The following is a 69,814-nucleotide window of genomic DNA, read 5'->3' on the forward strand; positions in this document are numbered from 1 at the left end:
AAACACAATTTGCTCAGTCCTTGTGTTATTAACAAATCCGAAGGTTACCGGCATGGTAATCTTCCCGAGTGCCACAATCTGCCGCCCTCCGAAGCCACAAAGAGGGTGCGTAGCATCATGAATCTTGTCTTCAGGCTCTTGCATCTGTCTGAAGGCTTTGGCAAATATAATGTCAGCTGCACTGCCTGTGTCAACTAGGACATTGTGAACCAGAAACCCTTTGATCACACAAGAAATGACCATAGCATCATTGTGAGGATAGTCCTTGAGCTGAAGATCTTCCTGAGAGAAAGTAATTGGAATGTGAGACCATTTTGACTTAATGAAGGGTCCCTGCACTCCAACATGCTGCACCCTTCTCTGAGCCTCCTTCTTCTGCTTTTTGTTAGCTGGCTCTGAGCAAGAACCGCCTGTTATCGGGAGCACCAGCTTCGAAGCCGAAGCAGCTCCAGCTTGAGTGTTGAACGAAGCCATCAGCTCAGAAAGGTGGAAGTGAGTTGACCGGAGGTGGGCGCCAATGTTGGGGACTTGTTCTCAAATGCTAAGAATTAAGAACAAGGCAACACAAAAAATGTTAAGTGTTAAGATCCTTCGTCCTCCATAACGATATATCCCTTCGGGATATAAAGCATCTCGGACGAAGGTTACGAAGGACATACCTTCGTAAGCATGACAACGAAGAATGATGCATTCACATAAATTATAGAATATGAAATAAACATTTAAATATTGTCATAGAATTATCTCTACTTGTATTAATGAATATAAATGACTTTGAATTACAAATGTACCTTCGGTCTTGCGGAAGGCAAAAGTACAAGCGTGATGCGAAAGCAAATGACAGATTCACGTGAATAGTACAGAGGTACTGTTCATCTATTTATAGGCACAGGTCGCAGCCTGTGACAAATTACAATTATGCCCCTTGCGAAAGTTTATAGCATTGACTCAGACCTATATGTATAAAAAGGTCATTCTATCTCTATGTCGGTTTAAAACGCCGAAGCTCCATGAAAAGGGACCTTCGGCCATCTCTTGGAGACGACTTCAGCCGAAGCTGCTTCTTCGTGTGAGACCTTCGGCGCACCGAAGCACGACCCCAACAAGATGCAATTACTAACAATGTGCAGTCCAGTTCGAAAGAAACAGGGGCAATTTTCAAGTATACAATACATTGGATAGTTTTCAAGTATACAATACATTTAGCCACTCGCTTGCCTGCACTTCAGAATTACAGTGTGTATTGTTCAGGATAAATTTCGATGCACAACAGAAATTCAAGATCAGGATTCTGAATCGAGACTTAACCTCTGTCCTTAACTTGCAATATGAATAAAAGTCACTAATTGTGCGATTTTTTCCACTGAACTACTCACCAGGTCCGGGCAAACAAAGCGAAAGGTACCTCAACAACGCCGAACGAATTCGGCAACGAGGGCGAGCTCCTTCACGGCTTTTTCGCTGTCGTGTTTAGGCAAGAAGAAGACGTGTGCCTCACCCTTGGTCTAGTAGAACTCGAGCTCCCCCTCCCAGTCGCACTTCTTGATTCCCTCTATGTACGCCCTTGCCCTCTCCACGAACCAACACTGGTCCGTCGTGGTCACCAGCACGCGGCGGGAACCGAGCTGCCTCAACTCCTCCGAGGATGCCATTGGGTTGACGTAGGGGTGGTCAAGGCCGAACTTTCCGCCGCAGATGAATTCCCAAGTGGGATCGAACATTGTGCGGTAGCCGAGATCCGTGGGCTCCACGCCCAGCGGCTCCTTCCCCCAGAAATAAGGGTACAAGAGGATGACGTCGCTGACCATGTCGTCGTAACCCTCGATGCTGCCTTCCTTGCGCGGCCTTATCGCCACGTTGTGTGCCATGTTACCGTCGGCGCTGTCCCCCACAAGGACGATGCGGAAGGCGTCGCCGTGAGCGGCGAGCCAGGGCTCAGCCTCCGCCTCGGCGCCATCCGCGCGGCACGCGACGATGACCGCCTTCAGGGCTGCGAATGCATCGTCGTAGGCGGCGGGGATGTGGTGCTCGGGCGCTAGGCAGTAGTCAACAGAGACGACGGCGGCGGGCACCGTGGCAGCGAGGGAGGCGACGTAGATGTGGTACAGCGAGGAGGCGGTGGGGTTGCGGACACGGACGGGTCGCAGAGGAGTCGCGGACGGAGGCGGAGCCGTGGTGGACGCCCTCGTTGCGTCCTTATAGAGTAGTAGTAGATGGGTAGATTTTAACGCTTGTATGTGTATTCGGTGGTCAACAATTATAAATAATTACAAAAGCACCACACATTGCATGAAAACACATATAATTGTTTAGAAGCACAACATATATAATTATTTAGAAGCACGACATATATTATTATTTAGAAGCACGTAGTATGTTTACACTATCAATTCACAATTTAAAGAAATGAAGATAATTAGATAACCTAAGGTTTTCATTGGCCTGTACCAAAATCGTGTAAACAATTACCCAAAATCATGTGTAAATAATCCACCGGTAAAAAGTCACACCCGGACCCAACCTATCATATTTTACTGGTCGGATGTAAACCCATAGATGAAATTTGACATCTAGATTCGCATCCAATGAGTGTAAAACCCATGGGTTAACTGGTGTTGTAAGAACTAGTTTGCAAGCTCGAAGGGATTTCTATTTTTTAAGGGAAAATGAACTAATTTTTCTTGTAAAAATAAAAATCCATTGAAAAAATAGGGTTCTCAAACTAGAACCTAAATGAAGACAATTGGACCAAGACGCACTATGCAGCAAAACGATGAATGAGAAGATCAGCTTGAATGACATGGAATTCTGACTCTAGAATGGTTGGGGAAGCGAGAACAGGACGAAGCTTTCAAGCACATCCAACAAACTCTTATCTTCTCCTGTTACATACTACTAGGGACCAAATCGACTAGAGCAGACCCAGATTCAATCAGACACCAGCGAACTACGTGTCCTTGTCAATGACACACCACAGAATGATGCATCATCTCAACCAACCAACCAACTATTGAAGTGAAGTGAAGACAGCAGCATCTTGCGTATCTAGGTGGGCTGCTGCGAGGCACGAGCCCGTGCCGCCGCTCTCTCCAAGGCCTTGAGCCTGTTGGCCTCCATGCGTGCCTTCTGCGCCTCAGTGAGCTCAACCTTCGCCGGCTTGGGGACGTCGCCGTCCTGGGGTTCCTGCGCCAGCGAGTTGGCTTCTTTTGGAGCCGACTGCTCCGGAGACTCCTTGCTGGCTCCCTCACCAGCCGGGATCTACACCACCAGCAGCAGCAGTTCACGAAGAGCTAGCTTACGGCTTGTCATGGATGAGATAGTATAGAGTAGAGATCACACACTTACATCAGCTGTGTTTTCGTAGATTTCGTTAAGCAGATCCTCTTCCATGGGATCCACCACGTCGTTGCTCTCCATCGGTGGATCTGCGTCTTCCTGCACCACGGGGCCAGTGCCATGGTTGTCCGACAGCGGAGCATCGGTGCCGAGAACTGGGTCTTCAGTACCATGTTCACCTCCGCCTGGCAATGGCATGTCTTCGTGGACTGGCGGTTCGTGCAGAAGCGTAGGATCACCGCCTCTGGCGACCCTATCCCTGAGTTCGGAAACACATCTCTAACGAACAAGAACGCACACATGTCACGGCAATGTCCGTCCAACTGACGAGAAAGAAAAAACTTGAGTTCCTGGTAAAGGCAGCTTACCCTGACGCGGTTGCCGGCACCCAATTTCTCGAGTTTGCGCACGAACTGTTCGAAGGAGTAGTAGGGGATCAGGCGGGAGTGCCAGTCCGCGTAGAGCTTGATGAGGTTAGCGAGGTCGTCCACCTCGTGGCCTGGGCGGGCGCGGGGCTTGAACGCCTTGGGGAAGTAGCGGAGCACGAAGCCGATGCCGCCGTCGGAGAGGAGCAGGTCCGGCGTGAGCTTGGGGCGCGTGGCCCTCTCCTTCTTCTTCTTCCCCTTGCCGTCCTCGCCATCCACCGCCGCCGCGGGGGGCCTGGGCTTGGCGTTGAAGCGGGAGGCGGCGCCGGAGAGGTGGCTAGGGTTGGTGGGCGCGTCGGCGGCGGCAGGAGGGTTGGTGGAGGCGGAGGAGGGGCAGTCGCGGGACCAGTGGCCGGGGCGGCCACACTTGAAGCAGCCCGTGGGCGGCGGCGCGGCCATGGCTGCTTAGGGTTGGGGAATCGGGGATGGATGGATGGATCTTGCTCCTGGTCCTGGGCAAGGGGAAAAAAAGGGAAATGGAGGGTTTTTGGCGGGAGTTGGGAGGCGAGATAGCGCCAAATACAGATCGAAAGGACAAAAAGGAGAAAAAAAAAAGAACGAAAAGGGGGCATTCCGAGAATTGAACTCGGGACCTCTCGCACCCTAAGCGAGAATCATACCACTAGACCAAATGCCCTTTGGTGAACGTGGTCTTTGGTCTATTGTAATTGAATGTTCATGTACCAAAACAGACTGCATGATGAGACGACATCATCCCAAGTCCATGTGACTTGTGAGATGGATGGATGGATCTTCTGGAGCGCACGTGAATGTGCTACGGCAGCGTGCATCGTGCGCTATGCACGTGATGCCTCGTGCGGCCAGCGCTAGCTTATTAATGAATTTGGTTAGCTGAAAGAATCGTTCAAAGCAACCTAGCTAGGTAGCTTGCTTTGTCGTGTCGTCTGATGATGGATTTTAGCAGCAGTTTGTTGTCATAAGATGAATGAGATTCAGATCGGATCAGAATCGCTGGGTCAGCTAAGCATCGCATTATTATTCATGCATACAGATACAGTATTGCTGCACTGCACTGCAATCATCGTCGTCGTCATTCAGATCGGATCTCGTCCGCTCCCCTGAAACGCCAGATCAGATCAGATCAGACCAGACCAGACTAGACCAGCAGCAAAAAGTTTACTCCTCGACTAGAGATGGCAATGGGTACCCGCTACCCGAAACCCGGCGGGTTTTTGCTCTATTAGGGTATGGGTTTGGGTCAATTTCTCTACCCATGGGTTTGTTAATGGGTTCAAATGGAAACCCAACGGGTACGTGGACATGGGTTTGTTCTTCCACTACCCATACCCGCAAACCCATGGGTTTTTAAAACCCGCCTTAAAATCAACATTACTTATAAATATGTCTCATAATATTATTAATTGAATATGTTCTAATTGAAATAAACTTCATGTAATAATTTTTAGGCTAAAATTAGTTATCACTTGTTCCTTTTATGCTAGCTTATTAATGTATTGATTGTCATTTACATGATGAATTATTTTTTATGTTGATGTTAGTGGGTATGGGAAACCCGTTGGGTACCCGAAACCCGCATGGGTATGGGTTTGGGCAAAATTTTATACCCGTCACGGATATGGGTTTTTTAGCGGGCATGTTTTTTCTTCGCGGGTACGGGTTTGGGCAAGTAATACCCAGCGGATTTTTACCCATTGCCATCTCTATCCTCGACGTGCAATTGCACTGGGTATGCAGCAGAGTAATAATATAAACAAAAAAAAAGGAAGTAGACGGACGCGCGGTACTAGACAAAACAAATAAAAATGTTGCCAATGAAATGCACGAGGTTGCCTCAGGCCCTCATCTATGTCCATGTCTTGCTTCACAGGTGGAATTCTCTATTTGTTTTCAACACAAGACATATACTCATCTACTTTAAATATACAGAAGATTTTCTCTTCTATAACTTCGATGGTGTACCTCCAAGGATTACCTTTTCGTTTTTTGCTGTAACGAAATTGTGTTTTGATTTTTTTTAAATGACTTTCACAAAAAAAAATAGCAACCGGATATACCAAAAACTGGAGCGAGAACTGCTGGTTGTACGTGAGCGGTAACGGTAAATTTACCCACAAACTGTATTTCTCGTTCGGTAAATAAATCCATGTGTGACTCCTATAAATATAATGATTTTTTTCATCATATTATATATAGAGAAACTCTATCTCTATCTATCTTTACGCTTTACACGACTGAGACCAAGAAAAGCCAATACCTTCAGCTCTTGCCATCAGGACTATTATAGGCTAACTCTATGGTGCATCCTACCAACATGGGACCAAGCGCTGACCTCTCAACATATCGAAACCTCAAAAACGCTCTTATCGGATATCGTAATTAGGGGTAACTGGATCACACACCTAGAAACGCTTAACCCCTAGAGTATTGTCATACATATTCACTGAGGTCAAGAAAGTATGAGCCATGATTCGTTCGAGCCCTAACTCGGGGGGTCACTCAAAACTCCGCCTCGCTCGAGCTCGCCCTCGGGCAAGGGCAGCGCTCGAGGAAATCCTCGTCCCGCCCAAGGTCCCCTCTCCACAGAAACGTCGTTTTCGCCTCGCCCAAGCCCGTCTCGGGTAGGAAGACAGCTCCGAGCCCGCCCTCAGTCAAAGGCACAAGAACCGCGGGGACTTGAGCATTCAATGTGTATACCTACCCCACGTGAAATCACAGTCAAACAGGGTGATAGGACCGCGGTCCCGTCCACTTACACCAACTACGATGACGCATGCCCGGAATAACGTCTATTGCTCCCCCACGTCCTTTGCCAACTCTGGATGGGACGCGTGTACGGTAAAGCTTGGCCTGGCCCTCGGGAGAAAATTACGCCTCGCCCGAAGCCGCCCTCAGCCTCGAAGCAAACTCTTCCTCGCTCGAGCTCTGCCTCAGCCACCTACCCCCCGCGAATACCGCAGAAGGCCGCTCCTTCAACTGTTCCCTGCACGACTGCAATCCCCAGGGGTAAGCTCGGCCATGGCCTTGGGAAGACTTCTGCCTCGCCCAAGCGTGGCTTCGACCTTGATAGTATAGACAAAAAGACACCCAACGTCACAAAAACCGTAGAGCTGACGCCAGATACCCTATGTATTGCCAAGAGCTTTTTGCCGTACTTATCAATGCTCCAGCCACTACGACTCGGACAGCTCCTCCTCGGACAGGTTTGGGTACGCGTCCGAGCCCCGGACCTTGGCCTCGGCTCTCTGCTCGGTGAAAGATGTAAATACACGAACCAGACATCTCCTTCCGAGCTTAAGTCAACAGTAGGTACGTGGACCATTGAGAGCACCTAGAGGGGGTGAATAGGTGATCCTGTAAAACTTAAAACTTAACACCACAAACTTGATTAAGGGTTAGATCGATGAAATCAAGTGAGTAGAGATGAGAGCTCTTGTGATGCACAATAGACAAAATAAGAACAAGCACAAGATACACGAGGATTTATCCCGTGGTTCGGCCAAGTACAAAACTTGCCTACTCCACGTTGTGGCGTCCCAACGGACGAGAGTTGCACTCAACTCCTCTCAAGTGATCCAATGATCAACTTGAATACCACGGTGTTCTTCTTTACTTTACTCTTTCCCGTTTGCGAGGAATCTCCACAACTTGGAGTCTCTCGTCCTTACAATAAGAATCACAATGAAGCACTAGAGTAAGGGAGGGAAGCAACACACTCAAAACCATAGCAAATACGCACACACAAGATCAAGACTTGAGCTCAAGACAATATCTCGAGGTTCTCACTAGAACGGAGCTCAAATCACTAAGAATGTCGAACAAGTGCGCAAGCATGAAGTGTGGGTGATCAACAATGCTAAAGGAATGCTTGGTGTCCTCCTCCATGCGCCTAGGGGTCCCTTTTATAGCCCCAAGGCAGCTAAGAGCCGTTGAGAGCATTCCAGGAAGGCAATTCTTGCCTTCTGTCGCCTGGCGCACCGGACAGTCTGGTGCACCACCGGACACTGTCCGGTGCGGATCTCTTTCCTTATTTGGCGAAGCCGACCGTTGCAGGTTCCTAGCCGTTGGCGCACCGGACACTGTCTGGTGCCCCCTTCTGACCGTTGGCTCTGCCACGCATCGCGCGCGGATTCCGCGGCCGACCGTTGGCCCGGCTGACTGTTGGCTCACCGGACAGTCCGGTGCACCACTGGATAGTCCGGTGATTTATAGTCGTACGCTGTTAATTACTTCCCGAGAGCAGCCAGTTGACAGCCGCCGGCCTGGCGCACCGGACACTGTCCGGTGCACCCAGACCGAGCTGTCTTTGGCTGAACAACGCCATCTTTATTCCAACTTGATTTCTCCTGTTTCCATCACCTAGACACAATACATTAGTCTCTAAAACAATGTACTAAGTCTTAGAAACATACCTTTTTACTTGATTTGCACTTTGTCCATAGATTAACATGAGTCCACTTGTGTTGGCACTCAATCACCAAAATACTTAGAAATGGCCCAAGGGCACATTTCCCTTTCAATCTCCCCCTTTTTGGTGATTTATGCCAACACAATAAAAAGCAACTAAAGGAAGTGCAACATCAATACAAATGAGAACTCAAAATTGTTTTGATTCAAATTTGGCATATATGGATCATTCTTTGCCACCACTTGGTTTGTTTTTGCAAATCAAACTCAATTTCCTATCTTTAAGTCAAACACACTTGTTGAAACATAAAGAGAGATATTTCACAAGAAATTGATCAAGAATTCAAAAACTCCCCCTTTTTCCCATAATCAAGCCTTCTCCCAATCTCCCCACAAGATACCAACTTTTGACAATAAGAGACAACAAGGAGACAATTAAAATCTTTGACAAACAAAAACTCTAACTCTACTTTTTCAAAATCCTCAAGTGATAGCTGATCCATTTCTTGCTTTTGCCTTATTTTCTCCCCCTTTGGCATCAAGCACCAAAACAGGATCAATTTTGGCCCTTTAACCCCATTGCCTCACCAAAATCTTCAACTAAGAGTAAAAAGGCAATAAGAGTACATAAATGGACTTGGAATTAGTTACTCTTTCATCGGAGTGCAGTGGAAGTCTTGCATTGTCCAAGTCCACCTTTTCCCTTTCAAACCTCCTTTGAGACTAAGTTAAGCAAACTCAAGCACACAGTTAGCCTCAAAGGGTCAAGTTGTAGCACATCTCCCCCTAAATATGTGCATCACTTGCAAATGGACTTGTGAGGTCTGGGGAGTGCTTGTACAACTTGAGCACCATAAATAAACAACAAAATGCATTAAGGAACGTGATCAAGGCATAAAACACATGTATGCTATAAATCAATCCAAGTTCTGTGAATCTAGGACATTTAGCTCACTACGCAGCTTGCAAAAGGTCGACTCATCTAGAGGCTTGGTCAAGGTATCGGCTAGCTGGTTCTCGGTGCTAACGTGAAACACTCTGATATCTCCCTTTTGCTGGTGGTCTCTCAAAAAGTGATGCCGGATGTCAATGTGCTTTGTGCGGCTGTGTTCAACAGGATTCTCCGCCATGCGGATAGCACTCTCATTATCACATAGGAGTGGGACTTTGCTCAGATTGTAGCCAAAGTCCCTGAGGGTTTGCCTCATCCAAAGTAGTTGCGCGCAACACTGTCCTGCGGCAACATACTCGGCCTCAGCGGTGGATAGGGCAAAGGAGGTTTGTTTCTTAGAGCTCCACGACACCAAGGACCTTCCTAAGAATTGGCACGTCGCTGATGTACTCTTCCTATCGACCTTACATCCAGCATAGTCGGAGTCTGAATATCCAATTAAGTCAAAGGTAGACCCCTTTGGATACCAGATCCCGAAGCAAGGCGTAGCGACTAAATATCTAAGAATTCGCTTTACCGCCACTAAGTGACATTCCCTTGGATCGGATTGAAATCTAGCACACATGCATACGCTAAGCATAATATCCGGTCTACTAGCACATAAATAAAGTAAAGACCCTATCATAGACCGGTATGCCTTTTGATCAATGGACTTACCTCCTATGTTGAGGTCGGTGTGTATGTCGGTTCCCATTGGAGTCTTTGCGGGCTTGGCGTCCTTCATCCCAAACCGCTTGATCAAGTCTTGCGTGTATTATGTTTGGGAGATGAAGGTCCCATCCTTGAGTTGCTTCACTTGGAACCCAAGGAAATAGCTTAATTCGCCCATCATCGACATCTCAAACTTTTGAGTCATCACCCTGCTAAACTCTTCACAAGACTTTTGGTTAGTAGAACCAAATATTATGTCATCGACATAAATTTGGCACACAAAAAGATCACCATCACAAGTCTTAGTAAAAAGAGTTGGATCGGCTTTCCCAGCCTTGAAAGCATTAGCAATTAAAAAGTCTCTAAGGCATTCATACCATGCTCTTGGGGCTTGCTTAAGTCCATAGAGCGCCTTAGAGAGCTTACACACAAGGTCGGGGTACCGTTCATCCTTGAAGCCATGGGGTTGCTCCACGTACACCTCCTCCTTGATTGGCCCGTTGAGGAAAGCACTCTTCACATCCATTTGGAACAACCTGAAAGAATGGTGAGTAGCATAAGCTAACAATATGCGAATTGACTCTAGCCTAGCCACAGGAGCAAAAGTCTCATCAAAGTCCAAACCTGCGACTTGGGCATAACCTTTTGCCACAAGTCGTGCCTTGTTCCTTGTCACCACCCTGTGCTCGTCTTGTTTGTTGCGGAACACCCACTTAGTTCCCACAACATTTTGCTTGGGACGAGGCACCAGTGTCCAAACTTCATTTCTTTGAAGTTGTTGAGCTCCTCTTGCATGGCCAACACCCAGTCCGGATCTAGCAAGGCCTCTTCTACCCTGAAAGGCTCAATAGAAGAGACAAAAGAGTAATGCTCACAAAATTTAACTAATCTAGAATGAGTAGTTACTGTAACACCCCTGGTGTTACTATAACTAAAACTTGAGCATGGCATCATGAGCATTGGCATTGCATATGTTTGACACACCTAGAGTGCATTCACTAGGCAAAAATTTCAAACAAGTTGTATTGTTTTAAATGTTTTTGCAAATGAAACCCTGGTTAAAGAACTTAACCCTAAATAGTGGAAAAAGGAGTAAAAGGGGTAAAACTTAAACCAAGTTGAGAAACCCTAAAAGCTTTAGGGTAAAAGTCATAAAATGACCCTAAGAATAAACTTGAATCACATTTATACCCCTAAGGTACCAAAAACCCTAATTGGAACCCTGGAAAACCCTAAAACCAAACCCTAGGGACTTATATGCAAAATTAGTCCACTTTTGGACTAAAGTGCAAAAACCAAGCCAAATAAGTATCTTAAGTCCTTTGGTTCACAAATATGTGGACTTGAAAGCAAAACCCTAAGTTTTGGGTTTATTTGCAAAAAGTACCACTTGACCTCTATATGGCCTAAGTCTGAAATCAGTGTTGTGAGCACAACTTTAAGCCCTTGTAACTTTCAAAGCATAGGGTTTTTGCCCTAGGTCACCACATCAAAGTTGAAGACCAAACATAGGAGAACAACTTTGCTTAAAGGTGTGGGCATTGTTGTTAAGGAAAAACTGAAGAAAATCTCAACCTAAGTTGGACTGTCAGGCTGATTCAATCTGAGATTCAGATATTCAGTGTAGCAGAGTCCACTTTGAGTATGAATTCCACCTTGATTTAGTGCTCAAATGTGTTCAAGTCCTATAGTCGAGTTGTAGCTGGTATGTAGCACTACAACTTTCATGCAGAGCCTTGGATGTGTTGCTAAGGAAAATTTAGAGAAATTGTGGCTTGAACTTGCTCTGTCAGTCGTTCTGAATAGGGGCTCGCCATGGTACAGTAGCTGAACAGATATGGTTGCCAACGCGGCTTGCTCACCGCCGGTGACCTCTTTGCGCCAAAATTCACGCTGCCGCCGTCCGGGTTTGTGCGCAGTAGGGAAACGGATAACGTCGGGGAGGGACAACCATACGTGGCGCCACCGCCCGAGCCCTGCCGGAGTTACTCACCGACGGCCGCCGTGACTCAGTGAAATTCCGCCGCGGTGGCGCGCATGCCGTAGTTCTCCCTCACTGTACCTTTTACCGACGTGGTCGACATGCCTTAGTGATGCTCTTCTCGGCCGCGAGGTGACCACTGGGCCAGCGCAGCTATAAATAGCCATGCTCCGCGGCGAGGTATGAGCATCGCGCACACCGTAGGTTGAACCGAAGCAGAAATTCGTGCTGCCTCTGCCCCCTCCTCCCAAATTGGTTGTGCGCAGCAAAACTAGAACCCCTTATAGCCGTATAGCCCAAAGCTCTGCCCTCAATTCCACTCGTGAACGCCGCAGCGCCATTTTCCCCTAAATCGGTCCGCCGCCCCGTGAAGAACAGTCCGTCCGTGGCCGAACCGCTCTGGTAAGACTCTGCCTAAATTAAGTGTTGTTTCTGCAACTCCATAAGCTTGTGATGCTCACCGTGACGCCCGACTACTCAATCCGGCCCCGGATGAGCAGGAACGTTTGCCCATGATCACAGTTTCCGCCGTGCACATGGACAAGCCGTTCTCTGGGTGTTCGTGCCAAATTGTTAGGTGTTCCGAGGTCCCTGGTAGTCGCTAATGCCTCCCCGGTAGTTAGCCGTAACAGTTGTCGCCGGCCATGGCCGGTACGGACCACGTCAGGGACGAACGACGTGTGCGCCATGGCCAGGGGTGTTTTTGGTGAAGAAATAGAAATCGAGGGGCTTATCTGCAAGTTGTCAGCGACCCGGTGGAACAGTAACCGAACCCAACTTCCATTAACCAAAACCACGAGGACCTCTGCGCAAAGTCTCCCTCGCGGGCGCGGGCGCGCGCACGTTTCCCTCTAGTATTGGGCTGGCTGGGCTGAAACTGGCCCAGTACTATTGGATCCTTTTCTTTTTCTTTTTTTCAATGGAACTTTAGAAATTTATAGAGAATTGTAGAAAAATCCTAAAATTGTGAAACCAATTTTCCTAGGCTTCTTATTTTCTCTAGAATTTAATAAAAATAGTTTTATGATTTTTAGAGGAAATAAGGAATTTTAAGGCATTTTAAGTAGTTTAAAGTAGTAGTTCTGGATTTTTATAAAATAGATAATAATCCCAAAATTGCCCAAACTTTTTACATGAGCTCTATACATTATTTAGAAGCCTTGGGTAGAGTTTGATATGAATTGGACCTTGTTTGATCACCAAACCCAAAACCACCCCCTGCCCTATGAACTCCTTTACCGACTCCGGAAACCCTAAGTTCCCGGAACTCCGTGAAGGAAAGTTGTATTCAAGACATAAATAATAAGTTTATACTATATTTGCATCCTCATGAGCATCCCATGGCATCCATTCTTATACTTATGTATGGTTATGATTAGAACGTGAAGAAGAGATAGAAGTCACCGAAGACAGGACACCACCACCTTCGGAATCCCAGGCTGGGAATAGTTTCTACTTCGATATCTGTGGATCCAAACCCGAATCACCTGTAAACGAAGGCAAGCCCCGGTGCATTTGCCACCTTCCTTGCTATTTTAAAATCTTTCTCACTTGATTGCTGCATTAGGTGATAGGAGTTGCTTGATAAAACCATTCCTGCATTACCTTCCTTGAATTTGATTACCTTCCTTAATCACCTGTTTTATAAAAGCTTTTTGATGCTTAGCTTGGCTTTAGAAAAACAAAAGGTTTTGTTTTTACAAAATATGATGTGGCAAAAGTGGGTGGGGTGTTTTTCGAAAATAAAACTTGATGATGGATCTATCAAAGGCCTTGATGGGTTCAACATCGGAAAAGATGTACCTCTGTCAGGTACCAAGCTTTGGGTTTGAAATGATTAAGCTGAGACCGGGCGGGTGACTTGCACGAGAAGAGAGTCTCGGTGTAGTGTCTCCATCTGAGTCGATTAAGGACCTTGTCGATGTAGGCTTGATGATCGAGGACCCTTTAACTGGTCACATGCCTCGTCATGGGTAAGCCTTGCCTCGGGCAGACTAAGGCCGAAATAAGATAACACGAAATGGGCGTGGAGCGGTGGCGAGAGTAGCGTGTACCCTCCGTGGCAAGAGGCTGGACGATGGTGTAGTTGTGCTCTCGGTTTGCGTGAACCTGATCCGGTCTTAAGAACCCCGGTGGCGGGTTGACATATGCAAGGGTTAAGTGCTACATATGTCGTGTGATTGGAGATCCTCAGCTGAGTATAATCGATTCGGATCGCCGTACCTTCGCGGTTATGAAGACTTGGTCACTGCCCTACACGTAGCATTCCACTAAAGACGATGAGTTTTTGTTAAGAAATTGGCTAGTATAGGACTAGTGATTGAACTAGGGTAGAAAGAACTCTAGTGCAGGTAATTTTACTTAACTTGACAAATTAAAACTGGATTTTAAGGATCCACTTTAGTAAGCATTTCTGCAAAACAGAGTCTTTGAATATTGAAAAGCCTTACCTTGACTCCCATATAACCCTTGAGAGTCTTTTCTTTAGTCGGGTAAGACTTGCTGAGTATTCCATACTCAGGGTTTATCCCTTCGTTGTTTTTAGGTGAGGAAGTAGCAGACTTTTGCTGCTTCTGTGCCAAGGTGGTTCCAAAAGAAGAAAATCAAGACTGAAGTGCGGGAGGACTCGGTCCTCCACTTAGGATCTCTTGCTTAAGAACTTATCGGGAGGAGTTTGTGCCTCCCCTGGTTTGTATAATATTACTACTCTGCACTCACTTATAGTCTGGTCTGTAATAACTTAACTCAAGCTTACTTTTGAAATAAATGTAAGATTATGTAATTCGCTTCCGCGTTTCTTTATCTCCGATGTTCTGTAATGTCTGCAAGACGGGTGAGACGTTCCTGGTAAGGTAAGGAATGATACCGAACTTGTCAAGTAGTCAGGGGCACCTACAGGGTTGTCTAAAGTCCGTTGGACAATGACAACTGTAGGTGGGCCTAATTACTTGGGAGGTTCCGTCACAGTTACTCCCTTGCTTATGTCACCCAATATTTGGTCGACGAGATGATTCCTTTGAATCGTCGCTCGAACTTGGGTTGGAGGTGCCGGTTGTGCTTCTTCCTCTATCACATGAACATCTTGTGCTCCCCCTTGATCACACGCCTCTTCTTGATGAACCTGTTCATCGTCTTGAGTTGGGGGATGCACCATTGTTGAGGAAGAAGGTTGATCTCGCTCCTTTTGTTCCAGTGGCCTTACATCTCCAATCGCCATGGTGGGCATTGCGGCCGTTGGAATGTCTTCTTCATCTACATCATCAAGATCAACAACTTGCTCTCTTGGAGAGCCATTAGTCTCGTCAAATACAACGTCGCTAGAGACTTCAACCAAACCCGATGATTTGTTGAAGACCCTATACGCCTTTGTATTTGAGTCATAACCTAACAAAAACCATTCTACAGCTTTGGGAGCAAACTTAGAATTTCTACCTTTCTTCACTAGAATGTAACATTTGCTCCCAAATACACGAAAGTAAGACACATTGGGTTTGTTACCGGTTAGTAGCTCATATGAAGTCTTCTTGAGGAGGCGATGAAGATAGACCCGGTTTATGGCGTGGCAAGCCGTGCTCACGGCTTCTGTCCAAAATCGTTCGGGCGTCTTGAATTCACCAAGCATCGTCCTCGCCATGTCTAGTAGCGTCCTGTTCTTCCTCTCTACCACGCCATTTTGCTGTGGTGTGTAGGGAGCGGAGAACTCGTGCTTGATTCCTTCCTCCTCAAGATACTCCTCCACTTGAAGGTTCTTGAACTCAGACCCATTGTCGCTCCTTATCTTCTTTACCTTGAGCTCAAACTCATTTTGAGCTCTCCTTAGGAAGCACTTGAGGGTCCCTTGGGTTTCAGATTTATCCTGCAAAAAGAATACCCAAGTGAAGCGGGAAAAATCATCAACTATAACAAGACCATACTTACTTCCTCCTATACTTAGATAGGCGACGGGTCCAAAGAGGTCCATATGAAGTAACTCCAGGGGTCTTGATGTTGTCATCACATTTTTGGCATGATGAGAGCTTCCCACCTGTTTACCTGCTTGACAAGCTGCACAAGGTCTATCTTTTTTGAAAGTTACATTAGTTAGACCTATCACGTGTTCTCCCTTTAGAAGCTTGTGAAGGTTCTTCATCCCCACATGTGCTAAACGGCGATGCCACAGCCAGCCCATGCTAGTCTTAGCAATTAAGCATGCATCTAGACCGGCCTCCTCTTTTGCAAAATCAACTAAATAAAGTTTGCCGTCTAGTACACCCTTAAAAGCTAATGAACCATCACTTCTTCTAAAGACAGACACATCTACATTTGTAAATAAACAGTTATATCCCATATTACACAGTTGACTCACAGACAACAAGTTATAACCAGGCGACTCAATTAAGAACACATTAGAAATAGAGTGCTCGGATGAAATAGCAATTTTTCCTAACCCTTTCACCTTGCCATGGTTCCCATCATCGAATATGATTGAATCTTGGGGATCCTTGTTCTTGACGTAGGAAGAGAACATCCTCTTTTCCCCTGTCATGTGGTTTGTGCATCCGCTGTCGATAATCCAGCTTGAGCCCCCGGATGCATAAACCTGCAAAGCAATTTAGGCTTGGGTCTTAGGTACCCAACTCTTGTTGGGTCCTACAAGGTTAGTACAAATAGCCTTAGGGACCCAAATGCAAGTTTTATCTCCCTTGCATTTTGCCCCTAACTTTTTAGCAACCACCTTCTTATTCTTTCTACAAATAGCAAAGGAGGCATTTAAAGCATGATAAATTTTAGAAGGTTCATTCATTACTTTCCTAGGAACATGAACAATATTTCTTTTAGCCACATTTCTATTATGCATAATAGAAGAACTAGAAGCAATCATGGCATGAGAATCAAAAGCATCATAACTTCTATCAACATTCCTAGAATGTCTCCTATCATGATACATGAAAGCATGGTTCCTTTGAACACTACTAGCCATAGGGGCCTTCCCTTTCTACTTGGCGGAGATGGAAGCCTTATGACTTGTCAAGTTCTTGGCTTCCCTCTTGAAGCCAAGCCCATCCTTAATTGAGGGGTGTATACCAACCGTGTAGGCATCCCTTGCAAATTTAGTTTATCAAAATCATTTTTGCTAGTCTTAAGTTGAGCATTAAGACTAGCTACTTCATCATTTAGTTTAGAAATGCAAACTAGGTGTTCACTACAAGCATCAACATTAAAATCTTTACACCTAGTGCAAATTACAACATGTTCTACACAAGATTTATTAGCTATTTCTAACTTAGCACTCAAATCATCATTTATACTCTTTAAGCTAGAAATAGAGTCATGACATATAGATAATTCACAAGAAAGCATTTCATTCCTTTTAATTTCTAAAGTAAGGGATTTTTGTGACTCTACAAACTTATCATGTTCTTCGTACAAAAGATCCTCTTGCTTTTCTAATAACCTATTTTTATCATTCAAGGCATCAATTAATTCATTTATTTTATCAATCTTAGTTCTATCTAGGCCCTTGAATAAACTAGCATAGTCTATTTCATCATCATCACTAGACTCATCCTCACTAGAAGAAGCATAAGTGGATTTTCGAGAGTTTACCTTCTTCTCTTTTGCCATGAGGCAGGTGTGATGCTCGTCTGGGAAGAGGGCCGACTTATTGAAGGCGGTGGCGGCGAGTCCCTCATTGTCGGAGTCGGACGACGAACAATCCGAGTCCCACTCCTTTCCAAGATGTGCCTCGCCCTTAGCCTTCTTGTAAGCTTTTTTCTTTTCCCTCTTGTTCCCTTGTTCCTGGTCACTATCATTATCGGGACATTTAGCGATAAAATGACCAATCTTACCACATTTGAAGCATGAACGCTTCCCCTTCGTCTTGGTCTTGTTTGGATGCTCCTTGCGACCCCTTAGCGCCGTCTTGAAACGCTTAATGATGAGTGCCATCTCTTCATCATTAAGCCCGGCCGCCTCAACTTGTGCCACCTTGCTAGGTAGCACCTCCTTGCTCCTCGTTGCTTTAAGAGCAACGGTTTGAGGCTCGTGGATTGGACCATTCAAAGCATCATCAATATATCTAGCCTCCTTGATCATCATCCGCCCGCTCACGAACTTTCCAAGTATCTCCTCGGGCGTCATCTTGGTGTACCTAGAATTTTCACGAATATTGTTCACAAGATGCGGATCAAGGACAGTAAAAGACCTTAGCATTAGGCGGACGATGTCGTGGTCCGTCCATCACGTGCTTCCATAGCTTCTTATTTTGTTGACAAGGGTCTTGAGCCGGTTGTACGTTTGGGTTGGCTCCTCGCCCCTAATCATTGTGAATCTCCCAAGTTCACCCTCCACCAACGCCATCTTGGTGAGCATGGTGACGTCATTCCCCTCATGTGAGATCTTGAGGGTGTCCCAAATCTTCTTGGCATTATCCAGGCCGCTCACCTTATGGTATTCATCCCTGCACAAAGATGCTAGAAGAACAGTAGTAGCTTGTGCATTTTTGTGAATTTGCTCATTGATAAACATGGGACTATCACTACTATCAAATTGCATTCCACTCTCTACTATCTCCCATATGCTTGGATGGAGAGAGAACAAGTGACTACGCATTTTGTGACTCCAAAATCCGTAGTCCTCTCCATCAAAGTGAGGAGGTTTACCAAGTGGAATGGAGAGTAAATGAGCATTTGTATTTTGTGGAATACGAGAATAATCAAAAGAAAAGTTTGAATTGACCGTTTTCTTTTTTCTCGTAGTTGTCGTCGTCCTTTTGGGAAGAAAAAGACTCGTCGCTGTCGTCGTAGTAGACGATCTCCTTGATGTGCCTTGTTTTCTTCTTCTTCCCGTCTTTTCTCTTGTGGCTTGAGCCCGAGTCAGTAGGCTTGTCATCTTTTGGATCATTGATGAAGGACTCCTTCTCCTTATCATTGACCACCATCCCCTTGCCCCTAGGATCCATCTCTTCGGGCGATTAGTCCCTTTCTTGAAGAGAACGGCTTTGATACCAATTGTGAGCACCTAGAGGGGGGGTGAATAGGTGATCCTGTAAAACTTAAAACTTAACATCACAAACTTGATTAAGGGTTAGATCGATGAAATCAAGTGAGTAGAGAAGAGAGCTCTTGTGATGCACAATAGACAAAATAAGAACAAGCACAAGAGACACGAGGATTTATCCCGTGGTTCGGCCAAGTACACAACTTGCCTACTCCACGTTGTGGCGTCCCAACGGACGAGAGTTGCACTCAACTCCTCTCAAGTGATCCAATGATCAACTTGAATACCACGGTGTTCTTCTTTACTTTACTCTTTCCCGTTTGCGAGGAATCTCCACAACTTGGAGTCTCTCGCCCTTACAATAAGAATCACAATGAAGCACTAGAGTAAGGGAGGGAAGCAACACACTCAAAACCACAGCAAATACGCACACACAAGATCAAGACTTGAGCTCAAGACAATATCTCGAGGTTCTCACTAGAACGGAGCTCAAATCACTAAGAATGTCGAACAAGTGCGCAAGAATGAAGTGTGAGTGATCAACAATGCTAAAGGAATGCTTGGTGTCCTCCTCCATGCGCATAGGGGTCCCTTTTATAGCCCTAAGGCAGCTAGGAGCCATTGAGAGCATTCCAGGAAGGCAATTCTTGCCTTCTGTCGCCTGGCGCACCGGACAGTCCGGTGCACCACCGGACACTGTCCGGTGCGGATCTCTTTCCTTATTTGGCGAAGCCGACCGTTGCAGGTTCCTAGCCGTTGGCGCACCGGACACTGTCCGGTGCCCCCTTCTGACCGTTGGCTCTGCCACGCATCGCGCGCGGATTCCGCGGCCGGCCGTTGGCCCGGCCGACTGTTGGCTCACCGAACAGTCCGGTGCACCACTGGATAGTCTGGTGATTTATAGCCGTACGCCGTTAATTACTTCCCGAGAGCAGCCAGTTGACAGCCGCCGGCCTGGCGCACCGGACACTGTCCGGTGCACCACCGGACAGTCCAGTGCACCCAGACCGAGCTGTCTTTGGCTGAACAACGCCATCTTTATTCCAACTTGATTTCTCCTGTTTCCATCACCTAGACACAATACATTAGTCTCCAAAACAATGTACTAAGTCTTAGAAACATACCTTTTTACTTGATTTGCACTTTTTTCATAGATTAACATGAGTCCACTTGTGTTGGCACTCAATCACCAAAATACTTAGAAATGGCCCAAGAGCACATTTCCCTTTCAACCATACAGATGGCCATGCTGGCTACAGGGGCTTGGACACACCTCCACTCTCGTATGTGACAAGCCCGAGCGCTCATGGTAACCCTCCTTGAGGTTATAAATAGAGGAGCCTAGGGCCTCAAGCGAAAGGGCAGGCACTGCACAGTTTTCACCTCCATGCAGAAATTGACACTTGCCTCAATCAACCTCGGGGACTTGGGATCTTCTCCCTCTCCCGACCAGCTTGTATTCCCTACTACAAGCACTTAGGTGCAGGTAATATAAGTCTCATCCCCCTCTGCTCGAAGTAGGGCCTTCTTTTGCTCGAACCAGGATAGAGACTTGTGTCTCCTTGCATCACCCATCCGGGCTAGGACACGCAACACTAATTCACTTATCGATAGGATCCTCGGGTCAAAACACCGACATTTGGCGCGCCAGGTATGGGCGAGCTGCGTGCAGACACCACATTCCCATCAAGGCTCCAGATGGCCAACCCCAGCACCCTTTGCGACTCAGCGGCTCAGCCGGAGATCTGGTTCAGGAGTCTTAAGTTCATGTCACTTGGCATCGACTACGACATGGTGCTCCTCCCACCTAGACACCCCCGCTGATGTTGACTATCGCTTCTCCTAGCCAGGGGGCGCAAGGCCACTCCTGCTCCCCTGGTCCGTGGAGGAACGACCAGACTTCCGCCCCCGTCCTTCTCGCTGCATGAGATGGAGACAGAACAACTGCAACCGCGCCACGGACAGCACTCCACGACCAGTCGACGTTCCCGGGCCAGCCAACGACGCAGACTCCCTTGCGAGGGACCTGACAAGCGTTAGCCTCACACCCAAAGCATCGACGTCAACGCGCGCTGCCCCAGCACCAACTCTACTAGTTCCTCCCCTGTAGCATGGGGGGCGTCGGCTCCACATGCTCCCCCTCCCATGCCTGCTTCGCCGGCACCCCCACCTGTGGGTCGGGAGGCGCTAGCTTCGCCAGCTCCCCCTCCGCCAGACTAGGAGGTGCCGACTCCACCATTTTTAAGGGGATAACCATCGGTGCCCAACCCTATCCCCTTTCAAACACGTTTCGACACAAGAACCTTCACCAACATGTATGTATAGAACCATCAGTGCCCTTGCTCCTCCTCCTAAACCCTTGTCCTTTCCCAAATACTTGTTGGTCCTCTCCAAGGTTCCTAATCATCAAAACATCCATGGCCCAAAGCGAAAGCTCTGAAATACAATTGACTAGAGTAGAACGTGCCTGGATATTTAGATGTCATGTCCGCGATCGTGTTATCGGTCCATACATTGTATGTATAGAAGTGATGTCCTCATCAATGAGTCATCGGAGGGTGAGTGTCTTAGACCATTCTTGCAGACTGCTTCTCCTAGGTGCGAGAGTGTCCTTGTGATGCTTGGTCGTTTTTAACAGGTCATGGTGGCATAGTTGTAATTTCCTAATAGTACCTCATGATCAATTGTCCTAGAGTTAGTTCAGTCATTCAGGCTGGTGCTAACGAATGCTACAGTAGAGGCGACAGGGAGCTGCTCTCGCCTGTTCGTGGGCGAGAGGCGACCGAGAGAGCCTCCTCGGACGACGGTGCTTGCGCCTAGCGAGAGCGGGCTGTATCGCCTCGCTACCGCGCGAGCTGGAGCATGTCCGGGCGAGAGGTGGGTGAGGCGCTAGCATGGATGTGTCGCGGGCGAGAGAGAGGTGTCACGATCTGATTGGATCACGTGGCACTAGCCGTTTTTAGTCATTTGGGGTTCAAAAATTCTCAAAAAATACAAAAAACCCATAAATTTTGTCCCCAGTACATCTATAATTTTTATCTCTAATACATATATAAATATTATTTTTGTGTGATTTATGATCGTTGAAATAAATCTGTGTAAATTAATTAATTCTAAAATAGAAAAGTTGATGTGGTTATAGGCTGAGGCTGTAGCGTGATGCAGTCTGTGGACTGGAGCAGTAGAGGTATGAGTGATAATAGATTTTAAATTTTACACTATAAAATTTAAGAACCAAATTAAATTAAAATTGGTCATATTGATTTTTGAATTAAAAATAATTTAGAGTTCTAAAAATTAGGAAGAAACATTTGAATCGATCCATTACCACGTCCACGTAGAGGCGCGAGCGATGTGTATTGGAACCAGCCTTCCCCAAAATCAGGATAGGCACGGTGCCTCGGAAGTGGTAGTCCTGGTCGCTAGGTCCCATGGGCCATGGTAATTTTTTATACTAAAACCTTTGAACACATCTTGTCAACATCGAGGAATATGTCATTATTCGTGCACCGATAATAGCTAAATGGGTCGCTCCGCCAAGCATGTCACATGTACGTGGATTCAAACTTATTTTTTAAAATAAGTTGTTGTTGAGCACTAAAATGAGCGGTTGAATGGTCCACACCAGTGGTCCAAATGATCCGCACGCGCAAAGCCAATTATGGTTACGAGTTTTTTTTTCTATAGTTGTTGACTTAGATTTACGGAATTAGCTCAGGGAATTTGTTTGTAACGGGTCCAACCTCACTCCTCTATAAATACAGAGAAATATGACCGATTAATCATCAACAATCGAACCTTCAATCATTTTATCTCGCATTTATTTGTTATACATTTAGGAGTAGTTCTAGTCTAGTTTTAATTTAGTCTTCCAATCCTCAATGTTCCGCTTCTCCTCGACTCTACGTCGATCAGAGGAGTCCAGGTCGGCCTGCCGAGCCTAGACAATATCTAGGATCTCTCCTCTCGATGGGGTCTCTCCCGAGAGCAAGATCCAGGCGCCGCCGGTGACCTTCGTCGCCCCTGCGCACGCGCGGATCATTCGTCCCAGGACGTGGACAGTCTGACACGTTAGATAGAGAACCCTAGCCATGCGCCAGGTCGTGGACCGTCCCCGTCTGCACAGAGAACACTGCCGTCGGTTTTTATTATAGTGATTGACGTTCGAAAAGATGTCAACAGCTGTGACACAATATAGAGTTTTTTTATACAACTGAGAGAGAGAGTGTGCGAGTGAGTTAAATGGCAACAAACAAAAACGAAAGCAAATTAAAAAAAAGGAAAAAAACTATGAGATGTCATCACCGGTCACGAGAAATATGACGGTAAATAAATATGGATGGTAGCAAGGACTAAAACGAAAAGTGGCAAAACCTTTGCTTCCGGACGGGTGTCGCCGAGTGCAGCCGCTTTTTAAAACCCCCACCGATGTCCTGAGATTGGAAAGAGGGAAGCCGCAGGCAGCATCTGCATCTCTCGCCCACCTCCGCTCCGCCTACTGCTGCTGGTGGTAGGGAGGCGGAGAAGGAGGCCCTTGCGCCCGCCCGCCGGCCGGATCAGAGCCGGTAAGACCACCTCCTGCACGCTCCTCCTCGCTGGTTGCTTTCCCAATCCACCGCCGGTATTCCCAGTCCGTGTGCTTCAGGACTGTCTGCTCCCGTCGCTGCCTAGATCTGCTGCTAGGATCTTTCGTGCATGGCGGCAGAACCCCCCCCCCCCCCCCCCCCCCCCCCCCCCCCCCCCCGTGTATACGAGTTTTCTCTAGGCTGGGAATAGCATGTTGGATTGGATTGCGCTAGTCCCAGCCTAGAGGTGCCGGCCGTACCCATCCTCTCCTTTGTCAGAAAAAAGGCCCAGTCATTTTTGGAATCACATTCTTTATATATATTTATTATTTATTTTTACAGCTGCCACATGGCTGTACTGTTTTTGTTGGGGTTTTACTACTACCTACCAGTGACTGCCAGCCTTTCAACTTCTTCTTGGGTTTGGGTGGGGGTTGCACAAAGAAACGCGAAAGGAGGAGCCATTTGCCGCTAAAAAAGTATCAGAAAGGGGTACTGCTTGTACCCCATCATCAGATTCTGTGCAAAAGGCCCAAGCTTTACTTTCCCTTTGTGCAGCTGTAGTAATCCTTGCACCCCACAAACTAAACATAAAAGTAGATCTGTTTAATGTCCATATATGTGTAAGCATAATGCATGATCACCACCGTTTGGGACCTAATACATGAATGCCACTGTTTCTCGTTGCCTGCGTAGCGATCCCTATCCAATCAAAGTGTCAACTGGTAGGATAATAGCCCAGTTTCATTTGGATTTTGAATTTACTTGCGGGCCATCATCGATTGGTTGCTGGATCTAATTGGCACGCACGTCACCCCCACCGGATGCATGCCACAGATCTGTGCATGTGCTCACCATGCTGAGGGAGGTCAGGATTGGTGCCTGCACGCATGGGGTTCCTACGCCCAGACCAAAAGGATCTGGTTGCTATCTTTCGCCCATACACGGATGCTCTTCTTCAGATCTGGTTAAGCGGGCAATGATTGCATTGCGGGGGCACCAGCACCAGAAACAAACTGTAGGAGGTTGCTGCGGTGGTCCCTGTGGGGTTCTACTGCTTTAGGATTATTTTCTGGGATCTGTTTTTTTTCCAGCCCGAGTATGCATGCCGTCGAGGTTCAGGTTCCTCCTCTCTTAGCAAAGTTTTATGAAGCTTCTTTTTGGCTTCTGGTTGCTGCCTGCACAACTTTATCAAGCTACCAAACGTACTAGTTGTACTGCTTCCTTTGGATTATAGAGGAGTTACTAAATAAACTGTGTTGGGTGTGCATATTCTCAAGGCTGTGGTCTTAGGAATTGCTTTCAGTTATGCAAGAGATACTTACTTGGCATACAACTACTGGCGCTCCGAATGCCCTGCCACCCCCCTGGCCTGATAGATTCTTTGATCTGGACCTTATATGGTTAGTTTATTCAGTGTTGCTGCACTGTCTCTCTACATGTTTCCTGAAACATCAGTAGATTGTGGAATAGCAGTGTGATGGTGTAGCTTTATGGTTACAGCTAACTCAGCTGTTGGTGAGATAGCTCCTTGCAGTTGCAGATAACAATGTGCTTCCTTCAGCTGTTTCTTCCATCTAGTGTACTTGTACAAGTTCTTCCATGATATGATAAATGTGTATTTTTTTGTTAACTTCACTGTTTATCTAACTCTGCTGTGTCATGCTTTTTCAATTGTGTTTTTTCAGTAGCAACCACCACCCATGGCGGACGTGCACGAACCTTTGGTGCGCCGTAAGAGGAAGAAGGTTTTGGTGGACTACTTGGTGAAGTTCCGATGGATCCTCGTGATCTTCGTGGTCCTTCCTATTTCAACTCTGATCTACTTCAACATCTTCCTGGGCGACATGTGGTCCGCCATGAAGTCGGAGAAGAAGCGCCAGAAGCAGCACGACGAGAACGTGCAGAAGGTCGTGAAGCGGCTCAAGCAGAGGAACCCGAAGAAGGACGGTCTTGTTTGCACGGCCAGGAAGCCCTGGATCGCTGTTGGCATGCGCAACGTGGACTACAAGCGTGCGAGGCATTTCGAGGTCGACCTTTCTTCCTTCAGGAACATCCTTGAGATCGACAAAGAGAGGATGGTTGCCAAGGTCGAGCCCCTTGTCAACATGGGTCAGATAACCAGAGCTACCTGCCCAATGAACCTTGCCCTTGCGGTCGTCGCCGAGCTCGACGACCTCACTGTTGGTGGGCTGATCAACGGTTACGGCATCGAGGGGAGCTCTCACCTCTATGGCCTTTTCTCCGACACGGTTGTCGCGATGGAGGTTGTTCTCGCAGATGGCCGGGTCGTCAGAGCCACCAAGGACAACGAGTACTCTGACCTTTTCTATGGCATTCCCTGGTCCCAGGGAACACTGGGGTTCCTTGTCTCTGCGGAGATCAAGCTGATCCCCATCAAGGAGTACATGAAGCTCACCTACACTCCAGTCAAGGGGGGTCTAAAGGAGATCGCGCAGGCCTACGCGGATTCTTTCGCGCCGAGGGACGGTGACCCGGCAAAGGTCCCTGACTTTGTTGAAGGGATGGTGTACACAGAGAGCGAGGGTGTCATGATGACGGGCGTGTACGCTTCCAAAGAAGAGGCGAAGAAGAAGGGCAACAAGATCAACTGCGTGGGGTGGTGGTTTAAGCCCTGGTTCTACCAGCACGCTCAGACGGCGCTGAAGAGGGGCGAGTTTGTGGAGTACATCCCGACGAGGGAGTACTACCACCGGCACACCCGGTGCCTGTACTGGGAGGGGAAGCTGATCCTGCCCTTCGGCGACCAGTTCTGGTTCAGGTTCCTGCTGGGCTGGCTGATGCCACCGAAGGTGTCCCTGCTGAAGGCGACCCAGGGCGAGGCTATCAGGAACTACTACCACGACAACCATGTGATCCAGGACATGCTGGTGCCGCTGTACAAGGTTGGGGATGCGCTGGAGTTCGTGCACCGCGAGATGGAGGTACAATGGCTGGCTGGTGCTGGTGCTGGTGCTGCTTGCTTTATGAGTAGTTGACTGGATATACTAATAATAATTGAAATTCTTTTGGTAGGTGTATCCTCTGTGGCTGTGCCCTCACCGGCTGTACAAGCTGCCGGTGAAGACGATGGTGTACCCGGAGCCTGGGTTCGAGCACCAGCACAGGCAGGGCGACACGAGCTACGCACAGATGTTCACGGACGTGGGCGTGTACTACGCCCCCGGGGCGGTGCTGAGGGGGGAGGAGTTCAACGGCGCGGAGGCTGTGCACAGGCTGGAGCAGTGGCTGATCGAGAACCACAGCTACCAGCCGCAGTACGCGGTGTCGGAGCTGAACGAGAAGGACTTCTGGCGCATGTTCGACGCGTCGCACTACGAGCACTGCCGCCAAAAGTACGGGGCGGTGGGCACGTTCATGAGCGTGTACTACAAGTCCAAGAAGGGGCGCAAGACGGAGAAGGAGGTGCAGGAGGCGGAGGCGGCCATACTGGAGCCGGCCTACGCGGACGAGGAGGCCTAAAAGCTCGTGGTCGTTTTGCTTAGCCCATTTTAATTAGAACTTGATGGATGTAGTGTGTGTCTGTCTCAAGTCATTTTAATTAGAACTCTTAAAGCTCGTGGTCGGTCGGTCAGTCAGTCAGTCATTGTCGTTGATGTCCAGCGTTGTGTTTTTTTTATATTCTCTAATGGAATCTCTCAGATTGATTCGGGACTTGCTATGGCTCTGCTCTTTGTTATGTTTTTTTTTTAAAGTTCTCCAGGCGCTGCTGCTGCGTCTTGCAAGGAGCCCGGAGCTGATGACTAGCAGCAGCAGCAGCTTGGAACGGTGGGAGGCAGCACCACCATGGCACCATGTGGCTGAGCTGGGCTGGCAGGCACAGTGAGAAAAAGAAAGACACCAGCCATCTACTCCCCAGTCCCCCCACAAGAGCAAAAGCAAAGAAAGATGCATGTGCATGTGCAGTGCAGCAACTCTGCCATGCTGTCATGTGGGACGGCACGGGCACCAGCTGCACTGCACTGCACCGCCCCACAGTTATATTGTTTACTGCTGCTGTGCCCACTCCTTGTATATTTGCATCACTGCCTGCTTCTGGAATCAGGAAAGGAGATCACCACTTCACTCAAGAAGGCACCCTCCCTTGCCACTCCTTTTCCTTGAGATGACGATGACGACGATGAAGAAGCAGCAGCAGCTCCTCCTCCTCCTTTCTCTCATGTTTCTCGTTGCTGTGACAGCAGCCGCTGTTGCTGCCGATCCACATCCACAGCAGGTGGTACTACGCCTACTCTCCTCTTCTCCTCGGCATCATCCAAACTGAATCAGATTGAAGAATCATCAGGTCATTAACATGTTCAGTGTGTGTCCAGCAGGTGCAGGTGCAGCAGCAGCAGCAAGCACAGATGAGGATTAACAGGGCCACCAGATCCCTTCTTCCTCAGCCGCCGCCGAAACTAGGTACTACTGAAAACTGTAGACAACAAGATACAAGATCTCATTTCATTGACGCCTGTTTCTCACGCAATACAGACTGCCCGTCCACCTGCTCCGTGCGCTGCGGCAACAACTGGAAGAACCAGATGTGCAACAAGATGTGCAACGTCTGCTGCAACAAGTGCAGCTGCGTGCCGCCGGGGACCGGCCAGGACACCCGCCACCTCTGCCCCTGCTACGACACCATGCTCAATCCACACACCGGCAAGCTTAAGTGCCCCTAGGCCTTCGCCACTCATGTTATGTACAATGTACTATCATCACTTCAATAAATAAATAAAAAAACTTCTGGTTCTGGATGCCTGTTTCTACTCATTCTGCCCATTCTCCTTCAGAACGTGAGATGCTACACTGCACTGCGGCTCTCCTGAACTCAGAATCGGATTTGCACATCTCAAACCACCACTCTGCCTGCATTACGAGAGGAGAGTTAAGGTACAAGAGTTTCCAGAACGCGTTGCATTGATTGATCTAGAGAACCAACTACTACGTGTTTAACAATGAACAATAAAACATTGAGCAGCCTACTGCCACTTAAAAACCACACTCACCGCAGCATTGACCCAGCAATCCACACATGCCCGCCCAGGACACAGAACAACAGTCCAAAACTTTCACCTGGTGCCAAAAAACACCTGCACCATCCACTAACCCCAGACACCTTTTGATTTTCTTCGACACTAATTGAGCTGGCATCTATGATCTATGTATCATGTGGTATGTCAGGTACTTTACCTTGGCATTGTAAGATTGCAGGCCTATGACTGGCAAAACAGCAGCTCCGTGTGCTGAGCTGCTCTCATGAATCCAGTGCCCAAGGGAAATGACATGACATGTCAAGAATGCGGCCTGAAATTTTCCATGCAACACAATACCTGAAATACGAGAGAGAGAGAGAGAGAGAGAGAGAGAGAGAGATCCGTTTTCAACACAAGTCACCCCACAAGGTCTTGCAGATTCAGATACAGGTACATGTTAAATGATAATATCACCCCCAAAAAAGGAGCACCAAGAGGCTGGATGGAGATCATGCAGGCTGGCCTCCAGATTCTTTGAGAACCTTGTTTCGAAGAAGAGCTTCTTTGCTGGCGTAGAAAAGGTGCTTGTGCCTCTTGTAGACAGGTACAGAAAATGTATGCCATGAATTCAACGCATCTTCTTCTTTGGTAGGTTCCAGTTCAACTGCCCCATTTGAGGACTCCTGTTTGCACACTTTATGTTTTGCCCGAATTCTTGTTAGATCTTCCTGTACACCATTCTCATGATTGGGTGAATTGCTCGAATGTCCTGCTTTAGATATCATCTTGTCATTTCTTTCTACTTTCTGTCACACTGCTGAACTATCTTTTTCCATTGTTCTTGTGCCTATTAGAACCCACTGTGAAAGTCCCTGGTTTTGAATGGTCATGTCTATTTTTTTGTCTTTGATGGTTAACCCAGCTTCAACATCGACGCTATAGTTCCCACTGTTGTCGTTGATCCTCATAGTAAAGACAAGATCTGTGGTTGCATAACTGGAGTTATAAACACAGTCACATGTTAACTTCTGGTAGCTATTGCTTTCTTCTCCCAAGCCATGCTCAGTGAAAGTGGATCCATCAAATTCCGAAGAATCAGGCGTATTTGATTCATCATTCAAATAAGGAGCACAACTGGAGCTTAATCTCCCTCCTGCGTCATTATAAGAACCAGCACATCCAGAACTATCCATCTCACCGGTCCCCAATGTAGCTAAATTCAATATAATACCACATTCCACATAGTCCTTGTTGTACTGATTATCATTTTAACCAACAAGCTAGCAGAGGATGTTGTCTCTGGCAACTTAGGGCCTGTTTGAAATCACCCATTTTTTTAAGAAACTGGTTTATAGAAACTGAGGTGGTTCTAAACATTATGCCTCAATTTATAGAAATTAGATTCACAGTTTATTAAAAACTAAGAAGCTAGCCTCTCCTAGCTAAAAAAAATAAAAACTAGTTTATTAAAAACTGAGTTGCTCTGACATTCAATATTTAAATAGGGCCCTACGTGTTAGATGGATTTGGCTCCAAAAAACTGATTCTTCTAAACCTTGGACTGATTTGCCTTTCCAATCAAACCGGTTCTTGGATAGCTTGTGCTCTTTGGCAATGGCCTCCATAGTGGGTGATAGACCGTCCACTCTTTTTTGGCATGACAGATGGCTCTTGGATTAGAGGATTGTAGACTTGGCCCCTCATGTTTTTAGTTTGGTTCCTAAAAGGCTGGTGAAGAGAAGGACAGTGGCTGATGCTCTACGTAGCTCTTCATGGATTGGGGATTTGAGGGGAGTGGTAACGTGGGAGGTCATTGCTGACTTCATTAATCCGACAGATGTTGTGGCTGATGTTGATCTTCAACCGGGAGTTCCAGATAAGCATTATTGGAGGTTCTATTCCAATGGTATCTATTCGGCCATATCTGCTTATGAGATAATGTTCTGCGGCTCTACCTCCCTGCCGGGCTTTGAAAGAGTGTGGAGCACCTGGGCGCCGCCTAAGTGTCAGTTTTTCCTCTGGTTGGTCTTACATAATAAATGTTGGACGACTGATCGGCTCGCTAAGAAGGGTCTTCCCCATCCTAGTACTTGCCCCCTATGTGACCAGGAAGGGGAGTCTATTCATCACTTGCTTGTTTCCTGTGTCCTCGCGAGGCAATTTTGGTTTCTTCTTCTCCAACGTGTCGGCCTGGCCGCCCTTTCCCCAGGGATGGAAGATATCAGTTTTGAAGCTTGGTGGAGTAGATCAGCTGAGGTTGTGCCTAAGGACCTCAGAGATGGCTTTAACTCCTTAGTGGTCCTCGGGGTTTGGAGTATCTGGAGACACCGCAATGATTGTGTTTTCAATGATGCTCAACCTTCTATAGCTAGATTGCTTACCTCAGTCGGTGATGAGTTCAATATGTGGTGTTTTGCGGGAGCCAAAGGCTTGACTCGTCTTTCAGATCTAGCTTTTGTGTTCAACCTGGCTAGAAGGCAGTTTTTACCTCTTGTTGTTGTGTGTGCGTGTGTGGGTGGTGTGTTAGGTCTTTGTATATATTGTTTTCTTCTTTTCTTCTTCTAATTAAATGATATGTAGCTCTCATGCGTGTTCGAGAAAAAAAAAGTGAGTTGCTTCCAAACACGACCTTACCAACCAGTAAGGTCTTGTTCGATTATTTCTGATCCATGTGGATTGGAGTGTATTGGGCGCGGTGTCGAGCCAAATTTTGACTTGCTATGGATTTAAATTGACTCAATTCCACTCAATCCACATAGATTGGTCGGCCTCCACAGGAAAAGCACCATAAGTACTCTCTTCAAAAGTGGTTTCTGATACCAAATTCAGCATCGTTCACTTGCACTGTTTTCTTCTCTTTCTATAACTCTTTTCTGTCATCATTGTGCAAAATACCAGAATCAGATCTCATATTCAGAGCAGTAGCAACAGGCCCAGAGGACTTCTTTGCAACTACATGGCAGGGAGGAATCACTGTGATGGGTTACAAACGTTTTCCCTTTGCTGATAGTGTCTCAAGTTGCTTCCTCCGTGTGTGTTTCCATTGGAAACTGACTTACAGGAATCAACCTAATCATGCATGTTCCTTTCATTAGGCTGGCCTAAGCAACATGGTATTCTTGGCTCTCTTCTGCAGATAATAACTCAACACACTTTGTAATACTGTTGACCAGGTGTCGCTTCCACACAAAAGCACATTAAACAGAGTTTTTTGCTATTATAGTATTTGTTTTAACAGGCTTCTCTATTATGGTATTCTTAACTCCATCTTCTCCCTAATAGTATTTAGAATTGATCCCATACGTCTAAATAGTATTCTGGCCTTTTTCTTATTTATTTTAATTGTACTTCTTATTCTCTCTCCTCAACTGACCATATTACCCCTGTCTAATCTCCATACGTGTACAGGGAATTCCCTAAACCGAACCATGAGTCACACGGACAATAGACATTATCAGGTTCATTGGAACACTACTGAGTATAGCGAAAAGGCAAACTTATAACAGCAGTGAGGAGAAAGGTGAAGACTGCGATGGAATTCCTTGCACATGTATAGAATTAGACAGGGTAATTTGGTCAGCTTAGGAGAGAAAGAATAAGAAATACAATTAAAAAAATTAAGAAACCGTCATAATACTATTTAGACGGATGGAATCCGTTCTAAATACTATTACGGGACGTTTGGATCCCTTCATTTTAGAGGAATTGGAATTCACTCAATAAAATAACTTATTTAGTTTGGAATTTGACATTCCACCACTTTCCAAAGTTCAGATATAAAGCTACCTCAAATTCATGGGATGGAGGATGGGAAATGATTTTATGCATTAGTAGAATTTGTTTCTACTCTGTAACTTACATGACACTCTTGGTCTCACTCCTCTATAGTAAAAATGTAGCACATAAATATCTCCAACATCTGCTAATAATAGTATACACATATATTTTGCATAAAATCGAATTAGTTTAATTGATATATGCCTATTACAATTATTAGAATGAAATTCAATTCCAACGATTCAAACAAGGCGTTAGAGAGAAGATAGAGTTGAGAATATCATAATAGAGAAGCTTGTTAAAACAAATACTATAATAGCAAAAATCTCCATTAAACAGATGAAATTCAAGATGTTTGGGTACGCTGGGTGGTGACATTGTACAGTGAAAATGCTTCATAATGAAAAATGATGGTAGACTAATTGACAAGTATAATAAGGCAACAAACAAGAGATCCGGAAAGGATTTTGTGACACTAGATCGATTGGACCTTTATTATAAAAAAAACAGTACAACTGCAACCAAGTGCAAGAAACTTTTTAATGAATCAAGATTTAATCTCCAAAATTGTCAAACAAGGGCAGCAAGCTTTGAGGCAGGTTTGATTGTGTGGATGAGTGTACTATATAGAATAACAAGTTTTATAATTGAGGTATATATAGTTAGATATTCTAGTTGCTTGAGGATCATTCGAACATTATTAGATATTCAATAACAAGTTTTATAATTGAGGTATATATAATTATTCCTTAATATTTCATTGATTACGAACACTTTAAAATATACCATGTCAGCTAAACTACTAGAATCAACCTAGGAGGCTATCAAGGTGTTTTCAATAGTTTAAGGAAAAGAATAATTTGTTTTATATGTAATAGTAACTCTAATAGTCATGTAAATTTTAGCTCTGTAGATTACAGATTTACAGAGTTGCTAAATAACTTTGGAGTAAAAATTATAAGTTCTCCAAATAACTTTCTAAATATAGGTTGTAGTTTTGTTTTAAATCTATCCACGTTAAAAATAATTCACAAATGTTAACCATCATCTTCGTTAACCACAAATGCAACCATTTTTTCGTTTAAGGAGTTGGTAAATGATTGTCAAGTGCAGAGAGAAAATAACGTTAAAGTAGAAGTAGCTAAATTTAAAAAGTTTATTTAGAGTGTTGTTGGAGAAATTATTAATTTGGGAAATCTTTAAGAAAAGCTGTGTAGTGAGTCAATTAGGGGAGTTAAATCGACTTTTTCCTAAACCCGCCCGGTGTTTTGTAGGGCGGGCCCCAGCCGCCTCCCCTCTCGTTTTCTCTGACCCTTTCCTTCCCTTCCCTTGTTTTGATGGCGCCACCGCGAGCCGCCGCCGGCGTGTCAATTCCTGCTGATCCTGCCGCCGACAGTCCAGAGGCAGAGTCGGAGAGCAAGCTGCGGCAAGGTGCAGCAGACGCGCGGTGGCTCGAAACCCTCTCCGAGCCGGAGCTCGTAAGGAAACCCCACGCGCCATCGCTCTTCTGAATCTCTGATGGCAGCAGCTCCGGTCCCGATCAACCTGCTACAGTAGATCGCGAGTAACCAGATGGTTATACTTGTTTGTTCAGGATGTGCTGGTGAGCCTGAGGGAAGTGGCCGTCACGCGGGCTTCCGATGCCGGCCATCCTGGCCTCGCCGACACCGTCTTCCATCTCCGCGCGCTGCGGGCTCTCGGTAGATCTTACTGTGTTTATTGTTGTATAGATGTTCCCTTATAAATTCATTTGCCGTTCTCTCCTGCTATTGCAGCAAGGCGCCAAGAGAGATTGAGATTGTTTTGCGATGCTGCAAATGCAAGAGAGAGCCTTTTAAAAACATACAGCTGTGAATTTTGCGTTGCTGACCAAATACTTATGCATGCTGTGCAGGGGTTGTGTTGCTGGAAGAGTTGAAAGAGCGGCTCAGGCAAAGCTCAGCTGATGCAAACGTGTTGGACAGGAGTGCGTTGCTAGATGATCCTGAGGCCAGCCAAGATCATCAGATGCCAGCGCCGAATGGTATCCACAAGAAAAGGAAGAATCAGACGCAGGATGGGTAAGCATGCATAATGCTGCTGCTTGTATTCTGTGTTGTTCAATTTCGGCAGCTTTTTGTTCAATTTCTAGTGGAGTAAAAAACTTCTCATCAGTACGAGTCAAAGAATCAGATGACCAAATGCTGCTGCTTGTATTCACAAGATCACCAGTACATGCATAATGCTCGTATTCTTTGATTAGATAATAAACTAAACTAAACCGTCGCCTGAACAGTTGAGTTCAGCTGGTGTTGAGATCCAAAGTCTGGCATTCAAATGCAGGTGGGATGGAGACGGTGCCCAAAGTCCAAAGAGACGAAAAACGACCTGAAAACTCTGAGGACGACTTTACGAGGCCGGTGGTTGATATTGCAGCTGATCCATCACTGGAGAAGCCAGCCTCCTCTTCTTTGCCATCCAGTCGTCTCATCATGTACTGTAGCGTCAGCCCGCCGTAGCATGACACCGGTTTGATGAATAGGTTTAGCTTCATCGATTGATGATACGGCATGCCAACCTTGATCCTGTTCTGATGTGCAGTTGGTTCAAATTGGAATTTTTACACTTTACGATACTACGCCTCACTAAAACATGCGTACGGAGGAGTATATATGGTTCACTCTTTTTTTTACACATGTTGCCAATCACAGCCACACACTTTCTTCTTTTTTTATAGTTAATTTCAGACAGGTACAGTTTGTATCCAAATAAAGCATCTGGTTCCGACATGCTAACAGTCGACTCTCTAAACCTGCAATCTGCATGCAACATGATTCGCTAGTTAAACTAAACCACGACAAATAAAAAAGAACAAAGTACAAAACCTGGATGCGCAGCTTCAAACAATGACATATATACAATATAGTTGATCACAGTACAACTTGCACCAACACTGGAAAAATAAAGATAGATAAAAAGGGATGCATTTCATCTATGAGTTATACGATGATGATTTACATAATTTAGCTCCCTAGAGAGCAATTTGGCTATATTATGTCAACTAAAACAAAGCTAATACATTCACAAAGAACCAGATCTACACGAGGTGGTTTCCAGCAGCTAACAATGTCCTTGCCATGTCAACATCTGTCAAATCTACCTGTAGCTGATCTCTTATTCAGTTCTCCGTGTATGTCTTCAGACCTAGTAGAACTGGGCCCGTGCCAAAGAAATACCCTAAAATACAATGTCCAAGGTGCCGCCATAAACGGAGCATTGAACATATCCTTTTTAAGAGAGTGGGACAAAATCGATTGCGACTGCAACAAACCTTCAGGCTCACGCTCAACGACGTGGGTACAAATCCCAACCTGACTCTGGCTCTTTTCGCTTCAGCACCAACCCAGAAGTACCATCCTGTGATACATTCCTCATGCGTTCATCCACAAACATTGTCTGACCCTGGTAGGACATGGGCCAGTAGCTCCCTGCTTCCCTACGTGCGCCTTCAGATGACACTCCATAACTGAAATCCACGCTAGGATGGAAGTAACTCAGTTCATTAGATGAGGGCTGTGTTGCTCTGGTGTTGAAAGATGGATGAGAAATGCCGAGGCTTAGACCTGACAGCGGTGGTATGACTGGTGCACCTTTTGCATCCACCAAGTATGGACTGCCCCCTGGGGCAAAGAACGCTGGGGTAAAAGGCATGGCAGGTTGAGATGGATAACTGAGAACACTATAATCAGGAGTATGTGCAAAAGATTGAGTGGGTCTTGCAAAAACTCTTGATTCAGCACTTGGTCCCAGAAAGTTATGCTGGTATTGCTGTCCATCATCTCTCTGTCCTACAACTATCCTCTTACCCATAATTGTGACGGCAGAATGGTCCGACATATCCCTTGGCCTTGAAGGAGTCTTGACAGAAGACCCGTCCATTCCTCGCACAGAAACATCAGCGATCGACATGTTGTCATTCAAGTCAAAGTTTCTGGCTGCAGGTTGCTTTGAAGATGAGAAAGAAGGCTGACTCCAGTTGCCATTAAATTGTTGGTGATTCCACAATGACGGCACATTGCTTGCAGTGATAGCATCTTCCTCATCACCACATGAGAAATTAAGGTCAAGTTTCAGTCCTCCGCTCACATCAACTGCTTTGGAAGCAACCTCGGAAGGTAGTTCAGAAGAAGCTGGCAGGATTGCTGTCGAAAGTGGTTCACCAGAAGTAGCACTGCCGTTGTCAGCTACATTTAAATCAAATAATATGTTGCTTGTTTTATGTGAAGAAGCTGAAAGTGACTTCTCTGCATCAGGAGTCCTCCGAGGTGGAGCTGGTCGAAAGGCGCTGGTTGCAGCAGAGCCTTTCCACCCAAGTCCACCTTCAAAGTGGAGCCGAGCTGGAAACACAGATGAGCCTCTTGATGCAGCCACAGCTATAGGCATTGACAAATTGACAGAATTACTAAGGATCGACTTCGGATTAAAGTCAGTTTCCTCGGCACACTGATTTTCATTAAGGTCTAAGTTCCCCAGATCGACACTGTGTGTATGTTTTCTACTCAACGGACCGCTGCCATCTGTGATGCCTGATCCATCCTCCTTATGAGATGAGGAGCTTCCTGACTTAGCCTCTGTACTGGAAGATTTATTATCATTCAGTTCACTGGCAATGGCTACAGGCTGCCGTGGTCCTTCCAGGTCAGGACTGTCAGCATTCCTGGAATTAGTATCAGGAGAACTACAAAAGGGTTCTCTGTAGTCAATGACTTCCCGCTCCACCTCAATAGCTACCAGACGTGCAACTTCTAGTGCATCTGTATCATCAAAGTCTGCCATTCGTGTTGATTTCTCCCCTTCCAATGCAGTGGATTTTGTGTCTGCTGCCTTGGAGGAGCCCCCAAAGCTCGACATGCATCTTTGCAATATATAATCACCGCTCATGTCCATATCATCTGTACTAGATGATGATGTAGGTTCATCTTCTTTGCTTGTACTTTCCTCGGACAAATCTTGCAAATCACGGGTTACAACTGCAAGATGGTTCAAAGTTTCAGTTGTATCCTTCTCCAAATGTGATCTACCAGCTGCAAATGGCTGAGACTCCTTGATACTTGAGCTAACTGAAATAATACTATCCTCCAGACCCATTTTACTACCAGGAAACAACTTTCCAGGTTTATTATGGTCTACAGACATGGCCACTGGAGTTGATTCCACTGGAGCATCTTGTCCAGTACCACTTTTTGCATTAGTAGAGTTTGACCGGAGTATGCCATTAATGGGCAGTTCAGCATCATTGGAAGAAATTTCATTGGGGGTGGACTGCCCATCTTCTAAACCCACATGACCTGCAGATGTAGGAGACCTGACCAAGTTGTTCACATCCCCTAATGTTGCATTTCCGTTTGATGGATTTGGTGAAGTTAGCCCTGCTGGTTGCTCTGTTGCATCTGCATTATCATTAGTCAGAGAAGGGTCGGACAAAGGTGCATCTGAGTGAGTTGTCACCTCAGGTTTTGATTCTTCATCAGGCTCTCCTTCGTCCACTACACACTTTCTCTTAGTTTCTGTCTTGTGGCCGGCATCTGGAGACTTAAGCTGGTCAGTGTGGCTTGACTCCTCTGTATGAAAATGCTCTCCATTTGTACCATGTTTTGGTACACCGCCCCACTTGTGACAGAGTGCTCTTGCCTTTTGGTTGATCACGGCAATTCTGTGAGCCAGCAGGTGACCAACAGTAGGCATAACCCCACAGGAGACTGATTGCTCATTGCTGATCGGAAGACAGTCCAATGCAGTCAATATCGCAACTATGAGATCCTCAGCAGCTGGATTGCTGACGTCCCCACCACAATTTTGAGCATCCTGAAGCCAATGGTTGAGAATGGAAACACCATTTAGCTGAACAAAATGCTGAAGACACTCTTCGTTTTTGGTGGATGCTAGTGTGTTGGCAGCCGTGGAGCACTGCCTTATCACGTCAAATGTGTTGATGTCCACGGAGTTTTCCAGCTTGCGCATCTCAGATATGAGCTCTGTGATCCTTGCAACCGTTGATATCCCTTCCTTCATCTCAGTAAGAGTGAAGAAATCCTCAAGCATGGTGTGTTGGGCAAAAATTTTTTTGGCACCACTCTGCTACTTCACTCTCGGACCAAACCTTATTGTCCTTCCTTGGGTCCCAAGCTGACCAAAACTCATGGATTCAGTTTGCCAAAACTTCCTGGAAGGAGCAAAGAAACTGAGTGAGTAGTAGGTAATAGTAGCAGCAGAGCGAGCTGTGAGAGAAGAATAATATGTCTGTAATGACATGGATATTGGATAGCAATGGTGGGCAAATACTTAAGCGTATTCTACAGAGCAGGTAACAACAAAAAAAAACTGGAGCAGGACAGGATGGTAAGAGGTTCTAATACCTGTGGTGCCCTGGCAGAGTGATATCATGGCCTTCAACAGTGATGACCGACTCCCCAGCGTTGAGATTTCCCTGCGCAACAGAAAGTAGCAGCACACACTGAGCAATGTCGTGCAGTGTTTTTTAGGGCAAATAAGACTCAGGCTTTGGTCGCTTGCTAATTTTGGGAGCAAATACATACAGTATTGCATCTGTGACCGGTGACCCTATATAAGTTTTGCGTATAAATGAAATGAGATTGAGACGGCGAAATGGAATTGAACGAAATGCACGGAGGGAAGAAAGAAGGGTAGATGCAAACATGTGATTTGTGCGGCACCGAAAAAAGAGAGAGGGGCGTTTCGTTTGGATGTTTTTTTAAAAGAAAAAATATACATGGCGGTACATCTAGGGAATGGAAAATTGAATGAATCAAGAACGTGCGTGAGGCATGGGGATTGAGATAGAACCGGGGGCGGCGAGGCGAGGAGGGCATGATAAAGCTAGGTTAAGTTAGGTTAGGGTTTCTTACCAACTATAGACGAGGGAGGAAGAAGCGAATCGAAGGATCCCGGCCGAATTGGGGGCGGGCGGCGGGTGCGGATTCCACGGAGGAAGAGGAACTCAGCAGAGGAAGAGGAGGCCGAAAGGGAGGCTGGATCTGGAGGGGAGGGGAGGGAGGCGTGTTGGGTTGGGTGCTCCGCTTCCGCGCGGGGACGAGAAAGCGAGCGAGTTGGGGGAAGAAGGGAAGACGGCACGGCACAGGACAAGCTGAGTGGAGGTGTGCCTGCTGACGAGGTCACCCGTCGGCCCGTTCCTCCCCCCGTCCAACAAAAACCATGGGCCAAGGCCCAAGTAACTAAGCTCTACATTACTGGTTGACGGAACGAGACCAAAGTATAGCTATTGTAACTGGTACAATAACAGTGCTTACGAGGCTATGCGCAACGCTGCCTCCTTGGCAGCCCCCTCCTCTTGCATGCGGCCTGTAGGAGGCGCTCTACGGCCGCAGCGGTGCCTCCTACGGCGCCCCCTACGCGCCGGCCCCCTTCTCTCTCCCCCAGATATAGCGTGTCACTGTTCATCCCCGAACACTGTGTTGTGGATCCACGAGTAATTGTTAGTAGATAAAAAATTGATAGTTGATATAGAAAATGATATTTTATAGTGGTAGTGAGATATAGGGGGAGTATTTAGGGGGAATCGTTGCGGGAGATGAAAAAATAGGGGGGGGGGAATAGGGAGAAAAAGTGATATAGGGGGGAAATTTAAAGGTAACGGTTGCGTATAGCCTGATGATACTAGATAAATGCCCGTGTGTTGCTATGGAGTGAAAATACTTAAAAATGTTGATAGAAAAGGCATATAGATAACTCTATTTCATCATATAATTGATACAAAAGTAGCAGTTAATTTGCCAATGACATGTGATGCTAAGCATCACCCCTCTAGGAGATGTCCAAATCTCAGAATTGCTTCGTCTGAAATACCAGAAGGTATAGACTGGATTATAGGCTTTTAGAACATAACTATTGTATTTGTGTATGTTCACTAACTCAATGCTCCCAATTAGAATAAACCGAAGTAGCACCAAAGGTGCAAAGAGCCATCTAATTTTGTCCTATAGTGTTGCATCTAGAATAAGCCAATTAATATGAACATTGCGACAATTACAACCGCATCTGTCATAAATGGAAGATATTACACCAATCAATATAGGTAAAGTAAGTTATATTCCTAATCAGATCATGGAAAATAGTACACCAGATTCAACAATGAAAACAATATAACCATATAGATAAGGGAAAAATACATGTATCTCAAGTTCTGATTTTGAACCTTATTCCACTTGCTATAGAAGAACTGCATACAACATAAACAATTATTCTGAACAATAAGGATTTGTTACGCGCGATATGCCGACGACTTACTACTGGGAATCGTGGGTGCCGTATTTTTTCTCATAGAAATACAAAAACATATCACCCACTTCCTACAATTCGGCCTGAACCTTTGGGTAGGCTCCGCAGGATCAACAACCATAGTTGCACGGAGTACGGTAGAATTCCCCGGTACGGTCATTCGGGAAGTCCCCCTCGAGGACGACTCCCATACAATTCTTGCGAGAGCTGGAGAAGCGTCTACGGGTAAAGCACCGTATCCATATAACTGCCTGCCACCTACGCTCCGCCATCCATTCCAAGTTAAGGGACCTAGGTTATAGTATCCCTATCAAAACGTACTCTTCTTTCATCCTCCTTACCAGAACGCTTTTCCTGGTTCAGAAGAATAAGATACTGAAATTGTGTTGTGGCTTACATATGGAAAATGCCTTCGTCTTGAAGCTACCAATGCACACCACGGTGAAATCATTGTCAATTAATTGTTAGATTCCCCATATCACCCATAGCCACCCAAATCTTTTTTTTGCCTCAAACTCTGCTGCCCTATCACTCAGATTGCAGGAGTAATGATCCTCTCTCCAGGCAGTGAGGGGGTTGGCTGCCTCGGCGACTTCGATGACGACGGTGGTGGTGCCAGGCAGCTCGAGCGGCCACGCGTCAAGCGTGATCTTGACAGCGTCGAAGATGTCGAGATCGTGCAGCCGCACAGTAGAGACACTGGCGGCGCGGAGCAGCTAGGCGACCTCTGCCTCGATGAGATCGTCCTACGTCCTGGTGTTTCCCTTGATGATCACGTCATGGACGCGGATGCCCACGGGGTCCGATGACAGCCACCGTTGCACGGACTACATCCGCTCTCGCTCTGTCGCCGAGAGAAATGTTTTCACTGCTGCTGCAATTAATCAGGTAGTTTGCACTTAATTCAATGGCAACGGTTTGAGCTCTAGTAAAGGTAGGAGAAGAATGTTCTATCAAAACAATAAAAATACAAATCAACATAGGCTCTATATAACTTGAATAAAAAGGTAAAATGATCAGATATTCTTAGGGAAATGCTGGTGACACATACAAATATCTAGAAACAAGTTAGATGCAAACAAATTAATAACTTTATAAGCATAGGTCCAGTGGAAATTTAGTGAATATTATAGGGCATTTGAAAAGAAATAAATGAACAAATGTGAAAGAAAGGGACTCTGAGGCACAGAAAAAATGAATTAAGAGTGAATTCGCTAGCACATTAATTGTTCATGGAAAAGGTTATAACAGTAGTCCATGAACTAAAATCATAATGACACTGTGAACACTTAGGGATGAGAAAAATGTCATCCACACAGTAAATTAAGTGAGGACAAATAAATCGTGCAAGTAACGGGTTAACAATTAATAATACTGGTACCCGATAACAAATACATATCATATCATTAGTAAACATAATAATGGCCACAGACAGACATCGCAGAAGCTTCTTTAAGAATGAAGTTAACGATCTAGAAGGCTAAAGCCTAAAAGGGAGTAAGGGACCCAAACAGCAGCATGCTCTGCAATTCTCACAATCGCAGCAGCATAATAATCTAAACTTAGAAGACCTACCAATGCAACAACTTTACAATTGATCAATAACGCAGAGACATGCAAGTCATAACAATTAGAGAAAAAACAAATGATTTTGTATTATTGAAACCTTTTAACCCAGCTGTAACATCCCAAAATTTCAACCCGAGGTTTGGAACCCTAATCTAACCCCCCTATTTATCTCCCCCTAATCTCCCCCATAGGTCTTCTTATCATATGCATACACTTTGATTGATTAAAAGCACCTCACATAGATTATATTTTTAGCACCTAAGATTATCTAGTTAATTAATTGTTCAAGAAGAAAGGAGATAAAAGAAATAGAAATAGAAAATGAAAATAAGAAATAAAAAAAGAGAGAAACCTTCCCCCTGGCTGGGCCAATTTCTGGCCCATACCCGTGGCCTCTCTCTCCCCCCGCGCGCGAGCTCCCTCTTCTCTCGGCCCACCTCCGGCCTGCTCCCTCGCGCCCGCCAGCCCGCTCCACGTGCGCGCCTCTCTCGCTGTCGCCCGACCCCACCCGCCAGCTCTCTCTCACCTTCCCTCTTTTGCGCCCGCGCACCGCTCACAAGCCGGCCCCGTCGGTCAGCCACCCTATCTTCCTCGCCGCGCACGGCTCCAGCGCGGTCACCTCCGACCACCGTCCTCTCCTCCTCCCTCGCCTGCACTCGCCGCACAGGGAAGTTCGGCACCGCTTCATCCTCGCTTGTTGTGGTCGCATCCTTGCACGACACCGCCCCACCGAGCAGTCCCGTTGCCGCCGCTGTGCACCATTTACTCCGTCGCTGTGCACCTCACCGGCGTCCACCTAACACCGCTGCTCCCCTCCCCTCAGGCGCCTATAAAAGGGCCGCCACGAGCTCCTCCATGACCTGCACCGGCCTCGGCCACTCTTCTCCCCCTTCCCGAGCTCCACCGCACCAGCTCCGTCGCCCTTCCTCCGCTCTGGTAAGCTCCTCCTCTTCCCCCCCCTCTTCTTTGGTTGTTCAGCGAGAAATTCACTAGGCTCAATAGCTTCGCCACATCACCGCGGACTCGGAACACCGCTCCCCTGCCCCCGATCACCACCCAAACCTCACCAGCGACGACTCCCGCCGCGGAGCTCCGCCACCTCACCGCGGTTAGCTCCCTCCCAGTCTCACCTGGCAAAATTGGACCCACCCTTAAGCTTGCCAGCCCCTCCTCGTGCTTTGGCACCTGCCCGATACCTAGGAACCGGGTCACCGGCGGCAAGTCACCGTTGAACCCGCCGGCGACCGGGTTTTCCCCGTGGATCGGCCGGTTCGCCCCTGTCCCGTCGACTACTGACGCCGTCTCCCCTCCCACTCTCCCTGGCGCGTGGGCCCCGTGACCATGACACCGTTTTCTCGCGCGCCCGCGCCGTCTCTCGCCCTTGGGCCGTGCTGGGTCGGCGCGCTCGTGCCCGCGCGCGCACCTGCACCCGGCTGGGCCGGAATTCTCCCCCGGCCCACCAGAGCCGAAAATCCTTTTCTATTTTCCTTTTCTTTTTCCCATTTAGTTTTGTGCATATATCTTGATATTTTATGTACCAAAAATTATCCAAACACTTTCTAAGTCACATAAAATGATAATGTTAGGAACTTGACACACTCCACTCAGTAAACCAATGTTTGATGTATTGTTTATTGCCTGTTTTGCTAGAAGAAGCGGGGACCGTCGATCCGGAACCCGTAGCCCTGGAAGAAGGGCCAGAGCCCAACCTCCCGGAGATAAATATTTTGTGCCAGGAAAGCTTCGACGAAGGCAAGTACATCCTTCCCTTTATGCATAATTTACCTATTCTTTCTACCGCTACCTAAGCCGGGATTAAGGGATGGAATATTTGCATTGTGAGCAGAGAGATAGCCCGCATTAACAAACATATTTTGAATACAAAATGGGGGATGGGAAAAAGGGCAGTGTGTTTCTCTAAGCGAGGTTTTCAAAAAGTGTGCGATGAAGGGTATTCACCCTCATCACCTTGTGAGTGGGATGATCAGGGACTCCCTGGTTTAGGGGAGGGCCTAAGGAGATGACTCAGCTAGTTTAGGCGTGGGCAGAAGGATTGTCCCCTCATATAAGGACCGGTTTTTCATCTTTCACTACCTGTACTCATGAATAGTACAACCACTCGAGACTGTGTGGGCAGTCACTCAATCTGATCTCGTACGGTCCAACCCCAGGGTTATGAAGGCTGGGGAGCACCGGGAGGATAAGGAGGGGGAATGTTTTGTCCGGTTTGGACATGGCGGTGGCCTGACTCCTTCCGGTATAACCGTTAAGGTTAGGACGTGCGAGGGAAGAAAGAGATTCGGATTCGGATCTCATTGGCCATGAGATCGCAGAGCCGGACTAGTGGGTAAAGTGTACCCCTCTGCGCAGAGTTCAAACCTATTCGAATAGTCTGTGTCCACAAGAATGGACGAGTCTGGTGTTGTATGACAATTAGTGTTTTACAACCTCCGTGAACAGGGAAATGTGTGTGTGAGTGCGTTTGGAAAAGAAAACAATGCCACGGGAGCAGGAAGCTCAGTGGTGGTTGAGTATTGTGTTATTTCTATTTCCTTGGGAAAAACCCTAAAAGTACTACCTTTCTCTGAGAAAAAGAAGAGTGACTTCAACTCCACCATATAAAGCATGTACGATATAAGTCCCTTTCTCTTTACGAGAGCGGGATGGGCTTGCGGAATACCTAGTGTATTCACCTAGATTTATTTATGTTTTTCAGCAGCCGAAGACTTCTTTTCTGCTATGCTTGATTGAGGGGGCTGTGTCTGCACCCAGTTCTGCCTGTGGCTTGGGCTAGTGTATCTTCTACTGCGCTTTGTATTCTGGCTCTCTCGAGCTTGTACCCTGGTATTGTAATAACATTTCTTCGAACTCTGTACTATTTGAAGTAAGGAATGTGGTTACTAGCCTCATGGGACTAGTAATTGTATCATATTTGAGTCCCAAATGATCGGGACGCTTCAGGTGGTATCAGAGCCATAGGACTGGCCGTAGGTCACAACCCTGACCTTAAAAGTTTGCCTTAAAAGAAAATACCTCTTACCCCAAGAAAAATCTTCTCTCCTTTTCCCCGACATTAATAGACCCTTCTTTTCCTATTCCAGATGGAAGACTCTCTAGTCATTAGGACATCCTACTGCTCAGAGGTGGAGGGGTTCCCACATTTGTTGCGAAGTTGTGCGCTTCGCATGGGGATCCACAAGAAGCCAGAATATGTCTGGAAGGAATATCTCGAGAATGGAATGGAGAAGTGCTCTATGGCAGTCTACCTGGGAGAAAGCCGAAACTACCCAAACCACCCTTCTTTCCAGGTCACTTTCACTGGACACCGCTTCCCAGACACTTGCCAGAATGTTGCCCGAAAAGCCCTTCGACAGCTATGCCTGAACTACAACAGAGTGGTCTTTGAAACCCCCCTTCGCTACTTTCCACCTAGCAACAAAAATACCCCCGCCTGGAGGAAAAGACTTCAGACTTTGTCAGGAAGAGATCCTACCGAGGATGACCCCACTATCGTCTACATGGCCGGATACCTCCACACTCTCGATAACCAATATGATGACCTTGCCTCCCACTGCACTCACCTAAATTCCCGGGTGGAAAGCCTGGATCAACAAGTCAAGGAACTTCAAAGGGAAAAGGCATCCCTCCAAGAGAGTCTCGAAATAGAGGAAGGCGAGGAAACCAACACTCGTGAAGCCTATCGAACCCTGAAGATGGATTACGACAAGAAGCTAAAGAAGCTCTGAAAGGGAAATGTGCCTTTGGGCAATTTCTATTATGTTTTGGTGATTAAGTGCCCATCACATTTAAATAAGCTCTCATGTGCTAAATAAAGAGAAAAGTGACAATCAAGGCAAAGGTATGGTTCTAGACTTAGTACATTGGTCTTTGTGTGCTAATATATTTGTCTAAGTGCTAGAATCAGAGAAAAGAGAAAAAGAAAAGGACTTGGCTGGAGCAGCCAAGACTCAGCTCGGTCTGGCACACCGGACTGTCCGGTGGTGCACCGGACAGTGTCCGGTGCGCCAGGCCAGCTCCGGCGAACTGGCCACTCTCGGGAAAACTTCGGCGGCGTACGACTATAATTCATCGGACTGTCCGATGAGCCAACGGTCGCCAGCGCAACGGTCGACCGCCAAATTCGTGGGCGACGCGTGGCTCGCTCCAACGGTCGGCAGGGGGCACCGGACTATCCGGTGTGCACCGGACAGTGTTCGATGCGCCAACTGCCACCAATCTGCAATGGTCGGCTGTGCCCGATTTGGAAGGGAATCGGGCACCGTACATAAACAGTAGCTGTCGGGTGGCACACCGGACTGTCCGGTGCGCCACCCGACAGAAGGCAACTTTGGCCTTCCAAGATTGCCTCCAACGGCTCCTAGCTGCCTTGGGGCTATAAAATGGACCTCTAGGCGTATGGAGGAGACACCCAAGCATTCCTTGATCATTCCTAAGCACCAAGACTCCATTCTCGCGCATTCGATTCTTTGAGATAGTGACTTGAGCCCCATTTGAGTAGAGAACTCCTAGAGTTGTGTTGTGAACTCAAGTTGTGGCTTTGTGTGTGTGATTGTGCTCTTGTTTTGAGTCTTGTGTGTGTTGCTCTCCCCTCCCTTACTTCTGTGCTTCTTTGTGATCATCAATTATAAGGGCGAGAGGCTCCAAGTTGTGGAGATTCCTCGCAAACGGGAGAAAGTATAAGAAAGGAAAACACCGTGGTATTCAAGCTGATCATTGGATCACTTGAAAGGGGTTGAGTGCAACCCTCGTCCATTGGGGCGCCACAACGTGGAGTAGGCAAGTGTTATACTTGGCCGAACCACGGGATAAATCACTGTGTCTTTTGTGTTGTTTTTCTTTGTGATCATTGTGTTTCACAAAAGCTCGGTCCTTAGCCACTTGGTCCTATTTGCACTAACTCTTAACCAAGTTTTGTGGCTACAAGTATTTGATTTTTACAGGATCACCTATTCACCCCCCCCTCTAGGTGCTCTCAAGCTCGCCCCCGCGAAGAAAATCCGAAAGAAGACCAGAAGCCAAGGATGCCAGACTGAGCAGAAGGAGGAAGCCCCTCCAGCCCTACCTCCTACCAGGATAGAGAACTCGTCTGACACCGAGGAAATGTCCCTAGCTAGCCTTGATGACCTCCTCAAGGAATTTGGGGACACTTTAGAGAAGGAGTTCGGGAGTACCTTAGATAGCACTCGCGTGTAATGCGACTTGTGGTAACTCTATGCTTGTAATGAACTTGTGCAACGAATAAAATAACTTGGTTGAAAAAAATGGCATATGCATAGTAGTAACTCTTTTCCCCTGGCAGATGGCTTCGGATAAAACCACGCCTACCGCCTCCGGGATTGGAGCAGGGTTTCCCCTAGGAGCGGAAGGAGAAGCTGGCGGAGAAGGGAGTGAGACCCACCTCCCCGCACCTCCGGAGCTGCCATTAGATTTAGCCCAAATTCTAGCCAATCAAACCCGACTCATTGAAGTCCTCACTGGAAGTCTGGAGAATCAGCGCCCAAATGGTGGAAGACCACATGACAGGATGGGAGACTTTCTAAGGCTCAAGCCTCCCACGTTCGCTGGGTCCAGCAATCCCCTCGATGCCGATGACTGGCTGCGCACGATAAAAAGGAAATTAGAAGCCATCGGTTGCCCAGAAAATCAGTGTGTTCAATTGGCTGCTCATCAACTTTCCAGGATGGCCCTAGCATGGTGGGATACCTTCAGCACTACCGTCAGAGATGCTACCTGGGCAGAATTTGAAACTGCTTTATGTGAGCACCATGTACCCCAAGGGATCGTTCAGCTCAAGGAAGATGAATTTCAGGAACTAACTCAAGGTAGAAGATCTGTCAGTGAGTACGTGCACAAATTCACAAAATTGGCTTGCTACGCGCCTGACGATGTCAGCACAGAAACCAAGAAGATGGCCCATTTTCTGAAAGGGCTAAGACCAGAACTCAAGACCATCCTTGCCAGTCAAGATTTCCTCAGCTTCTCGCACCTCTCCAACAAAGCCATACAAGTGGAAAGGGCAAAGGAAGAAGAAAAAGGTCACCTCAAGAGGAATTTCCAAGTTCTACGAGCTCAGCAGCAAGACCGGCACCAGAGAGTTCATTCCTTCGGGCTTCCACCCAAGGGACCAAGCTTCAATAGACCAGCTGGACCCACTCCGTCACGTTTCAGCCAGCAGAGTTAGAGCTCCTTTCAGGCCCCCTCGGTAGCGAGCAACCAACCACCAGCAAATGCCTGTTGGCACTGCGGAGACCCCAGTCACTTCAAGAATAACTGCCCCCAGTTGAAGGCACCAGGACCTACCTACTCCAACTCGGTGAATGGCCCCAAGAATACCTCGGCACCTGCCTCCAAGGCACTCTCCTCCAACAGTCAGCAGAGCAAGACCCAGTATCAGGGCAGAGCATGAGTTAACCACGTTGTAACGCCCTGAATTTGGGGGTAGAATTTTTCTTCTTTTCTCTCACCAAATTCGGGCGTTACTCTCTTTTCTCTTCCCTGTTTCGCTCCTTCTTCCCAATTTCAAACCAGTATAGCGACAGGTGTCCGTGTCATGTATAAACCAAAACCTAAGTGTCATGGGTGTTGCATCATGCCGAAGCACATTTCTTTGTCTGATGTTGAGTGTTCGTCTCGTTCCGTTCCGGATTTCGATTCGCGATTTAATTCCGTTTAGTGGTCCGTGCACGTCGTGGGTTTTCTATCCGCGAAGTGGCCCGGCCCAACCCAGCCCGGTCCGGTCCGGCCCGGCCCTGCGCGCCCCTGGCGCCCACACCCCCCATGCGCCCCTTTCTCTCTCTCTCTCTCATTTGGATCTCCCGCGCAACAACCTCCCCTCTCCCTCTTCCACCTCTCTCTCCCCGTGGTGCCCTAGGAATTGGAGACGGCGATCACCGGATTTTGGACCCCGAGGTGAGCTCCCCTCCCCTTCTCCTCTCCCTCTCCCTTCTCTTCTTCCTCCCCCTTCCTCCCCCGCGCGCGCCCCCCTTTCTTCCCCTGCTCGCGCGCGCCCCTGCCCTTCCCCGCTCGCCGGCGGCGCGGCCGGCCCCGCCCGCCCCCGCCCCGTCCGCGGCCGGCCCCGCCCCTCCCCCCCCCCCCCGCGCGCGGCGGCGCCCCCCGCCCCTGCCCAGCCTCGCGGCGGCGCTTCCCCCCGCCCCTGCCCGGCCCCGCGCGGCGGCGCCTGCCTCCCCCTGCCCGCGGCGGCGCCCCCGCCCCCGTCCGCGGCGGTGATCCCGCCCGCCCCCTGCTCGCCCGGCGCGGCCCCCGGTGCGGCCTCCGGCCCCGACGCGGCCCCTGCCCCGGCGCGGCCTCGACCCCCTACGCGCGTCGTCCTGGCCCTCGGCGTGGCCTCGCGCTCCCCGTTTGCCGCTAGCGCGTTCCCGCGTGCGCAACCCGCGCTCGCGGTGATTATTTATTGGTTGGTAGTTAATGTCAAACTCTGTTAGTTAGCGTGCTGCGTCGCGCGCTTCGCCGCGCAACGGATTTGTCTAATTTCAGGTTCTATCTATGTGTTGCGCCGTGCGCTTCGTCGCGCGACGATCCATTTTAATTTCAGGTTGTTTAAGGTGTAACGCCGCGCGCGTATTCACGCGACGTTCCACTTTGGACTCAGTTTAGTCGACGTATGCCGTCGTGCGTTTCGTCGCGCGACGCTTAACGTCTCTTCATAGCTAATGCGAAGTGTCTCGTTGCGTGCTCGGTCACACGATGAGTCGTTAACTTCTTAATTTGTTTTAGAGTGCTATGTCGCGCGTCTCGCCGCGCGACAATCCTTTTTATTTATCTTCGCCTGCTTATAATGATTAGACATGAAACATGACTTTACTTTACACTAAACATAGTGTCTACATTAAATTTCCTTCCATTAAGCGAGTGGTTAATTTATAATCATGTAACGTGACCGTTTCTCGACTGTCTTGTTCTCTTTCTCTCTTAACTGTAACTGCGAGCCCGCGTGGAACGTCTGTTTACTTACTGCATTCTGTTGTATGGTGTACTGTTCTTTTGTATTAAATATGTGGATGTATGTGTGTTTGCGCTCGCATAGAGAACGATCCGGTCGGAGAACCCGAAGAACTCGTAGGAGAAGCCCCTGAACAGGAGTCGGTTGGTGGAGGCAAGTGTCCCTTGACCTATCTCTGTCCTATTCATTCCTTAATTCACCTCCCACATTACACATTTATGCCTAAGGATTGACTAGCTTTTGTTATCCATGTCCTTGTTTACCTATTTGGGTTGGATTATTATTGTTTAGCTTTATGCTATTGCTCAAACTCTAATCAATGAACATGATGAGATTATCTATGATACGCTGTTTTCCCCTTTCTTATGATGATGTTATACTTGTGGTCTTCAAGGGGGCTTGAGCGGTTTCTCGAGTGCCTCTCCGTAAGGACCTGTTCTATGGATGACCGCCCGGGAAAACAGTGCAACCATGAGGGTGGAATGGGATGCCCTTAGCTGAATAATTAGAGGATCCGGGGTGTAGTTCACTTAGCCATCGTGCCGTCAATGGGGCTTGGTGTATGCGGCTCGCTCTGCCAAGTTTGGGTTCGCCCCTTGGGGAGGAGTGCGGTGCATTTAGGAAACCTAACGGGTGGCTACAGCCCCGGGGAATCTTTGTAAAGGCTACGTAGTGATGCCCTGCTAGGCCACCTAGGTAGTGGTCAATGGGGAGTAGCTCTCTCCGGGCAGAAAGGGAATCACGGCTTGTGGGTAAAGTGCACAACCTCTGCAGAGTGTTTGAAAACTGATATATCAGCCGTGCTCGCGGTTATGAGCGACCAAGGGAGCTCCAGTGATTAGTGGTACTTGATCAGAGACATTAGGTGGCTATGAGATCGATGGTTCTGGTTATGACTATGATGCTGGTAAGTGGTATTCTTTCCGTTTGGAAAGGGTACATCGGGCTAATAACTTGGGCTAATGCTAAAACCTGGCCTTCTATTAGTAAATAATAATCTGACCAATTAAAAGCAACTGCTTGACTTATCCCCACATAAAGCTAGTCCACCACAGCCAAATAGGATACTTGCTGAGTATGTTGATGTGTACTCACCCTTGCTCTACACACCAAACCCCCCCCCATCCCTAGGTTGTCAGCATTGCAACCACTGCTCAGGAGAAGATGAAGCTGTGGAAGGAGACTTCCAGGAGTTCCAAGACTACGACGAGTTCTAGGCATGGGTTAGCGGCAACCCCCAGTCGGCTGCCTGTGAAGGCCACATTTATCTACGTTTCTTTTCCGCACTTTGATTTATTGTAAGAACCATATGGACGTCTCAGACGTATGATGTAATTGACTATTATTTCCCTTTTAATACTATTTTGAGCACTGTGTGATGATGTCCATGTTATGTAACTGTTGTGTACGTGAATAACTGATCCTGGCACGTACATGGTTCGCATTCGGTTTGCCTTCTAAAACCGGGTGTGACATAAGTGGTATCAAAGCCGTGCTGACTGTAGGACCGCTAACCTAGAATAGAATGGTCGTTCTAAGGACTATAGACCTCTGTCCCTGCCTTGACTTTGATATCCCTTCAAAAGTTGGTCATACCGACCAAACCTATGTTCTACTATACATTATACCTTGCTGAAAATTGTGTTTTATTCTAATCCTTCATTTATTTATGATTCATTATTTGCTGGTCATATTAATTCTGTCCTCACCCTTTTGCTTGCGATGTCTTTTGTAGATGGCTCGACTTAGACACACTGCACGAAAGTCCGTCATCCCCTTCTTACCCTCCCGCCTTGCTGAGCGTCCGCTTCGCCGTCCCGTGGCCGGACAGTCCAGCCACTTGGAGAGACTGCACCACCGCCTGCATGAGGAGCAGGAACGTCGACGACAGGAGCAACAGGGTTCTTCTTTCTCGCTCCAGCAGGAGATAGAGTCCGTAAGGAGCTGCTCCCCTGTGCTTCCCCTGGAGGCGCCCCCTGCACCATCACTGGGCGCCCCAGCTTCTGGAGTAGCTGCTGGAGGAGACCCAGACGACGGAGGCGGCGACGACAGCTCGAGCCATGACACCGACTTCTCTGCTGACCATGAGCCGGAGGGATGGGTTGCTCGACCCATCGCTCACGACGCTGCTCGCGGGTGTCACTTCCACGATGCGCTCGACACCCTGCTACGTCGGGCACTTAACCGGCGTACTTGGTCCATCGAGTATCGCTGTGTGGTCTACCAACACAGTCGCGGGGTCTACCCGGACCGCTGGGAGGCAACCTGCTTGGTGCGCCGTCCGGAGAACAGTCTCCAGGGTGCAGAGGCCTGCTCAGAGCACTATTCTATCTCTGAGCGGGACTCAGCTGAGGCAGCCATGCAAGATGCTGCATGGCGTGCGCTTTCGCACTACTGCTCGGTTCTCGGTGGGGTAGCTGACGGTCTCGACCTGAAGTATTACCCCCGCCGTCCATCTGGCAGCACAGGAGGTGTGATTGTCTCACCTGTCGGTGAGGACAATCCTAGGTTGAGCAGCACAGTCAACCTAGCCGCCGTGCTAAACACAGAGTTGGACCATGCATTAGACGAGCTGAGTAGGGCTCGTGCTGAGATCGCCCTGCTGCGGGCTGAGCGCGCGGAACGTCGTCACCTGGACGATGGTTCCCCCGCTCCCGTCGGGACTCAGCACCCGTACCGCTCACCTCGACGTGGACACTAGCCTTATGGCAATCCCGACTGCAAGACCAAGATAAATCTAGAACCATAGATCGTTAGAGTTGGATCTTGTAATTAATACAATATATATATACGTAGAAGCTACAGCCTTAACGTTAGTCTCGCTCTTAGTTAGTCTTAGTTAGACAGGGTAGTTTGCTATATCCTGTGCATTTATGGTTGTCATGATGAACTATGTTTGGTTTGGATCTTTGTAATGACTGTCACCAGAGTGTGGGTATCCCCTGCATTTTGGTTTACCTATTATGTTAATGGAGTTAGTTATATAGTTGGGAAACCTTTTATTCCACTTTCCTCTTTATCTGAGAAGCTGTGTGGTCTGTGTTGGAGATCAGTGAAGATGTTCATCTGTTCAGTGCTGTTGAAGGATTCTATACTCTTTTCTTATGCTGCAAGATTTGCCAGATCAGTTCTGATGTGTGGTTGCATTCTGCAGATGTCAGAGAACAGGCGCAGAGGAGGAAGGCGTGCTCAGCAGGAGCGAGCCGCTCAGCAGGAAGAGGTGCCCCAGCAACAGCACCTGCCGCCCCCGCCCCCGATGTCGATCGAGCAGATGTTTCTGATGCAGACTCAGGCAGTTCAAGCCATCGGTCAGACTTTGGCCGCCATTCAGCAGCAGCAACAACAACAGCAGCAGGCCCCACCTCAGCCTCAGATGCCTCAGATACCTAGAGACAAGCGTGCTGAATTCATGAGAGGTCATCCACCAACGTTTGCTCACTCTTCTGACCCCATGGATGCTGAAGACTGGCTGCGCACTGTGGAGCGGGAGTTGCATACCGCTCAGTGCGATGACAGGGAGAAAGTCCTGTATGGTCCCCGTCTGTTGAGAGGAGGAGCCCAGTCATGGTGGGAGTCTTACCTCGCCACCCATGCCCACCCTGACGCCATCACCTGGGAAGAGTTCAGGGGTAGCTTCCGTCAGTACCATGTTCCTGCAGGTCTGATGATAGTGAAGAAGGAGGAGTTCCTGGCCCTCAAGCAAGGGCCATTGTCTGTCAGTGAGTACCGGGACATGTTTCTGCAATTGTCTCGCTATGCTCCTGAAGATGTCAACACCGACGCCAAGCGACAGTACCGTTTCCTGAGAGGCTTGGTTGACCCTCTTCAGTATCAGCTGATGAATCACACCTTCCCGACATTCCAACACCTAATTGACAGAGCAATCATGACAGAGAGGAAGCGTAAGGAGATGGAGGATCGTAAGCGCAAGATCAGTGGACCCCAGCCTAGAAGCAGCAACCGTCCTCGTTTCTCAGGCAATCAACCTCAGCAGTTCAGGCAGAACCAGCGTCCACCTCAGCAACATCAGCAATTCCAAAGGCAGTATCCTCAGCACCAGTATCAGAACCGTCAGAGCAATCAGTCAGGAGGTCAGTTTCATAGGCAGAATCAGCAGGCACCTCGTCTTCCTGCCCCAGCAGCCCAGCAGAACAGCCAAGCAGCACCAGCTCAGGTTGGAAACAAAGCATGTTTCCACTGTGGAGAGCAAGGCCACTGGGTGATGCAATGTCCGAAGAAGGCAGCCCAGCAGCAGTCCGGCCCCAATGCCCTAGCAAAGCAGAACGTGTCTCAGCCTGGAGCAGGCAATCGCTCTCAGCCGCGCTATAATCATGGAAGGCTGAACCACTTGGAGGCTGAAGCAGTTCAGGAGACCCCCGACATGATAGTAGGTATGTTCCCAGTCGACTCCCATATTGCAGAAGTGTTATTTGATACTGGAGCAACACATTCTTTCATTACTGCATCATGGGTAGAAGCACATAATCTTCCAATTACTACCATGTCAACCCCCATTCAAATTGACTCAGCCGGTGGTAGGATTCAAGCCGATAGCATTTGTTTGAATGTATGTGTGGAAATAAGGGGGATAGCGTTTCCCGCCAACCTTATAGTAATGGGTACTCAGGGAATAGATGTCATCCTAGGGATGAATTGGCTAGATAAGTATCAGGCAGTTATCAGTTGTGATCAAAGGACCATCAAGTTGGTGTCCCCACTAGGAGAGGAAGTGGTGACCGAGTTAGTCCCGCCTGAGCCAAAGAAAGGAAGTTGTTATCAGATAGCTGTCGATAGCAGTGAAGTAGACCCAATTGAGAGTATCAGGGTTGTGTCCGAGTTCCCAGATGTGTTTCCAAAGGACTTACCGGGTATGCCACCAGAGCGGAAAGTTGAGTTTGCTATAGAGCTTCTTCCTGGAACCGCTCCTATCTTCAAGAGAGCTTACAGAATATCTGGACCAGAGTTGGTTGAGCTTAAGAAGCAAATTGATGAGCTGTTAGAGAAAGGTTACATTCGGCCAAGCACCTCGCCTTGGGCCGCTCCTGTCTTGTTCATGGAAAAGAAAGATGGCACCAAAAGGATGTGTATCGATTATCGAGCTTTGAATGAAGTCACGATCAAGAACAAGTATCCCTTGCCCAGAATAGAAGATCTGTTCGACCAGTTGAGAGGAGCCAGTGTGTTCTCCAAGATTGATCTGAGGTCAGGTTATCATCAGCTCAGGATCCGACCTTCGGACATTCCGAAGACGGCATTCATTTCCAAGTATGGTTTGTATGAGTTCACAGTGATGTCTTTTGGTTTGACCAATGCACCAGCCTTTTTCATGAATCTGATGAATAGTGTATTCATGGACTATCTCGATAAGTTTGTGGTGGTATTCATTGACGACATTCTGATTTATTCTCAAAGCGAAGAAGAGCATGCAGATCATTTGAGGATGGTATTGCGGAGATTGCGAGAGCACCAGTTGTATGCAAAGTTGAGCAAGTGTGAATTCTGGATCAATGAAGTCCTGTTCTTGGGTCACATAATCAACAAAGAAGGATTGGCTGTGGATCCGAAGAAAGTGGCAGACATTCTGAACTGGAAAGCGCCAACAGATGCCCGAGGAATCAAGAGTTTCATTGGAATGGCCGGATATTATCGGTGATTCATTGAAGGGTTTTCGAAGATTGCGAAACCAATGACAGCGTTGCTAGGCAACAAAGTTGAGTTCAAGTGGACCCAGAAATGTCAAGAGGCCTTTGAAACGCTGAAAGAGAAGTTGACTACAGCGTCTGTCCTAGTCTTGCCTGATGTGCACAAGCCATTCTCGGTGTATTGTGATGCTTGTTACATAGGTTTGGGATGTGTGTTGATGCAAGAGGGAAGAGTTGTGGCCTACTCGTCCCGACAGTTGAAGGTTCATGAGAAGAACTACCCAATCCATGATCTAGAGTTGGCAGCAGTGGTTCACATACTGAAGACATGGAGGCACTACCTGTATGGACAGAAATGCGATGTTTACACAGATCACAAGAGTCTGAAGTACATATTCACTCAGTCAGAGTTGAACATGAGGCAACGAAGATGGTTAGAGTTGATCAAAGATTATGAGTTGGAGATTCATTACCATTCAGGCAAAGCAAACGTAGTGGCAGATGCTTTGAGCAGAAAGAGTCAAGTCAATCTGATGGTCGCTCGTCCGATGCCTTATGAGTTGGCCAAAGAGTTCGACAGGTTGAGTCTCGGATTTTTGAACAATTCACGAGGAGTCACAGTCGAGTTGGAACCTACCTTGGAGCGCGAAATCAAAGAAGCGCAGAAGAATGATGAGAAGATCAGTGAGATCCGGCGACTGATTCCAGATGGCAGAGGCAAAGATTTTCGAGAAGATGCAGAGGGTGTGATATGGTTCAAAGACCGCTTGTGTGTTCCCAATGTCCAATCCATTCGGGAGTTGATCCTTAAGGAAGCTCATGAGACAACCTATTCGATTCACCCTGGCAGTGAGAAGATGTATCAGGATCTGAAGAAGAAATTCTGGTGGTACGGAATGAAGAGGGAAATCGCAGAGCATGTGGCTACGTGCGATAGTTGTCGAAGAATTAAGGCAGAGCACCAGAGACCAGCTGGGTTGTTGCAACCGTTGCAGATCCCTCAGTGGAAATGGGATGAAATCGGTATGGATTTCATAGTCGGATTGCCTCGCACTCGAGCCGGCTACGATTCCATTTGGGTAGTAGTGGACCGCTTGACCAAGTCAGCCCACTTCATACCAGTCAAGACCAACTACAACAGTGCAATATTGGCAGAATTGTATATGTCTCGGATCATTTGTCTTCATGGTGTGCCAAAGAAGATAGTGTCAGACAGAGGAACGCAGTTCACCTCTCATTTCTGGCAGCAGTTGCATGAAGCCTTGGGCACGCATCTGAATTTCAGTTCAGCTTATCATCCGCAGACAGATGGCCAGACCGAAAGGACCAATCAAATTCTTGAAGATATGTTGAGAGCCTGTGCGTTGCAAGATCAGTCCGGATGGGACACGCGATTGCCTTATGCAGAGTTTTCCTATAACAACAGTTACCAGGCCAGTTTGAAGATGTCACCATTTCAGGCGCTTTATGGAAGGAGTTGTAGAACTCCGTTGCAATGGGATCAGCCTGGAGAAAAGCAGGTGTTTGGGCCAGACATTTTGCTTGAAGCCGAAGAGAACATCAAGATGGTCCGAGAGAATTTGAAGATAGCGCAGTCAAGACAGCGAAGCTATGCAGACACAAGAAGAAGAGAGCTGAGTTTCGAAGTCGGAGACTTTGTCTATCTGAAAGTGTCACCGATCAGAGGAGTCAAGAGGTTCGGAGTCAAAGGCAAGCTAGCACCCCGCTACATTGGTCCGTACCAAATTCTCTCAAGGCGTGGAGAAGTGGCCTATCAGCTCAGTCTGCTAAAGAATCTGTCCGCAGTGCATGATGTTTTTCATGTGTCTCAGTTGAAGAAGTGCTTGCGTGTGCCAGAAGAGCAGTTGCCAGTGGAAGGTCTCGAAGTCCAGGAGGACTTGACCTACGTTGAGAAGCCAGTGCAAATCCTTGAGGTTGCAGACAGAGTCACCCAAAGGAAGACCATCAGAATGTGCAAAGTCAAATGGAATCATCACTCTGAGGAAGAAGCAACCTGGGAGCGTGAAGATGATCTGATGGCTAAATACCCTGAGCTCTTTGCTAGCCAACCCTGAATCTCGAGGGCGAGATTCTTTTAAGGGGGATAGGTTTGTAACACCCTGAATTTGGGGGTAGAATTTTTCTTCTTTTCTCTCACCAAATTCGGGCGTTACTCTCTTTTCTCTTCCCTGTTTTGCTCCTTCTTCCCAATTTCAAACCAGTATAGCGACAGGTGTCCGTGTCATGTATAAACCAAAACCTAAGTGTCATGGGTGTTGCATCATGCCGAAGCACATTTCTTTGTCTGATGTTGAGTGTTCGTCTCGTTCCGTTCCGGATTTCGATTCGCGATTTAATTCCGTTTAGTGGTCCGTGCACGTCATGGGTTTTCTATCCGCGAAGTGGCCCGGCCCAACCCAGCCCGGCCCGGTCCAGCCCAGCCCTGCGCGCCCCTGGCGCCCACACCCCACCATGCGCCCCTTTCTCTCTCTCTCTCTCATTTGGATCTCCCGCGCAACAACCTCCCCTCTCCCTCTTCCACCTCTCTCTCCCCGTGGTGCCCTAGGAATTGGAGACGGCGTCACCGGATTTTGGACCCCGAGGTGAGCTCCCCTCCCCTCCCCTTCTCCTCTCTCTCCCTCTCCCTCCTCTTCTTCCTCCCCCGCGCGCGCCCCCCTTTCTTCCCCTGCTCGCGCGCGCCCCTGCCCTTCCCCGCTCGCCGGCAGCGCGGTCGGCCCCGCCCGCCCCCTGCCGCGGCGGCGATCCCGCCCCCGCCCCTCCCCCCCCCCGCGCGCGGCGGCGCCCCCCGCCCCTGCCCGGCCCCGCGGCGGCGCTTCCCCCTGCCCCTGCCCGGCCCGCGCGGCGGCGCTCGCCCGCCCCTGCCCGGCCCCGCGGTGGCGCTCGCCCGCCCCCTGCCCGACCCGCGGCGACGCCCCGCCCGCCCCCTGCCCGCCCCCGCCCCCGTCCGCGGCGGCGATCCCGCCCGCCCCCTGCTCGCCCGGCACGGCCCCCGGCGCGGCCTCCGGCCCCGGCGCGGCCCCTGCCCCGGCGCGGCCTCGACCCCCTGCGCGCGTCGTCCTGGCCCTCGGCGTGGCCTCGCGCTCCCCGTTTGCCGCTAGCGCGTTCCCGCGTGCGCAACCCACGCTCGCGGTGATTATTTTTTGGTTGGTAGTTAATGTCAAACTCCGTTAGTTAGCGTGCTGCGTCGCGCGCTTCGTCGCGCGACAGATTTGTCTAATTTCAGGTTCTATCTATGTGTTGCGCCGTGCGCTTCGTCGCGCGACGATCCATTTTAATTTTAGGTTGTTTAAGGTGTAACGCCGCACGAGTATTCACGCGACGTTCCACTTTGGACTCAGTTTAGTCGACGTATGCCGTCGTGCGTTTCGTCGCGCGACGCTTAACGTCTCTTCATAGCTAATGCGAAGTGTCTCGTTGCGTGCTCGGTCGCGCGATGAGTCGTTAACTTCTTAATTTGTTTTAGAGTGCTATGTCGCGCGTCTCGCCGCGCGACAATCCTTTTTATTTATCTTCGCCTGCTTATAATGATTAGACATGAAACATGACTTTACTTTACGCTAAACATAGTGTCTACATTAAATTTCCTTCCATTAAGCGAGTGGTTAATTTATAATCATGTAACGTGACCGTTTCTCGACTGTCTTGTTCTCTTTCTCTCTTAACTGTAACTGCGAGCCCGCGTGGAACGTCTGTTTACTTACTGCATTCTGTTGTATGGTGTACTGTTCTTTTGTATTAAATATGTGGATGTATGTGTGTTTGCGCTCGCATAGAGAACGATCCGGTCGGAGAACCCGAAGAACTCGCAGGAGAAGCCCCTGAACAGCAGTCGGTTGGTGGAGGCAAGTGTCCCTTGACCTATCTCTGTCCTATTCATTCCTTAATTCACCTCCCGCATTACACATTTATGCCTAAGGATTGACTAGCTTTTGTTATCCATGTCCTTGTTTACCTATTTGGGTTGGATTATTATTGTTTAGCTTTATGCTATTGCTCAAACTCTAATCAATGAACATGATGAGATTATCTATGATACGCTGTTTTCCCCTTTCTTATGATGATGTTATACTTGTGGTCTTCAAGGGGGCTCGAGTGGTTTTTCGAGTGCCTCTCCGTAAGGACCTGTTCTATGGATGACCGCCCGGGAAAACAGTGCAACCATGAGGGTGGAATGGGATGCCCTTAGCTGAATAATTAGAGGATCCGGGGTGTAGTTCACTTAGCCGTCGTGCCGTCAATGGGGCTCGGTGTATGCGGCTCGCTCTGCCAAGTTTGGGTTCGCCCCTTGGGGAGGAGTGCGGTGCATTTAGGAAACCTAACGGGTGGCTACAGCCCCGGGGAATCTTTGTAAAGGCTACATAGTGATGCCCTGCTAGGCTACCTAGGTAGTGGTCAATGGGGAGTAGCTCTCTCCGGGCAGAAAGGGAATCACAGCTTGTGGGTAAAGTGCACAACCTCTGCAGAGTGTTTGAAAACTGATATATCAGCCGTGCTCGCGGTTATGAGCAGCCAAGGGAGCTCCAGTGATTAGTGGTACTTGATCAGAGACATTAGGTGGCTATGAGATCGATGGTTCTGGTTATGACTATGATGCTGGTAAGTGGTATTCTTTCCGTTTGGAAAGGGTACATCGGGCTAATAACTTGGGCTAATGCTAAAACCTGGCCTTCTATTAGTAAATAATAATCTGACCAATTAAAAGCAACTGCTTGACTTATCCCCACATAAAGCTAGTCCACCACAGCCAAACAGGATACTTGCTGAGTATGTTGATGTGTACTCACCCTTGCTCTACACACCAAACCCCCCCATCCCCAGGTTGTCAACATTGCAACCACTGCTCAGGAGAAGATGAAGCTGTGGAAGGAGACTTCCAGGAGTTCCAAGACTACGACGAGTTCTAGGCGTGGGTTAGCGGCAACCCCCAGTTGGCTGCCTGTGAAGGCCACGTTTATCTACGTTTATTTTCCGCACTTTGATTTATTGTAAGGACCATATGGACGTCTCAGACGTATGATGTAATCGACTATTATTTCCCTTTTAATACTATTTTGAGCACTGTGTGATGATGTCCATGTTATGTAACTGTTGTGTACGTGAATAACTGATCCTGGCACGTACATGGTTCGCATTCGGTTTGCCTTCTAAAACCGGGTGTGACACACGTCGATGCTCAAGAGGCCCAACAAGCTCCAGGAGTAGTGCTCGGTGAGTTCCTTGTCGAATTTACTCCCGCTACTGTACTTTTTGATTCAGGAGCATCCCATTCATTTATAGCCACTAGTTTTGTGGAAAAGCATGGCATCCCCTCTACACACCTAGAAATCCCATTGGTCACCCGAACCCCAGGGTCGGACCTTCTATTCCAGCTCAAATGCTCCCAAGTCAGAATTCTTTTAAGTGGGGTAGTGTTCTTGGCAGACTTAACCGTCTTGCCATCCCAAGGGATTGATGTGATCTTAGGAATGGATTGGCTAACTAAGCACAAGGGCATCATAAGTTGTGCAAGCAAGACCGTCCTTCTCACTGACCACCAAGGAAAATCAGTTTCTTGTGAGGCTCAACCACCCGCCAATGATCCAATGGTGTTTAATCTAGCAGTAGAAAGTATATCCGTAATAGAAGAATTCATGGATGTATTCCCAGAAGAGTTGCCAGGAATGCCGCCTGAAAGAGGAGTGGAGTACTACATAGATCTAATTCCTGGCACTGCACCCATCGCAAAGAGACCATATAGCATGGCTCCCACAGAGTTAGCAGAATTAAAACTCTAGATCGCAGAGCTGCAACAAAAAGGGTACATCCGTCCCAGCTCGTCTCCTTAGGGAGCACCCGTCCTTTTCGTCACCAAAAAGGATGGAAGTATGAGGATGTGTATTGATTACCGATCCTTGAATGAAGTTACAATCAAAAACAAGTATCCACTCCCTCGGATCGACGATCTCTTCGACCAGCTACAAGGAGCCAAATATTTCTCCAAGATAGACCTGAGGTCTGGATATCACCAGCTGAGAATCAAGGAAGCAGATATTCAGAAGACTGCATTTGTCACCCGGTACGAACAATATTGAGAGCACCTAGAGGGGGGGTGAATAGGTGATCCTATAAAAACTTAAAACTTATAGCCACAAAACTTGGTTAAGAGTTAGAGAGATAATACCAAGTGGCTATAAAGCGAGCTCTTGCGAATCACAACAATTACACAAAAAGCAATCACAAGAGACACGCGAGTTATCCCGTGGTTCGACAAGTACAACACTTGTCTACCTCCACATTGTGGCGTCCCAATGGACGAGGGTTGCACTCAACCCCTTTCAAGTGATCCAATGATCAACTTGAATACCACGGTGTTTTTCTTTCTTTCACTATATCCCGTTCGCGAGGAATCTCCACAACTTGGAGCCTCTCGCCCTTACAATTGATGATCACAAAGAAGCACAGATGTAAGGGAGGGAAAAGAAACACACACACAAGACTCAAAGCAAGAGCACAAACACGCACACTAGTCACAACTTGAGCTCTAAGTTCACACACTGAGTTCTCAACTCAAGAGGAGCTCAAATTGCTATCCCAAAGAATCAAATGCGCTAGAATGAAGTCTTGGTGCTTAGAGATGATCAAAGAATGCTTATGTATGTCCTCCATGCACGTAGGGGTCCCTTTTATAGCCCCAAGGCAGCTAGGAGCCGTTGGAGGCATTCCAGGAAGGCAATTCTTGCCTTCTGTCGGGTGGCGCACCGGACAGTCCGGTGCACCACCGGACATTCACTGTTCATTGTCCGGTGTGGATCTCCTTCCTAAAATGTCATAGCCGACCGTTGCAGAATTGTAGCCGTTGGCGCACCGGACACTGTCTGGTGCACACCGGACAGTCCGGTGCCCCCATCAGACCGTTGGCTCGGCCACGCGTCACGAGCGGATTGCACGGCCGACCGTTGCCGCGGCCGACTGTTGGCTCACCGGACAGTCCGATGCACCACCGGACAGTCCGGTGAATTTTAGCCGTACACCGCCGACGAATTCCCGAGAGCGGCTAGTTGATCAGACGCGAGCCTAGCGCACCGGACACTGTCCGGTGCACCACCGGACAGTCCGGTGCACCCAGACTGCGCTGAGTCTTGGCTGCTTCAGTCAAGTTCTTTTCTTTTTTCTATTTTTTCTGATTCTAGCACTTAGACAAATATGTTAGTACAAAAAAACAATGTACTAAGTCTAGAATCATACCTTCTTGATGATTTGCACTTCATCCACCATTTTGCACATCATTACTCACTTAGTTTGTGTTGGTCACTTTAATCACCAAAATACTTTAGAAATGGCCCAAGGGCACATTTCCCTTTCAATCTCCCCCTTTTTGGTGATTTATGCCAACACAACAAAAAGCAACTAGAAGAAGTGCAACATCAATGCAATTTTGAACAAGAATTGTTTTTGACTCAAATTTGGCATATTTGGATCATCCTTTGCCACCACTTGGTTTGTTTTTGCAAATCAACTTCAATTTCCTATCTCTAAGTCAAACACACTTGTTGAGGCATAAAGAGAGGTATTCCAAGAGAAATTGATCAAAGATTCAAAAACTCCCCCTTTTTCCCATAATCAAACATTCTCCCCACAAGAGACCAACTTTTGACAAAAAGAGACACTTAGAGTATTTTGACAAATCAAAAGTTCTAACTCTGCTATTTTCAAAATTCTCAAGTGGTAGCTGATCCATTTGCTTTAGCCTTAATTTCTCCCCCTTTGGCATCAAGCACCAAAACAGGATCATTTTTGGCCCTTTAACCTCATTGCCTCACCAAAATCTTCAAATAAGAGTAAAAAGGCAATAAGAGCATGGAGATGAACTTGGAGTAAATTACCCTCTTATCAGAATGCAGTGGAAGTCTTTCGTGGTCCAAGTCCACCTTTCCCTTTCAATCCATTTTTGAGACTAAAAACAAGTAAACTCAAACACAAGGTTAGTCTCAAAGTGTCAAGTTATAGCATGCCTCCCCCTAAATAAGTGCATCACTTGCAAATGGACTTGTGAGGTCCGGGGATCATGTGTACAACTTGAGCACCATAAATAAGCAACAACAAGCATAAAGGAACATGATCAAAGGCATAAACACATGTATGCTATAGATCAATCCAAGTTACGCGAATCTAAGACATTTAGCTCACTACGCAGCCTGCAAAAGGTCTTCTCATCTAAAGGCTTGGTAAAGATATCGGCTAGCTGGTTCTCGGTGCTAACATAAAACACTTCGATATCTCCCTTTTGCTGGTGGTCTCTCAAAAAGTGATGCCGGATGTCTATGTGCTTCGTGCGGCTGTGTTCAACAGGATTATCTGCCATGCGAATTGCACTCTCATTGTCATATAGGAGTGGGTCTTTGCTCAGATTGTAGCCAAAGTCCCTGAGGGTTTGCCTCATCTAAAGTAGTTGTGCGCAACACTGTCCTACGGCAACATACTCGGCCTCAGCGGTGGATAGGGCAACGGAAGTTTGTTTCTTAGAACTCCAAGACACCAGGGACCTTCCTAGGAATTGGCACGTCCCTGATGTACTCTTCCTATCAACCTTGCATCCAGCATAATCGGAGTCTGAATATCCAATTAAGTCAAAGGTAGACCCCTTTGGATACTAGATCCCGAAGCAAGGCGTAGCAACTAAATATCTAAGTATTCGCTTAACGGCCACAAGGTGACACTCCCTTGGGTCGGATTGAAATCTAGCACACATGCATACGCTTAGCATAATATCCGGTCTACTAGCACATAAGTAAAGCAAGGAACCAATCATAGACCGGTATGCCTTTTGATCAACTGACTTACCTCCTTTGTTGAGGTCGACATGTCCGTCGGTTCCCATTGGAGTCTTTGCGGGCTTGGCGTCCTTCATCCCAAACCGCTTGATCAAGTCTTGTGTATACTTTGTTTGGGAGATGAAGGTGCCATCCTTGAGTTGCTTCACTTGGAACCCAAGGAAGTAGTTCAACTCGCCCATCATTGACATCTCAAACTTTTGAGTCATCACCCTGCTAAACTCTTCACAAGACTTTTGGTTAGTAGAGCCAAATATTATGTCATCGACATAAATTTGGCACACAAATAAGTCACCATCACATGTCTTAGTGAAAAGAGTTGGATCGGCTTTCCCAACCTTGAAAGTATTAGCAATTAGAAAGTCTCTAAGGCATTCATACCATGCTCTTGGGGCTTGCTTAAGTCCATAGAGCGCCTTAGAGAGCTTACACACGTGGTCAGTATATCGTTCATCCTCAAAGCCAGGGGGTTGCTCTACGTACACCTCCTCTTTGATTGGCCCGTTGAGGAAAGCGCTCTTCACATCCATTTGGAACAACCTGAAAGAATGGTGAGCGGCATAGGCTAACAAAATGCGAATAGACTCTAGCCTAGCCACAGGAGCAAAAGTCTCCTCAAAGTCCAAACCTGCGACTTGGGCATAACATTTTGCCACAAGTCTAGCCTTGTTCCTTGTCACCACCCCGTGCTCATCCTGTTTGTTGCGGAACACCCACTTGGTTCCCACAACGTTTTGCTTGGGACGTGGCACCAGTGTCCAAACTTCATTTCGCTTGAAGTTATTAAGCTCTTCCTGCATGGCCAACAACCAGTCCGAATCTAGCAAGGCCTCTTCTACCCTAAAAGGCTCAATAGAAGAAACAAAAGAGTAATCTCACAAAAGTTAGCTAATCTAGAGCGAGTAGTTACTCCCTTGCTTATATCACCCAAAATTTGGTCGACGGGATGATTCCTTTGAATCGTTGCTCGGACCTGAGTTGGAGGGGCCTGTGGTGCTTCTTCTTCCATAGCATGATCATCTTGTGCTCCCCCTTGATCACACGTCTCTTCTTGATGAACCTGTTCATCTTCTTGAGTCGAGGGGTGCACCATTGTTGAGGAAGAGGGTTGATCTTGCTCTTTGTGTTCCTGTGGTCGCACATCTCCAATCGTCATGGTGCGTATTGCGGCCGTTGGAACATCTACCTCATCTACATCATCAAGATCAACTTGCTCTCTTGGAGAGCCATTAGTCTCATCAAATACAACGTCGCTAGAGACTTCAACCAAACCCGATGATTTGTTGAAGACTCTATATGCCTTTGTATTTGAGTCATAACCTAACAAAAACCCTTCTACAGCTTTGGGAGCAAATTTAGAATTCCTACCTTTCTTCACTAGAATGTAACATTTACTCCCAAATACACGAAAGTATGATACGTTGGATTTGTTACCGGTTAGGAGTTTGTATGATGTCTTCTTGAGGAGGCGATGAAGGTAGACCCGGTTTATGGCGTGGCAAGCTGTGTTCACGGCTTCCGACCAAAACCGCTCGGGCATCTTGAACTCTCCAAGCATCGTCCTCGCCATGTCTATGAGCGTCTTGTTCTTCCTCTCTACCACACCGTTTTGCTGTGGTGTGTAGGGAGCGGAGAACTCGTGCTTGATTCCTTCCTCCTCAAGGTACTCCTCCACTTGAAGATTCTTGAATTCGGACCCATTGTCGCTTCTTATCTTTTTCACCTTAAGCTCAAATTCGTTTTGAGCTCTCCTTAGGAAGCGCTTAAGGGTCCCTTGGGTTTCGGATTTATCCTGCAAAAAGAATACCCAAGTGAAGCGGGAAAAATCATCAACTATAACAAGACCATACTTACTTCCCCCGATGCTAAGGTAGGCGACGGGTCCGAAGAGGTCCATATGAAGTAGCTCCAGAGGTCTTGTCGTGGTCATCACGTTCTTGCTGTGATGAGTACTTCCCACTTGTTTACCTGCTTGACAAGCTGCACAAGGTCTATCTTTTTTGAAAGTTACATTTGTTAGACCTAACACATGTTCTCCCTTTAGAAGCTTATGAAGGTTCTTCATCCCAACATGTGCTAGACGGCGATGCCACAACCAGCCCATGCTAGTCTTAGCAATTAAGCATGCATCTAGACCGGCCTCCTCTTTCGAAAAATCAACTAAATAGAGTTTGTCGTCTAGTACACCCTTAAAAGCTAGCGAACCATCACTCCTTCTAAAGACGGACACATCAACATTGGTAAATAAACAATTATAACCCATATTACAAAGTTGACTAACGGACAACAAGTTATACCCGAGCGATTCAACTAGGAACACATTAGATATGAAATGCTCGGATGAAATAGCAATCTTTCCTAGTCCTTTAACCTTGCCTTGATTCCCGTCTCCAAAGATGATCAAATCTTGGGAATCTTTGTTCTCGACGTAGGAGGTGAACATCTCCTTCTCCCCCGTCATATGGTTTGTGCATCCATTGTCGATAATCCAGCTTGAGCCCCCGGATGCATAAACCTGCAAGGCAAATTAGGCTTGAGTTTTAGGTACCCAACTCTTGTTGGGTCCTACAAGGTTAGTAATAATAGCCTTAGGGACCCAAATTGTAATACCCAATTTGTAATTTGTATGAGATAATCTAAAAGGAGAAACAATTTCACATTATATGTGTGGGTTGAACCTACTTGTCATTTCATGTGAACACCATATTTAAAAAAAACAAATAATTAATAAAAAGGTATGCCACCAAATTATGCATCATGCTAGGATTTTATTTTGTGTGCATTTTGTGACAATATAAAAACAGTGTGACAAGAAATATATTAAAGTCCAAAGTGGAATTTGATATCTAAAAGAAATCCTAGAAATTAGAAAAGAAAAGAAAATAAATATTATGTAGAGAAAAATAAGTAAATAATGGATATATAGAATAAAATAAACCATGTATAACAAATTGGAGTTTTGTTTGAGTACTTAAATATACTTTAAATTTGAACCTTGTTTGCACTTAAATTCAAGATTTGAATTTGAATTCAAAATGGAAATACAAAATATGAAAGAAAGAAATAGGAAGAAGAAAAGAAAAAGACTTATTTGGCGCTTTGGGCTCAAATCACAGAACCGGCCCACTTGCCCTCATCCCCCTCGGCCCAGCTGCCGCGTACACAGCCTCCCTCTCGTCTAGAGTCACTGACACAACGGGCCCGTGCATCAGCCTCTCTGCGTGCGGGTTTCACCGCCAGGCGGGACCCGATGCCCCTCTCTTCACGTCGCGCGCGCCTGTCTCTCTGCCGTGACTCTGTCGCATGGGGCCCATTCTCCAGGCCGGTCTTCTTCCCCAGTTCGTTGAGCCTGGACCGATTCTCTCGGCTGGGAGGTCGCCAGGGTCGTTTCCTTGCTCCCTGGGGGGGCATAAATGCACAGGCCCGGTCCACCACACCACCTCTTGCACCGCATACACCACCGTGCACACCAATCTCGCGGGGAGCGCAGGGAGAAGAAAGCCGAGAGGAGAGAGAGAGAGTGCCGCCGCCGTTGAATCACCGGACCACGGTGACTTGGACCTCGATGAGTAGCTTCGGATGGTAGCTGGACCATGTGGATGGCGTACGTATACTGGATTCGAGAGTTCGCGGGTCGGGGCGCTTGCAATTCGTCACCGTGGTTGGTGCTCGGCTGCATACCCGCTGTGCCCCGTGGCCAGCTACGTCGCAATTCCTTCTCGGTGAGTCGTCGCCTCCTGGTTGTTCCCTATCCTCTGCCCTACGTGTAGCTCGCTTCCAGTGGGTGGATTAGATGCCTGGGCGTCGAATCGGCTGCTCGCCGGTGGGATTCCGCCGTCGGAGTATCCTGGCGCCGCCGTCAGGGGTGATAGCGAGAGGTTTAGTTGTGTGGCCCTCGGATGTAGCAGGGACGGCTAGGATTAGCCCCTGACACCGGTTCAGCTGAGTCGATCTAGAGCATTAGATCCGGATCGGGCGGGTGCGAGTTGTTCTAGGCGCCTTTGTGTTCGAACCGTTGATTCACGATCCGAGGGCTCTCTGTGTGTACCGTTTCGTTATAAGATATGATCTAATCTCCATCGTCGGCTGTTGATCCAACGACTCAGATTGGCACATACCCCTACGTCCTAGCACTTTAGCATAAGCAACCCTAGGCTTTTTAGAAATAGAACCCGCCATCCTTCACGGCTATTCACTGTGTCTTGGGACTTTTGCGCTGAGGGCCCTGTCTTTATTAGAAATTGAGGTGCTGTCCAGACTGATTATAAAACAGAGAAAATCATTTAGAAATTGATTTTTAGTACAAAACTAATTCGAGAAACTTGCATAAATCATATTTGATTCATACTAAGTCCAAATTAATCCGCTCCAATTCCTATAATTTTGTAATATTATTGTCTATCGTCTAGTACCACTGTTTTGACATGAAAATCACATTAAAATTTATATCCCATTTAATCTTGTACAAAACACATAGAATCTTCAGAAAATCATAACTCCTCCGTTTTAACTCCGATTTGATCCGTTCAAGTTGCGTTAGTCTCGTAGCAACGCGTAGGTCATTATTATGCAGTATATTCTTATGTTTGGTGTGATGTTAATTTTATCTATACCATGTTTGTTTGTATTGCTACGACTAGCGCGTGGACACGTGTCATCTGAAAAGCAAGTTGGTACCTGGAATCTCAAGTGCCAGGCAAGTTGTGCCCTTGACCACTTTTTACCCAATAATGTTCTTTAATATCACTTATTCATGCATAGGTTAATTTTGATGGGACCCAATAGGTTACCCTAGATTGTTTATCTCATTACCTTGTTTACCCCTGAATCACTTGGGTAGTTTGCTATTGCTTTACATGGATTTGGGATAATTATTTATCATATCTATGTTCCAGTTACTTTATTATTCTATTTATGTTCATGTCAAGATCATTAATGTTAATTGGAACATAGAGCTTAACTTGAGAAACACGTGCCACCACAAGGGTTTAATGGGACGCCCTTGGCTGACTAATTAGGAAAGCTAGTGGAAGACTACCTTACCCGAAAGGGGCAAGGGCAGTAGGGGAGTGGTCAGTGTAGGGAGGTCCTTGGGTTGATTTTGCTGCGATGGCGGTCAGACAAGAACCCTGCATTGGAGCTTCCTATAAACTGTAGCGGGTTTTCGGAAGCTAGTGGAACTTTGTAAAGGCCTCGTAGTGTTGCCCTGCCGCGCTTCCTAGGTAGAGGTGTATGGGATTCGCGACCCCTTGGCAGATGGGTAGCATGACTTGTGGGTAAAGGGTACAACCTCTGCAGAGTGTAAAACTGGTATACTAGCCGAGCTCACGGTCATGAGCAGCTCATGACTCTCTGATGATTAAATTATGGAACTTAAATTCAATTTTGTCATTTGCATATGCATGGGTTTATTATTAAATTTGTTCTATTACTTTATTTAAGGTTTGGTATCTACTTACACTTAGTAAC

At 47.4% G+C, this 69,814-nt stretch overlaps 5 protein-coding genes, 1 non-coding gene and 1 pseudogene across 8 annotated transcripts; 3 read left to right on the forward strand and 4 right to left on the reverse strand.

Moving 5' to 3' along the window:
- Window positions 1-1,406: 1,406 nt before the first annotated feature.
- LOC103628255 (probable carboxylesterase 2) lies at window positions 1,407-2,286 on the reverse strand (annotated as a pseudogene).
- A 395-nt stretch (window positions 2,287-2,681) lies between these two features.
- On the reverse strand, window positions 2,682-4,184 carry LOC100192665 (nucleic acid binding protein). Its single transcript, NM_001294155.1, has 3 exons — window positions 3,705-4,184; window positions 3,346-3,615; window positions 2,682-3,258 (listed from the first exon to the last, which is right to left on the reverse strand). Exons 1-3 carry the CDS (start codon window positions 4,158-4,160, stop codon window positions 3,046-3,048), a joined length of 939 nt encoding a protein of 312 aa, NP_001281084.1. The 5' UTR covers window positions 4,161-4,184; the 3' UTR covers window positions 2,682-3,045.
- Window positions 4,185-4,326: 142 nt separating this feature from the next.
- TRNAP-AGG (transfer RNA proline (anticodon AGG)) lies at window positions 4,327-4,398 on the reverse strand. The gene has a single exon. It is a non-coding gene; the product is annotated as a tRNA-Pro (tRNA).
- Window positions 4,399-23,163: 18,765 nt separating this feature from the next.
- Window positions 23,164-26,948, forward strand: LOC542549 (nana plant2). The gene is given in 3 exon segments (NM_001112090.1): window positions 23,164-23,274; window positions 24,963-26,219; window positions 26,311-26,948. Coding segments are annotated over 2 exon segments (1,689 nt in total). The 5' UTR covers window positions 23,164-23,274; window positions 24,963-24,977; the 3' UTR covers window positions 26,758-26,948.
- Window positions 26,949-27,169: 221 nt separating this feature from the next.
- Window positions 27,170-28,044, forward strand: LOC103626488 (gibberellin-regulated protein 12-like). Of its 2 annotated transcripts, none has more exons than XM_008646904.2 (3): window positions 27,170-27,511; window positions 27,612-27,696; window positions 27,769-28,031. In XM_008646904.2, the coding sequence occupies exons 1-3, from the start codon at window positions 27,188-27,190 to the stop codon at window positions 27,954-27,956; spliced, it is 597 nt and encodes a 198-aa protein (XP_008645126.1). In that variant the 5' UTR covers window positions 27,170-27,187; the 3' UTR covers window positions 27,957-28,031. The 2 variants fall into 2 exon arrangements, with proteins under 2 accessions (XP_008645126.1, NP_001318042.1); NM_001331113.1 differs by having other exon boundaries at window positions 27,307-27,511; window positions 27,609-27,696; window positions 27,769-28,044.
- A 5,216-nt stretch (window positions 28,045-33,260) lies between these two features.
- LOC103626489 (uncharacterized) lies at window positions 33,261-34,801 on the forward strand. Of its 2 annotated transcripts, none has more exons than XM_008646906.4 (4): window positions 33,261-33,505; window positions 33,622-33,727; window positions 33,922-34,087; window positions 34,303-34,801. In XM_008646906.4, the coding sequence occupies exons 1-4, from the start codon at window positions 33,365-33,367 to the stop codon at window positions 34,304-34,306; spliced, it is 417 nt and encodes a 138-aa protein (XP_008645128.1). In that variant the 5' UTR covers window positions 33,261-33,364; the 3' UTR covers window positions 34,307-34,801. The 2 variants fall into 2 exon arrangements, with proteins under 2 accessions (XP_008645128.1, XP_008645127.1); XM_008646905.4 differs by having other exon boundaries at window positions 34,350-34,793.
- A 91-nt stretch (window positions 34,802-34,892) lies between these two features.
- Window positions 34,893-39,268, reverse strand: LOC103626490 (uncharacterized). The gene is made up of 3 exons (XM_008646907.3): window positions 38,933-39,268; window positions 38,423-38,493; window positions 34,893-38,229 (listed from the first exon to the last, which is right to left on the reverse strand). The coding sequence occupies exon 3, from the start codon at window positions 38,106-38,108 to the stop codon at window positions 35,352-35,354; it is 2,757 nt and encodes a 918-aa protein (XP_008645129.1). The 5' UTR covers window positions 38,109-38,229; window positions 38,423-38,493; window positions 38,933-39,268; the 3' UTR covers window positions 34,893-35,351.
- Window positions 39,269-69,814: the final 30,546 nt, after the last annotated feature.

The sequence above is a fragment of the Zea mays genome, chromosome 5, assembly GCF_902167145.1.
Source record: "Zea mays cultivar B73 chromosome 5, Zm-B73-REFERENCE-NAM-5.0, whole genome shotgun sequence".
In the NCBI taxonomy this organism is placed as follows: Eukaryota; Viridiplantae; Streptophyta; class Magnoliopsida; order Poales; family Poaceae; genus Zea; species Zea mays.

What these genes read in the sequence shown, in the direction of transcription:
- LOC100192665 (NM_001294155.1), bottom strand. Translation starts at nt 4,160, where the DNA reads ATGGCCGCGCCGCCGCCCACGGGCTGCTTCAAGTGTGGCCGCCCCGGC. An exon ending in GTGCCGGCAACCGCGTCAGG is followed by an intron (nt 3,616 to 3,704) that starts GTAAGCTGCCTT and finishes CTTGTTCGTTAG; the next exon opens with AGATGTGTTTCCGAACTCAG. An exon ending in TCTACGAAAACACAGCTGAT is followed by an intron (nt 3,259 to 3,345) that starts GTAAGTGTGTGA and finishes CTGGTGGTGTAG; the next exon opens with ATCCCGGCTGGTGAGGGAGC.
- LOC103626488 (XM_008646904.2), top strand. Translation starts at nt 27,188, where the DNA reads ATGTGCATGTGCAGTGCAGCAACTCTGCCATGCTGTCATGTGGGACGG. An exon ending in CCGATCCACATCCACAGCAG is followed by an intron (nt 27,512 to 27,611) that starts GTGGTACTACGC and finishes TGTGTCCAGCAG; the next exon opens with GTGCAGGTGCAGCAGCAGCA. An exon ending in TCAGCCGCCGCCGAAACTAG is followed by an intron (nt 27,697 to 27,768) that starts GTACTACTGAAA and finishes CACGCAATACAG; the next exon opens with ACTGCCCGTCCACCTGCTCC.
- LOC103626489 (XM_008646905.4), top strand. Translation starts at nt 33,365, where the DNA reads ATGGCGCCACCGCGAGCCGCCGCCGGCGTGTCAATTCCTGCTGATCCT. An exon ending in CCCTCTCCGAGCCGGAGCTC is followed by an intron (nt 33,506 to 33,621) that starts GTAAGGAAACCC and finishes TTGTTTGTTCAG; the next exon opens with GATGTGCTGGTGAGCCTGAG. An exon ending in AAGAATCAGACGCAGGATGG is followed by an intron (nt 34,088 to 34,349) that starts GTAAGCATGCAT and finishes ATTCAAATGCAG; the next exon opens with GTGGGATGGAGACGGTGCCC.
- LOC103626490 (XM_008646907.3), bottom strand. Translation starts at nt 38,108, where the DNA reads ATGCTTGAGGATTTCTTCACTCTTACTGAGATGAAGGAAGGGATATCA.